The sequence below is a fragment of the Lytechinus pictus genome, chromosome 5 (genome assembly GCF_037042905.1).
Source record: "Lytechinus pictus isolate F3 Inbred chromosome 5, Lp3.0, whole genome shotgun sequence".
Lineage (NCBI taxonomy): Eukaryota > Metazoa > Echinodermata > Echinoidea > Temnopleuroida > Toxopneustidae > Lytechinus > Lytechinus pictus.
Genome location: NC_087249.1, coordinates 18987776 through 19046857, shown reverse-complemented (window position 1 = coordinate 19046857; position 59082 = coordinate 18987776). Strand labels below are relative to the sequence as shown.

Sequence of the window (59082 nt, the reverse complement as noted above, 5' to 3'; positions counted from 1 at the left end):
GCTCAGGGTCCATGTCTTCATTGTTCCTGGTGCTCGCATTGTCTGTTTAAAGAGATATAAACCTGTTGTTCGAAAACCTCCCGTTTTCAAGTCAATATATACCCAGAAGGAAAAACCAGTAAGACCAGTAAATTTTTTTACTGGTTTCCAGTAGAATTTTACTGGTTTCCAGTATATTTTTACTGGGCCAGTTGATTTTTAACTGGACCAGTAAAAATCAACTGGAGACCAGTTCCAACAATTGCATTCCAGTTGAAGCAATTAGTAATACCAGTTAAATTGTTTTTCATCAAACTGGTGTTTCTGGTCCAATAAATGGTTTCCAGTAGATTTTTACTGGTTTCCAGTATAAGTTTACTGGACCAGTTGAATTTTATCTGGACCAGTAAAAATCAACTGGAGACCAGTTCAAACAATTGCATTCCAGTTGAAGCAAAGTAGTAATACCAGTTAAATTGTTTTTCATCAAACTGGTGTTACTGGTCCAATAAATAATGACTTTATTTCAAGTCAGATCATTTGACGAATTATGGAAAATTAATCTTGCAATTCAGAGAAAGTCATTATGATTCGTTATCATTGTTATCATCATTTTTCTTATAATTATCATAATTATTATTATTATGATTATTGTTATCATTCTTATTACTGTTATCATTGTTATCGATATTGTAATTATTATTATTAATTATCATAATTATCAAGTATTAACATTATCATTAAAATAATTTTTTCCTTTAATTATGATTAAGATCAAAGCAAGATATATTCCTCTGATATAGTCAACTGGTCTAAAGTAATTCATTGTTTGAAATTGAACTGGTCAAGACCAGTAATACCAGTAATTCTGATGATGCTGATCACGTGGTTTACCTCATTTGCATATTTCCTATTTTAAACAGAAAAATCAGGATTTAGAATGGAATATCCTTGCAATGGCACTCATTGTTGTTTAAAAACTTTCCAAATAAGTGTGTGAACTAATTCATAATGAAAATGTGTAATTTCATATATCACATTTAAAATAACAGCAGAAAGATTAATTTACTAACCATCTTTTCCATCACATTTCACTGACCATGGTATATAACAAACCAAATGCATGTAATAAATTGATCCAGTAAGACCAGTACGAGGACCAGTTGGACCAGTTCGAAGACCAGTCCAGTAGAAAATACCAGTAAAGACCAGCTTGATCGGAGACCAGTATGAAGACCAGTGAGACCAGTTAACAACCACCAGAAACAAGACCAGTATAAAATTCCAGTAATTCAAGACCAGTTTAATTTTTAACTGGACCAGTAAAATTTTAACTGGACCAGTATGACCAGTTAGACCAGTAAACCGATGTTCCAATTTCCAGAGTTACCAGTTAAAATTCTACTGGTCTAACTGGTCCAGTGGAACTGGTTTTTCCTTCTGGGATATACACCAAATATATTATTGTTTTATGTAGTGACATATGCTTCTTTTTCATGACTACTTAAAGTGATTGCCCCATGTTAAGGTCTTAATATAAAACATTTCCTGTCCGTGATTACGATCGCTTCAGTGGATTGGTGAGATATGTCTGCTCTCCATGAATTCCTAAAATCAGTCCTTGAAATGTCCCCTTTTCTGATCTGAATATCCAAAATTTTCAGCTCGCGCTTCGCGCTCGCATCATTTGGTTAGTGAAATACGTATGGTCTTAGTGAATTCCTACAAACAAGCCTTAGACTGCCCCGCTTCAGGTCTGAATTATCTAAATTTTCAGCTCGCGCTTCGCGCTCGCAATATTTGATTAGTGAGATGCGTATGATAATCATGATAACATTTACTACAAAAAGTGCTTCATGTGTTCAGATGTAATTCTAACAAAATCAGTAAGCGCTTGGCACTCGCATTACATGACTATGGTGAGATATGTATACTATTAAGAGATTCCTAAAATATAGTCCTTAAGATCTCCCTGTTTGGGATCAATATGTACAAAAATTTCGGCTCGCGCTTCGCGCTCGCATTGTTTAGCAAGACAGGTACGTATCATGATTAAAAAAATTCGATTATAAAGTCCTTTTTTAGGTCTGAATATCAAAAATTTTCAGCTCGCGCTCGCATTATTTGATTGCTGAGATGCGTATGTTATTCATGATTACAATGACTGCAAGTGCTTCCTTAAAATGTCTCTATTAGGTCAGTATACCTGACAACTTAGCGCGCTTCGCGCGATCACTATATAAGTGACTCAAAAATTTTGCTGGTGCCCCCCCCCCCCCCCAATGCCGTGACCCACGGTACGCCACTGGGTACCTTAATTGCCTTAATTTATTTTTACCTTAATTGTTTTCGGGGATTTCAGGGAGTATCACCAGCATTGTTTTGTTGTCTAGATCACAGGCGCGTAGCCAGGGGGCCGGGGCGGTGGGGGCGGTCGCCCCCGGCCCCCAAAACGTCCCCATAAAAAGAAAAAAAGAAGGGAAAAAGAGAGGAGAAAAGAAAAAGGAAGGGAGGAAAGGGAAGAAAGGTAGCTTTGTGTTTTTTTTCCTTTTTTTTTCTTTTTTTTTTCTCAAAAGACAAACTCCTTCATTCTTGCTTTATATTTGATATGAATTTTGCTTCCGCGCTGCGCGCGGTTAAATGACAATATTGAAGTTCTCCATTGTTTCCCCAACCCTTTCTCTAACCCTGTTTTTCCACCTCAGCTATATGTGTTTCTCGCCAGTTAAAGTTCAAATGTATACATTAGGGCATGGAAATTAGAGTAAGGCTAGGCCGAAGTATATGAAGTTATCTTTTAATTGATTGCGCAACTTCTGGTCGGGTCGGCTCTGGGCGGGTAAAAATCTTTATATCTATTTCTGCCGTCGCCTCCATAAAGTCAACTTCTTCCGCTTTTCAGCTCATTACTAAACAACCATAATTTTGGGGCAATGCAGGTTCCTAATTTAAAAAGAGGAAGGTATAAAATTCGTGTCGTATTAAATAAAAAAGTACAATATTGTTTATCAAATTCTATTTAACTTCATGTCATTTCCCTGCACATTCTTCTCCTGTCCTGTTTTGCGCCCTCGCTTTGAAATTTTGAATGACACTTACGTTTCTTTATAATTCAAAATGAAGCGCTTCAGGATAATTCAAAGAAATTAGGCATCCTTTTTTATATAATTTCAATAAATCACAGAAGTTTCAACTTTTTGCGCACTATTTTCCGTGTAATGAAGATCAATAATCTTAGAAAATCAATTGAATTAGAGCCGATGGGGTATTAGAGATATATGCATGTGATGAAACGTCCGCCCTTTGAAATTTCAGAGTTTCATTGCTCTGCGCGAGAAAGAATATCTTCCTCCCGACATATACACTTCTTCTCCTCTGTTTTGCGAGTTAAAGATATGCACTGTCGCTAAATTGTTTGTAATCAAATCTGATCTTTCCAAGAGAAGTATTCAATATATCTTTGAGAATACCCTTTCCTCGGGACCCTTTTCATGGAAAAAAGATTGATAAAACGCTTTAGCTTCCGCGCTTCGCGCGGGGTTATTATTATTTTAATTTCCTCTATTGTAATATTCCTTTTTTGTGCGTTCACAATCACTTTTGAAAACAAGGTTCAAAATCGTCAACTGAATTGGAGCTGATATAGGTACTAGAGACAAGAGAGACGGCTCCTTTTCATTTTAATTTATGAAACACCAAAAGCCCCTCCTTGCACCCACTCCCTAGGGAGCGCGCTTCGCGTGCTCTGTAAGTGTTGGCACCAAAGGTTGGCACGCTTCGCGTGCATTTACCGCCCCCTCCAAAATGAAATCCTGGCTACGCGGTTGCTAGATCATATCTAAGACTGTTCATCCGGCACCCTGAAGAACAGTCTGTTACAAAAATGCCAGAAAAAAAAAAAATTTTAAAAATAAAATAAAAAAATATTGGTGAAGGTTAAAGAAAATTCCATCCAAGCTAGATTTAGAAGTTTATTTTCTCAAGTCATATACGAGCTGCCCCATTTTTTTATGTTAAGTATTAAAACATGAAAAATGCAAATATTTCATTTTGTTAAAACATGGTGATCATGATGACTAAACTTTTCTTTCAGGATCGGATCGGATATGTGGTCTAGCTTGTCTGTGGGGATACGCCTACTGAGCTGAAGGTAAATGGGTAAATCAAAACCAGTTTATTTTCATTTTTTTATAGCAAATGACGTTCGTTTATTATTTTGTCATATAACACGCGAAAATATGTGTGAATAACGGAGAACCGAATCCCAAGCGGAAAATCAGCTATTTTTCAACTCAAAAGGTACCTATGTAAAATAATGCGAGCACGATGTGCGAGCTGATTTTTTTTTTATATTCATACCAGAAAAAGGGGAATTTTCTGATGTTATGAATTCTCTAAACCTGAATTAGTTTAGAGAAGAGTGATATTGACGACGACCCCGCTGAAAAAGCATGAGAAAGAGATTCGATTTCGAGGAAGAATCCGGAAATGCAGGTGAGTCTCATATACGCCTAAGGCGTGAGACTTGGCATGTGTCTGTCTAACCACTGAAAGATTAAAATACATTAGGACTTAAAAATAGTATGCGTATATATACCAGCAAAGTTGCACTCAAACTGTCTTTGATTGATACACTAAATGAGTGAGGTAAGAGAATTAAGAGCAGATAGAGACATTATTCATAATGTGATATGCGCTATACAAGAATTGTATATTATTATTATTATTATTAGATAGAAATTAAAGCCTACCAAAAATAAATAAATGAATAATTAAATAAATAAGTAAATAAGTAAAATACGAAAATTAGTAAATAAATCAAATTAAAATAAATAAACCAAATTAAGATAAATAAACAGAATTGAAATAAATGAATAAATAAATAAATAAATAAAATAAAATGAAATAAGATAAATAAGAATAACAATTGAAATTGAAATCACACTGGCAAATTTAGATTCATTTTCTATGAATTTAAATGTACAATTATAAATTATATGATTACCATGTAAAGAACGAGAAAGATAGATAGGGATAGAAAAAATTGTCTTGTTAAAAAACGTGACGATTTATGGGTCCCTCTATATAATACTAAATAATAAGAAATTGAGGGGATACATGTCCTACCCCTGATCACCGCCCATGATTGGTATCATTATCATCATCGTCCTCATCATGCATTAATCATTATCATCATCATCGTGGGTTGTCGTCGTTATCATCATCATCATCATCATCACCAGGGGCGGATCCAGGATTTTCCAAAATGGGGGGGGGGGAATTTTGACAAGCAAAAAAAAGGGTTTCAACCACAGATTAAGGATATTTCGTACCCGAAAAAAAATGACAAGCAGAAAAAAGGGTCTTCACCTATATTTTAATGGCATTTTTACATTACAAAATTTTAATTTTGCTTCTCAAAAAGGGGGAGGGCCACGTGCCCCTGTGCCCCCCCCCCTGGATCCACGCCTGATCATCACGATTCCTTTCTTCGAGAGTGGATTTTCAGACCACATTCTTAATGTTTTACACTATATAGACCTCTAGAAAAAAAATGGAATTAATTCGGAGGGGAAAATGTACTAAAATCGGGGGAGGGATTGATAAAAGGCATACGACTGATTTGGAAAAAAAAAACGAACTGTGAAATTCGGGTCTCAAAAGTTGAATATTTTAGGAGGACCGGGGGAGTGTTTCATCAACATTTTCATCCGACAAGTTGTCAGATCTGACATCTTTCCCTGCATGTTGATTGGCTGAAAGGCACTGTTCCTATGGTAACTGTCGGATAAAATGGGACTTGTCGGATAAAACGTCCGACAAGTCCTTTCATGAAACGCTCCCCGGGTGTGACCAACCAGGGTCATCTTTGTGCGCGTTTTATCTTTAGGGAAATTCCCTACGAAAGGGCTAGAAAATATTGCCAATCACTTGGCAAAATTGATATGACAGTTTAGTAGAAAAATAAAAATATTATAACCATTCATTTCACATTAAAATATTTTTTTAAGAATATTAAATAATATTAAATAGCTAAAAATTGTTTTATTTTGTATATTATTATAAATTTTTACATTAAATATATTGCAAATTGGCTCAAGAACAAAGCTAAAGTTGGAAGGCGGGGCTCGTGCGAATGATGGCTTATGTCGGAAACGCTGGTGGAGAGAGTGCGAGAGAATGTCAGCACACGACAATAATACACCACCCATTGAAAATTTACTGGTCAGAGAGCGGCTTTTGGGAACATCAGCCGACATGCAGAACTCGGAGGAATTTCAAGATTTGCCCGTTCATGATGACTTTGATCCGTTTGAATCTTACACGGAATTGCCCGAAGAAACCGTAGATGCCAACTTGACCGCTCCCCCAGAAAATGAGTGAGTAAATAACGCGTGGGAGGACAAAATCGCAGAGCTATTTTTGTTATTGTTGTCCCGATTGTCCAATTCATTCATTCACTGCCTGACGCACAAAGGAATGAACTTTCAATTCATTCCGTGCACATCATAATCACTGCACTGTCGCATATGATTGAAATGCTCTTCGCACTTCTCGTGTTGATTCCACATGATGTGTGGCAGTTTGCTCATTTTGCCTGTAATTTTGGCATTTCTCCCTTTACTCACTGTTGTCAGCATCATGCCGATTTCAGAAAATAGGATGGGAGTGGGGTGTCCAGACATTTTGAATTTGAAAAAGAAAATGAAGCCTTTTTATTAATTTTTGTCTGACTTTGGCTTTGCCAGATGGGCAGTTCCACGGTTACGACTTACGGAGTGACATTCAGAAGCAAGTTTTTAGCATTCAAACAAAGATATCACCCATATTTAAATAGCTATTTGCAAAGAAATGGTACCTGACAGTAGTTGCTGAAACCTACTTTTCAAAATAATAATTGTTGTTGTTTTGTCTTTGATTCATTGAATTAATGAGATATGAATATTCATAATCATGGTTACGGAGTGAGGTAAATTAGGACATGCATATTTGAGGAGAAAACATATTGCTCAAACTCTGTGAACTTTAAATGGCTATCACAATGTTGCGTTATTGATTGGATTCTATGTTCTAGCTTTAATATGCTGCATTACATTAAAAAAAAATTGTATTTTTTCGTTAATTACAACTTAAAACATAAACCCATACCTGGTTACGGAGTGACATCTGAAATATTCACACACAGGCAACGTAAAATAAACTTATATTTCAAAATTTTCTTTTGATATGATGTAAAATGATGACTTTCAGATTATCCGAAAGAAAATTTCACAAAACAAGCAATAGTTTTCTGTTAAATTGAAATTAAGTAAAAAACAATATATGTAGTCCCATGTATATAATTTTTTGTATGGTTTGGATTCTCCTATAAGGAGATGCGTAAGAAAAAAAAATTGTGGCTAATTATGTTCCCCTTTTGTATTAATGAAATCCCATATGAGTTTTGATAGAAAAATTTGATCCAGATTTGAAATAGAGCCAATTTAAATTTTTGGAAAATGTCCACTTTTGCTTGGAATTGCCCAGATACACTACAGATCTAACGTTAGATACTAGAACCTGATCTATCTACTATTTAGATGTTACATCAGTAATTTCAAATTAATCATCTTTCTCTATAGGGCCTAATGCCTAACATTGTCTTTGTTGTAGATCTACTAAAAATAGGAAATTTAATGGTCAAGTCCAGCCAAGAAAAATGTTGTTTTGAATCATTATCAGAGAAAAATCAAACAAGTATTCTAGAACAGTTACTAGTAGATCTAGACCTACCCTAAATCTGATAATTTCATCAAAATCAGATGTAAAAATTATGACATTAAAGTGTTGCTTATTTTTCACAAAACAGTATTAATGCGCAAATCAGTGACTTGCAAATGAGAGAGTAGATCTAGATGATTTCCATCACTCACTAGATCTATTTCTTTTGTTTTTTATTTGAATTAGATCTAGGCTATACAATAGACATAGAGGCTAGACCCCAGTCTACATACAGGTATTTCAATTTTTACCAATTTGACATTAAGGACCAACTTTACTGAACCATAACAAATATAGTAATACCACATGTTCAGGGAGTACTACATGTAATATAATAGAACTTTGTTTCACATGACCATGAGGAGAAATTTAGAATATTTCATATAATAAAATACAAAATAAATAGTGAGTGAGTGATGTTATCAGTTCCCTCATCTGCATACTGACCAGGGTGTGCATATAACTAATTTGTGAAATTAAGCGAAACTTAATAAAAATAATTTTCTTATTTTACATCCAATTTTGATTACATTTTCAGTGTTATGCTTGTTTTACTCCTATTATTCAATTTTTTTTTTGGGGGGTGGACTTGTTCTTTAAAATTGATTGTAAACTTGTTACATGTAGATCTGTTGTTATTTTGTAGACCCTTTGCCAATTCATTGACTCTTTCTGGCCAACTTCCATTCTTGAATAGTTCAATGAATACATGTATATCTCACCCGATGTGTTTATGCCCTGTATCAGTATGTCCCTGCATCGTACACATCCAGATCCAGATTCTCAATACAACTTGAACAGTTCAAATCCTGATGTCCCTGTGTATGAGGTTGATTGTGTTTGTGATCGCAAGTTGTTTGAAGATGATTTTCAGTGCACTTTTCCTCTCAAAATGGAAGTTTACTCTGGGCGCCCCAAACTGAACTCCTGATCCAGGCACTCAAAATTTATCTTGACCCCCAGTTGGACTCTCCAGAAAAAAATGTTAGTGTTGAGCCCTGATCATATTTACTGTATTCATTTCAAATATACAGGGTGGCCCTGTCAGTAATCTGGGCACTGTTTTCCTGCCTGGGGCCCTGTAGGCCTAAACAAATATTTACAATATAAACAAGCAAACAATAAACAAACAAAAAAATGATAAATGAACAAAAAACTTGTGAGCAAAATGATTGTAGTTATAATAGGCCTACATAAAAAAAAAAGATGATGGAAAATGAAATAGGGAAACACAAAATTAGTAAACATTTTTGATAACATGTACAACCAGCATTTAATAAGTCGAAAATCAAATAAAGTTTAAGGATGTGCAATGGTAAACCGATTTAAGGCAATTAAGAATTGAAATGATGTGCCAAAATAGAAAATTCTGCATATCATCAATAAATTACAAAAAAATCAACAGGGAAATTCATCATTATTCTATACACTGTAAGTCACATTTTTAAAAAGTGTAACCGTTACTCCACATGATTATGAATCTGGAGGGTGTTTCACAAAGATTTAAGAATGACTTTATTGGTCGCACTTAAATTCTGACGCGTACATGCTATGCAACGCGCAATCTTATTGATCAATACGCAAAGTGCGCGCCCTCTTGGCATGATCTAACCAATACTGGCATGTCTTTTATACCACGCGCAACTAGACATTTAAGTGCGACTCTAAGTCATACTTAAATCTTTGTGAAACACCCCCCTGGTCTATGCATACAGTATATGATAACTGAGTATGAACTTCATAACAAGATACTTGTACATGTTGTAATCAAGTTCAGAAGAAAAGCTGCATGTACAGTTATTCATATTTTAGTTCATCCTCAGATCTTTAAAGGAGAATGAAACTCTTGGAGCAAGTTAGCTTTTGTGAAAGCAGAAAAATCAAAGAATAAGATCAACAAAACTTTGAGTAAAATAGGACTAGCAATAAAAGAGTTATGAGCATTTGAATGTCGAGATCACTAATGCTATGGAGATCCTCCCATTGGCAATGCGACCAAGATCTGTGATGTCACACACGTACAACTCTCCCATTTGGACACTGAAAATATACCCCAAAACATCTCTTTTTGCTCATTCTAATCATATGACAAACGATTCATCAATGATATAATGTTGTGAAACCTCTGTACTTGTCATCTCATACAGAGAACACCTCACCTTGTGGTAGACTCTATAAAAGTGAGAATATAAGTGAAATAAGTACTAAAGTAATGAGGGAGTTGTACGTGTGTGATATCACAGATCTTGGTCGCATTGCCGTTGGGAGGATCTACATGGCACTAGTGATCTCAATATTCGAATGCTCATAACTTTCTTATTATTCATTCAATCTTCCTCAAACTTTCAACAATATGTTTCTTTGATTTTTCTCTTTGATATGGATTCAGCTGGTTTCAAGGGTTTCATTCTCCTTTAATATGAAATTATCTCTTAAATTGAAACATTTTGGGTGGGGTACTCCTTTGACCAATCTCATAAAGGTAAAAAAAGGAAACCAAACTCAAAATAGAGAAGGTTATTTACTTAGATTGAGCCAGACTTGTGTGTGCCTGTACATGTAATGTGTAATATTTTATCGCTATAATTTTCTATTGAGTACACCAAAGAGATTTTAATATTTTGGGTTTATTGTCAAATTTTTACCACTTATCCTCCATCCGCCCCCCCCCCAAAAAAAAAAAAATAAATAAATAAAATAAAATGGATATAGAAATAAGCCAGACACTTGGTTTCCCTTTTTACCCAGTGTGCAGTGTGCTAGTTGAAATATATGCTAGTTTTGGGGGTCACAGAATACAATTTTTATTCCCAGATACTGTCTAGAACATTTGACAGCAAATCTCAGCATACGTGAAAATGTAACTTTTTGATAGTGAAATATTTTTTAAAATCTTTTCTCAAGAAACAAAAAGAGGTAAAATATAATCTAGCAAAAAAGAAAGCTCCTCATTCATTTTCGAAAAATGGAGACTGGATTTGCGATGTTGAATCTTTAGACTTGAATATTTAATGTTTATCCTGGCTTCATCCCCAACTTGTGTGTGTGTTTTTTTTTTCTTCAAATTATTGTCTAACACCTGACAGTGCTCTGTTGACTTACTATTACTTTGAGCCATAAATGTTTTTATTTTAGATTTTATCCTGTTCTTTTATCTTTTCCTTATTTTGCATATTGTTTGAAATGTCATATCGTAAATGTAGGCCTATTGTATCATGATCATTGTTGAATACAATAAAAAACACAATTTATAAAAATTAACCTGGTCTCGACTTGTATAAACTGAAAAAAAATATTGTGTACTATACTGTAAATTAATAAATCCACTTTACATAGGGTATCTCTTTTTTTTTCTTTTTTACATAGTATTTTTCCACTGAAGGCAGGAGTATTGGAAGGCTAATATGGGGGGGGGGAGGGGAGGAGGCACTTGAGTGCTTGATTCTGTTTTATTGAGGAAATTATTGTCCAACATTTTGCAAAGGACAGCAGTGCAAATAACATGATCTGCATTGAGTGATTTATTGTACATTACAAAGTGATAATGTGCCAACTAAGTTGTGGAAATATACATTGTATTTGCTTAAAGGGTGTTGTTTTATAATGATTTCCTGGGGAAATTTTCTTTTCAAGAGTAGTAATAAAAGGCAGAAGTGAAATGTTGTTTTCCTTTCTAAGAGGGGACATTGTCAAAAAGATGTGCATTTAATCACAACTGTCTTGGTCTTGGCATTACATGTATAAAGGTTTATACAAACGTATGTCTATTTGTAAAATACCCATGTTGATTTTCCTGTGAGCTTTGCAATTTAAATGCAGTTTTGTGGATTAATGTTATTGTATACTTTTAATCTAATCAAATTATTTTCAACTTAAAATTGGCTACATTGCTTTACATGTACTTTTTTAAATAAACTAGAATTAGAAACTTACATACATATTGCATCCTCTTCATGTTCATATGACAATGGATTATGGCCCATATGCATGGTTCTTGTTTATATACAGTTATACACAAAATTTAACAATAAGGCATATGGAAAGTACATGTATTTGTATTTTAAAAATTTAAGCACGATTTGAGCTTTTTTTGGGGGGGAGGGTGGGATCAATTGCAAGTACACCTCTTTGTAAGACTGGTTCAGGCAATATCTAGTATAAAAGAGAGTTGTAAAGCTCAATGTACATTGTGTATAGCCCATTTGACGATTGCCATACTGTATGCATTGGACATAAATTGATTTTTTTTTACAACTGTATACTCCTGCAACACAGGCTTTATTTCATTCAGGAGTAGGGTTAGGGTTGCAATAGGGTTTTATAGTTGGTTTAGGGTTGTAGGTTTAGGATAGGATGTTAAATAATCTACTGTACAGCGGAGCAATTGTCGCAGCAAGTGTCATGGAACCATTTATATTGCTTGAACTGTCTTTTCATTGATTTTTATTTCTTTATGGTTCTGATTTCTTATTTAAATGCAATCTTTACTCTTGTTTTTTTTTTTCTAGATGGTACCATGGATGTTTAGATAGACAGTCGGCAGAGATGCGGCTGCATGCAGCGGAGAAACCTGGAAGTTATCTGGTCAGAGAGAGTGAACGAAGGCCAGGTTCATATGTTCTGTCCTACCTAGGACAAAAAGGGATTAACCATTTCAAGTAAGCATTTTTGTTTGACATTGCAATTTGTTTTTATCGGTACTGTAAAAATAAAAGTGTTTTTTGTATCTATAGTAAATTGCATATTATTTTGTGTTTATTTTTGTTTTTATCCTTATTCTTCGTCTTATTATTGTTTTATTATTATTGTTATGATTATTATTATTGTTGTTTTTCGTGGTGGTGGTAGTAATAGTACATATAGTAGTATTTATCATTATTATGATTAATCTATTGTTTGATTGCTTTTCTGCTATTTTAGAATCACTGCTTTACTTGGAGATTTCTACGTCGGTGGCCGAAAGTTCACAGCTCTTCCTCAGTTGATAGGCTACTACACTCACATATCAAATATACTTAAAAATGAGAGATTACAATTCCCTGTCTCTCCTCCGCCAGAGTCGCAGGTATGTTGTTGAAATCAACCATGAAATAAGAATGTAAAAGAAGTTATATATTTCAATAGTCGAATATACATGTTTTAGTGGTACAGTAATTTCAGTCATCAAGTTTATTTCAGTTCAGTTCGATGTATTTTCTCAGCATAAAAATGATATACCAGGTATGCAATATGAACAGGAATTAGAAAAATGGAAAATACTGAAAAGGTTATAAAAACTTGTGAAAATTATTTTATCGGAGATTATTCGAAATGCGTGGGCCATCATGCCTCAAAGAATTTTGGAGAATTTGTGTTTTAACCTTGGGATAATGAAATTCCATAGTACATACATGTACAGTAGTATGCTAGTTGAATAAACAGCTATTTAAATCATTAACCCTTTCCCTTGAAATTCAATACAAAACATTCAGAACAAGTTTGTAAATTAATTCCAGAAGAAATATATACAGGAAAAAAGATAGAATTAAGTCAGTTTTCAAGTCTTTCCTTTGTTTTACACACAATGTCAAACTCAGTATGAAATATATGCCTCCATGTGAATAAAAGATTACAAGGATTATTTGAAAGGAATTTTTTCATGCTCATTCATGATCTAAAAATATTATTATTTTTTTTTTTTTTTTAATTGATTTGACAGCCAGTGGATGAGAAAAAGACGGTTGTTGTTGCCCTTCTTCCGTACAATAAAGTTCCTGATACAGATGAGCTAAGGTAAGATCTCCATGATTTATCCTTGAATTCAAATGGTACTCTAGGTTGGTGTTTCATAAAGCTGTTCTTAAGTTAGGAATGACTTTAACTGGTGATCCTTTCTTATGGTAAATGGTGTTCACCGAAATGTTCATTTGCGATCATGGTTTAGCGCAAAATGCGGATCACCAGTCGTTCTTAAAGTCAATACGAACAGCTTTATAAAAACGGTCCCCTGGCTGAAAATTATAAGATATGAACAGAAAGGCCAATTCACAAAGGTGGTTTTGAAAACCATTGGTTGAATCCATGGTTTATTAAGATTTCCTGTGTGAATTATTCTTATTTACTGCATATTAAATTTCAATTTGGTGCACTGACAAGGGTGTGCATCAGCATTGGACATTTGTTAATGTATACGCAGCAAATTATTAAAGCATAATTTATTCAGGAAATCTACAAAACCAACCGTTCAACCGATGGTTTTCAAAACCACCTTTAGTGAATTTGGGCCATAGAGTAAAATCAGACGAATGAAACACTGGAAATTTCTTCAAAGTTGGATGAGGAATAACAAACTCATGACCATTGAACCTTTTGCATTATTAAATCAATTGATGGAACAGTTCTAGGCAAATCTTCATGAATATGCAATGAATAAGCTGATGGTGTCATCTCCCCACTTTTATTAAAATTTTGTCATCCAAGAATGTAAACATAAGATTGACTTCTGACTGTGTATATTGTATATTAATTTAGTCATTGCTAAAACTTTACTATACAAGCACTTGAGAAGGCTTACATGCTTGTAAAAGAGTGGGGACACCGGACACAACATGATCAGTCCACTTGATCCAAGACGATATGCATAATTTGCATATAACTGTTGAATTCACAAAAAATTGCCAATTTTTAAAATTGAATGTTTAATAATTATTTTTATTTTGATGAAATTTTCAATATTTTTCTCATTGAATTTTAATCTTTAGTATTTTTATTTAAGCCTTACTTCTACTATTACCAAATATCGCTCACTAGTTTTTACATATATGCTGGCGCCGATGTTTTAGTCCGGTCTTTTAAAGCAATAGAGGCAACTTGTTTTGACTGAGCAAGAAAAAAAAGTCTTTCAAAACTTTTTTTTTAATTTGATATTAGATGTAGTAGGCATATAGCAATTTTTTTAAAGCCGCTTTGGACCATTTGACAAAGACCGTCAGAGCAATGAAGTAAAGAAATTCAGTGTCCGAAATCTTTGACATTGTGATGTATCTCTGTATTTCATTGATCCTACTGGTTTGCAGAAAATAATGAGAATGACCAGCATCCTTGGATGGGCACTGATAGACCAATTACAGTACATTGTGGCCTAATAATCAATCTTTCACCATTGTTAATTCATATATGATTGTTTGAAAACTATCTACATGTAGATAGTATTTGTGAATGAATGCTGATTTGTAATTTCCTTGTGAATGTACACTGTTGTAGGAAAATTTATCAGAGCTACAATGTGTAATAGAGACTACATGTACATGTATTCATTAAATATTCAAGTTTAGTTCAATTCAAAATGATATTATTTCCCAAATCTTAAAAAAAATATATACATATAATGTTATACAATATAAAATTCCATAATCAATAAAACTCATAATAAGGAATAATAAGGAATAAAGGGAAACAAGCAGAAAGCAAAGTTTGTAAATAAATGCTGATTCCCTTTTTTCACCAAGCTGTATGTCATATAGATAATGAAATAAGTTCAGTATTAAGCAATATTAAACACATTTAATAAAACACAAAGTAATTAAAAAATAAACAGTAAAACTTTAGGGGAGACTACAAGGTGGGGGTTGCAGAATGAAATGCTACACCACAATTGTAATAAAGGACAAGTCCACCCCATAAAAAAGGTTGATTTGAATAAAAGGAAAAAAATCCAAAGAGCAAAACACTGAAAATTTCATCAGAATCGGATGTAACTAAGAAAGTTATGACAGTTAAAGTTTCTCTTAATTTTACAAAACAGTTACATATATATGCGCATGCTGGTCAGTATGCAAATGAGCAGACTGATGATGTCACCCACTCAAAATTTCTTTTGTATTTTATTATGAAATCTGAAATATTCTAATTTTCTCGTCATTGTCATGTGAAACAAAATTCTATTCCTCCATGAACATGTGGTATTACCATTATTTTAACAGATTATTGTTTAGTTAAGTTCGTCCTTATTGTTAAATCTGTAAAAAATTGAAATATGGTATAATTCAAACAATAAAGAGCAAAAGAAATAGTGAGTGAGGGACATCATCGACTCTCATTTGCATATATACTGAGTACTGCATATTTAACCGTATTATAAATGAAAATACATGTATAAAGCGAAAGTTTAAAATGTCATAACTTTCTTATTTTACATCCGATTTTGATGAAGTTTTCAGCATTACGCTTGCTTGATTTTTCTCTATTGATTCAAATCAACAATCTTTGGGGGAAGGCTTGACCTTTAATAGTTGAGCATGTTGAGAAATCATGATGCAAAAATTGCAAATGTTTGTTCGTGGAAGGCATTGTCTGCTTAGTCTATAAGAGATGAATGTTGCAGAACAGAAAACCCAATTCCAAGTAATATCAGTCAGATTGTTTCTCATCAGAAACCCCCTTTCATTATGTGTGCGTTCATACACAGTCATGTATTTTGGTCTGAGTCATGCTGAAAACTTCATCAGTAGAATGCATAGATCTCCATGTTCAGAGTACTTGCCTTTTTTTTACATTATGCATGGATGAATTAAAAAAAAGGAACATACTGAACATGTTCGTGACACTGTAGACCTGTCCTTTTTAATATTTGTATTTTTTTTAGGTGGAATATTCAATTCAGTTATTTAACCAAAGCATTAAAAATACAATAACATGATAAACATACAAAAAATACAGTATTTACATCAATATAAAATGATGCTTGGCAGGAAGCAGCCAGAAAGGAAAAGACCCTTAAAACGGCCGACCTTACAATATATCATGAAATGTTATATAAGTACCTTATACAATATACTTGAATAATACAACAAAACAAAGGGGGGGGGGGCAAGAGTTAAATGAAACAAATTAAAGAAAATTAACTCACAGTACATGATAATTGGCAAGAATGATTTCTCTGGATCTTTTCTTGATACATTATTAAAAACGATTGAACCTCCTGATAAGTGTAGATGGCAGAGACTTCCAAATGACTGGTCCTTGATAAATGACAGATTTTTTACATAAACATGTATGGTACGTATGAGAGGAGGATGAAATTCAGAAGCACTTCTAGTACTATGTTTATTCACAATTAAATCACAGTAAGTATTATGAGTCAGGGGGAAATTTTTTATGACATACATGTACAGTATTAAATACATAAAAATTCCAATCTGATACACATGCAAATCATTGAATCGCATTATTTTGGGTGAAGAAAATACAGGTGATGTATGGGCAAGAAATGAGGCATGGTCAATAAATAATTAAACTGCATGTTTTTGTAATTTAATAATCCTATATTTTATAATCCTGACCACATTCATTTAACAACCAATTTGATGGAGGAAAAAAAAATGTATATGTTACAGAAAAGAATTGGCAACATTAAAAATAATTTTCATGTTACTTTGGTTAAGAATTTGAAATTTTTGTTTGTACATTGGACTGCTAAAAAGCATTCAAATTTTCAAAAATGTAGTGACTATCATTTTTAGACGATGGATATTTGGTGGAAAACTGAAATTTTAATTCGACAGTGATGATCTTCAGTTTATACAGTAGTGCCCCATCAAAAAAAAAATATGGCATTACAAATGCTCTTCAGTCTCTTACAAAGCAAAAATTCATATCACATCTTTTTAATAAAAAAAGAAAACACTTTTTATCATTTTTTCTGATATTGAAATGAATCCCTCTTCCTGCCATGTAGTGACATTTTGCATATTTACTTTTTCTGCAATTTCACACTGTTTTTTTTCTCTTTAATTTATAGACCCAATGATTGGGCCTACGTGAACATACACTGTAGTTTGAACACTACTCTTTTTATGCTGTACTGTGAAGAGAGATAATTTTATGTCTAGTTTGAGTATAGATCTTTCTTTCCTGTTCAATCCCAGGTCTGTTCTTGATAAAGTTGTAACAGAGAGATCTATAAAACACCCACGTTTTCCTCCCACGCACATGGAAATACATGTCGGCAAAACAAATACATACAGTACAATCATTGGATCCTACTAGGATCCATGGTACAATGCGTAGAGAATTTATGTTTATGGCATGACCTTTCTAAAGCCATTCCAAGCACTTTAAGATATGAACCTGAATATTGGATTTATAGATCTATTTTGGTCTAGATCTCGTCATTGTGCGTACATCAATGCTTCTGAGATGTGTGTGTGTGTGTGTGTCAGCTGGCACCAGTCATGTTTATTTGGGCAAATTGTGTTCAAATGCAGTGAAATTTGTCGGAATTAGTGTTGATGCGTTGTGTGGTGCCTTCTATCGGTATTCAACACAGTGAATTCCCAGGGAAATATTGTTTTTCATATAAAGTATACACACTGTAGTAGTATTTGAAGTGATATTCTTTATGATGACGTTCATGCTGAAATGCCATACAGTGTAATTTGTGCTCATCAACCTGAAAAAAATATATATACAGGTACATGTAGCCTACATGACAACATGAGAATGTTTTACTTCCACAAGTTTACATTTAAATATCAAATGTACACGTGTATTATTAAAATGCATAGTAAAATTCACTAAAATTTTCTTATTAGTTATTTTATTTTTTATTTTTTAACCACAGTTTAATACTACATGTTAACATTTGAATTTAGGGAATAAACTGTACAATCCATTTTCAAAACAAATTTTTAATGTAACATGTATGCTGGGGGGGGGGGGTGTATTTTAGGAATATCTTGTGGGTTTCGTGTACAGTGTATATTTTTCCAGATCTCTATTCATTATCATTTTATTGTAAATAATATTTTGCCATATGGAACTCCCGGCCTTAATAGCAATTAATTGAGACTCTTTTGTAATTGATAAATGCTCTTTAAAACTACTGTATATATTTAATGCAAAAGCTATGAATTTACGGGAGAATTGTCCTAGTTACATGTAGATAGCTGTGTTAAGGTTCTTCAAATGTTAAAATTTGTTTGCCATGTGACTTTTCCACACATAAATGTAGGTAGGTGTACAAGTACAGTACATAAATGCAATTCTTAGCCGGTAGACTCATGCCTGGGTAGACTATCTTTATTCTTCTGCTTGATGATGTTTATGGTGTACGAAATGCTTGTGTAAAACATGTGGGTACAAGCAAAATTGGCATAATTGTTTGGACAGGACTATAAACCATTTCCTGATCAATCATGGATTTTCCCTTTCTGTACATGCACATGTAGTAGCCTGACACCCCCCCCCCCCCCCGCCCCTCCATTTGTGACAGCGCAATTGATATGAGTGATGCAACTAGGTTTAGGTAGCATTTTTCTCACTCCACTTTCTGACGACTCCATGTCCGTTCTTATAAAAAGAAATCGTTGTCAAAAATTGCATGTGTATTTCCTGGTGGCTATTGAATAGACCTTTTTATTTCTAAATACCTGGGGAAACTTGATGACATACATGTACATGCACATGTACATGTACATGTAGCCTACAGTGTAACAAGGTTCAAGACCTAAAGAAATTCTTTGTTAAATTATGCTCAGTACCGGCCACACAGAAACATGGTATTGGTGCTAAAAGAGCACCATCAGTTGGCCCAGTCACATCTTTCAGATTGTGATGTCATACTTTGATCCAAGATGTAAATAATGCGTTGTGACATTAGGCATCGCTGCAACGTTACCAGAACTTTGTAACAGGGACTCTCTTTTTGTTTAATAGCGCTAACGTTTCTGTGGGGCCGTTACAGGATTTCATTCACACCTTTTTATAGTCTGCAAGCACAGACTCAAACTTAATATAACAAATGATACCATGTCTAGGTCAGAGACTAAACTCCAATCCAATCCCTCTAGCCTGTATTCTGAAGTTGGATAGACCATGGTCTAACTTTGTGCTAAAATTATGGGAAGCCAAAAATGTAAAATTCATTGCATGTTTCTTATATTTACCATGATCTTCCCTAATTCTTTAATGGTGAAGACAATTTTATTAATGTATCCCAGACAGTAGGGTGGTTTTAGAGTCAAATTATCTGATATATTGAACTTAATTTATGTAACAATTGGCCATCCACAGTTTATTTAACCAGAGTGTAATTTAAACCCGACTTCAGAATATAAACCTACACTGTAGAGCAGCCACAGTACTGGAGGGAGTCTAGTCTCCTATTTTAGACTCTGCATTATGCTCTATACAAATAGCAAGAGTCTATGCCTGCAGACTAGGCCTTCCTTTTTTATGGTTAGTTTTTTTAATATTATTTTTAGCGTTAACAAACAAGATGTAACTTACTCTTTGCCCTTGTTTTCATATCGTAAAACATACAGATTCTGTTTTTAAAAAAACATTAAACTTCCACAAATTCCGACACCAGTAGATTTGCTTGGTAGAAAATATCCCCTTGGTAGAAAATATCCCCTTTTCTCACAACCACCAGGTTTTTTTTTAGTAGTGTATTTTTTAACATTCGACTTATACATTGGTCAAGAACAAATGAACAGTTTTCTTTGAACTCCACATTTATTGTTCTCTGCACTTCTCTTCAGTTTCCGAGCAGGAGAGATGACCTCTGCCCAAATGAAAATCAGAAATGTACCGTACTCTACTATACTGTATGTCTAGTCTAGTACTTTTGCATATTTGTAGCTGATAGGATAACCTCACAAAAATCGTATGTGCGTAAAGACAAGACGCCCTCAAGAATATTCCAGGATCCAAATTTATACTAATTTTCATCTATTTGGCTCTTTTCTTTCTTTATTTCTCATTCAGTTTCAGTGCAGGAGAGGTATTTGTCGTCCACAATGAGCTGGGTGGGGGTTGGTTGTGGGTTACATCACAGAGGACGGGAGAAAGCGGCATCATTGTTCAAGACCTTGTTAAATTTGTGGTAAGTAGTTTTATCTCTTCTTTATCCATTATTGTGATTTAGCTTTTCAAGGTCACTATTAGGACATCCGAAATGCTATAATGATCTTATTTTCCCCCTGTACATGTACATGTATTGAGAAGATGATATTTGTTTCAATTCAATTGATTTATTTGACATCCTTTGAAAATATTCAAAGTTAACATATATACAAGGATGATATGGTACAACAGCAAAAAGGGCACAAGAATTCCAATAACAATATCGTAGAAATGTAAAAGAAATGAAAAGAAAATGTAGCGGATGTAGGAAGTCGGAAAGGCCATTGACCTGTCAATATTGATTGCAAAATCTATTTATATGGGATTTTTTTTAAATACAAAAATGAACCTACATGTAATTTTAAAATCAAATATTATCAAATATTGTGTGTATGGTCTCCCTACTCACCACTATAAATGTACAGAACATTCCTAGAAGTCAGAGCTTTAGAATGATAATTCTTCTTATACAATTGAATTTCCTTTTTGTAACTTTACATTGTTGAAAGGGTAACACACACAGTTTTTGCATAAATTTACAATTGTATTTTGGAGTTGGAGGATTTTTATTAACTGCCTTCCGTAAAATCCAGCAGAGGAAAGAATAATAATGCTCCCACACCCCCCCCCCAAAAAAAGTGTTTGACTGCTGTAGATACCAGATGATACAGTGAATGTACATGGTATCCCCTAGAAAAGAATTCAGTATCACAATTCTTGGAAATTATAAGCAAGAGATTACATAGGTTTGTTCCCTTTATGGTTTATTTCAGGAAGGCGAAATCGATCCTAATGAGGGAAAAGTGTAAGTACATGTATTCTGTTTTCAAACTGGTAGTATAAGTTATCGAATCATGTAGCATAGAATACTATAGATACCTTTGATATAATAAATCTATGATTAACAATATATGTGGCATTGCTCAGTTGCCTAGGGCAAGCAAACATCCCCGGGCAGGCAGGCAAGCATTTCCCAGAGTCACTTGCCCGTTTGGGCAAGTGGTTATTTTATAATGAAAATATCAATAACACAAATACATGAAATAAACAAACAATAATTGTATGTCTGATGCATTCAAAGACAGACCTTGAAGACAACGAAATTGCAACTTAATCCAGCCAAGGATAAAGCTCGATAACTGTGCGGTACCCTCGCCCAATTACTGCGTGCAGAACTTCTGAGGATCACATGCACAAATCACAGTGGATGCTGCCCAGGCTCTGAAACTTTCTCTAATTAAACGTTCTCACATTACCAATTAAAATTGGCCTTTCACTGTAATTACTGTTCATTGTGTAATGAGTCAATTGGTATGTGCATGTAAATTACATTAATTTTACTTTTTATTGCACACCTTGATCAGAGTTTTTATATACAGGTATTTTCTATAATGAATTGTTATCATTATTAATCCTATTACATTTCTTTTCTATAGATGGTTTCATGGCAATGTGTCTAAAGAAGAGGCGGCAGAGATCCTATGGAAAGGTTTGTATAGTTCTGGGGCCCGTTTCATAAAGAGGTAAACTGTTGTAACTTTGCCATTATGGCAACTACCCTGGCAACCTTGATTTTGATTGGCTGCTGAGCCCTGTTTCCATGGTAGTTGCCATAATGGCAAAGTTACAACAGTTGTAACTCTTCATGAAACAGGCCCCTGAAGTCTGGTTTAACTCAATCCATAGTTGAATCTATCTGTGTTAAAATAGTGAGAAGTCAATCATGTCAAACTTTTTGGCAATGAAAGAGAAGAGCTGTGATTTATGCATGGTGTTGAATACACTGTTGTTGAAAAGGGTACTGGGGATTAACACAGAGAAGTGATGTCACAATAAGGGCACAACTTTGGCACATGTATTATGAAACAAGCAGATTGACGATATCTCTATTTGTAGGCAAAAGTGAACATTCATACTTGATATGATTAACAGTTTTGTGATGAGCTGTATAGGATTCCACAATAGAACATTAGAACACTATAGCATACACAATTCAAATACCAAATTTGACTTCAAACATCGAAATTAATGATTGTGGCAGAAGTGTTTAATACTTGCATTTCTATGTGTTTCATATGTAATTACACTGTATTGTTACCCTGGTCATTAGATCCTCACTGTTCCACACATAAAGTGCACCATATCCACCCCCTAAAGCAACCTACATGTAGCCAGCCAATGTTTTTACCAGTGCACACATGCCAATCTAAGCGCATTGACATTCGCATCCTATTTGGTACCCACTCAACACCTGGGTGGGGAGTGACAAAGGTGGATAAGTGCCTTGTCATCAAAGGGCATTTAACAGTGCCGGATCAAATTTTAAACCTCAACCCTTAGACTAAGAGTCAGTTGACTGAACCACTACACCATGGCTTTTCCAAGAATGCTCCATTTAACTATACCTTGATAAAACGTATGCATGTTTTTATTTTGATAGACGGTGACATTGGAAGTTTCTTGATAAGAAACAGCGACAAGAACCCGGGTGATTACTCTCTTTCCTTCCGCGGACCACAGGCAATTCAGAGGTTCCGAATCCAGAAACAGCAACGTCAGTACATCATGGGAGGCAGAATGTACAACAGGTTGGTAGTAGGAGATCTATTTAGATTAGAATTACTGTGGAACATTAATTTGGTAGATCATACATGTACATGAAAATGTCATTTATTGTTAGTGAAACTCCTAAAAGGATCTAACACCGATTTTACTATTGGTAAGATCTAAATAAAAATGCTTGTTTACAGTATCTTGTTTGTAGCCAGACATTTGGATTTAATTAGTGTGGAACATTAATTTGGTTGATACATGAAAATGTCATGTTTATTTTGAGTAAAATACCTAAAAGGAAACACCGACTAAAATTGGTAAGTATCTTGTACAGTATCTTGTATGTAGCTAGACGATGCAAAGTTCAGATGAATTATCAATGATACCTGTTGAAATTCACTATAATAATGTTCTGATGTATATTCATGTCTATTATGCAGGGGCTCGTAGTATAACAGTATTTTAATTGCTGATTGGGCTACCCTGTTGAATGAATGTGAAATAACTGATGAAATTAATATTCTTCCATTCCATTGAGTCCTATATAGGAAAAAGATTTCTACGAAAATCGTAATCACCAGGCCTATATATAAAAAAATTATATATAAAAAGAAGATAGACAACTAACCAATGAGTACATGAGTTTTAGATGTTTGACATTAACACACCTTGATATTTCTCTTTATTTATTCTTCCTTGCAGTCTGGATGCTATTGTGGACCATTACAAGAAAGAAGAGATAATCGATGGCTTCCGATTATTGGACCCTACTGCACCGAAGGTACATCCATTGTGTTTCCACATCAATGGCATCAAATATAATACAATACAAAGGAAAATTTTATAATAATAATATCTTATTGAGCGCACATACCGTCCAGAGATGCTCATGGCGCTAGCGCAGCAACAGTTCCTTTGGATACAAATATTCTGTACATATAAACAAGTACAGTCCTGCATCATCACCACTGAAATTCCCAGCTACATCCTGGTTGGGCCTGATGACTTTGTGCTTGCTGCTCCGTTCACCGGTTAAATTCAAGCCCGGTCAACTCAGTACTCACAGGAGCTCTAGCAAAAAGGGGCACCAGCCCCCATAGGAAGCCAGTCAGACCAGTGTGTGGTGACAGAGTGTGTACCTTAAATGCATGCAAAACAAATATTATTAGTCAAATATGATATGGATTACTCTTCAAAATATCAATGGAAATGAAATGCGTGATAATGGTACTCTAGTTACACTTACATGGAATTCTGTGCAATATACGTTTGGAAAGAGCAGAGCTTAAACCTGCAACACCTGAAATTGGCTTTTTATCAGATCAGAGATTGTTTTGAGGTCCATTTGTATACTTCGTAAGTTCATAAAACAATCAACATTTTTATCCTCAGACTTCCATTATTTTCAATTCTTACTTCACTTTGAAGAACTTTACAACTTTTATTATGATGTAGAAACAAAGCCAAATCAATTCTCCTTTCACCAAATAATTTTTCCCCAATTCCTATTCTCTAACCCATTTTTATATGCCCTGTTAAATGTTTCTATTACCAGAAGTTCAAGAACCAGACGACAAGCACGGAGGACTCGTCACCGATGGATTATGAAGAGCTACGGAGGAGAAGAAGCAGCGGAATGGGGCTTCACATCATGACAGGAATGGCAGACTCTATCATAAAACAGGGACATCTCAGCAAGAAAAGTAAGAAACTTTTAAATTTTTAAGTTTTAAGGTCATGATTAATCACAGGAATCTCTACCCTGATTTACAACATTTCTATTATTTTCTTAAGATGTAAACTTTGTGTGAATTTTGAGGGTTTTTTTAATTGCGTATTGAATTTATTTTTATGTAAAAAGCTATGCAATTCAGATCATCAGCAGCTAATTGTACCCTGACTGTTATAGACTGATTTGAATAAATAAATGAATAAAACTAAATAAATAAATAAATGAACTATACATACTCTCATTTAGGAGACACCTTTGCAGTTTCATCTTTATTCTGAATGCTAGCAATTACATAGAATATGATTAGATGGAGAAAAATATACTGGGGGAAAAAAATTGTCATTTTCAGTGGAGTATGTAGGGCCGCTCCTGAATAACTTTAGCTATTATAAATCGTTACACACATTACATTGGCAATATGATGAAAATTACAAAATCAGAATTGTGAATGTTCACTTCAAATTTTATTTTTTTCACATTGCGATTACTTCATCAAATGGAAATAGAAATTTCTTTAATTTTGTTCTTGGTTGTTACGGATTTCATACAACTTTATTTGTTACAAGGTCTTATGTGCGATGAAAACCATTTTAATTTGAATTACTAAATATTATCGATAGTCTTGTTTAATCAATCACTTTGTTTTCATCAGGTCAAAAACACAAGAAGTGGAAAACCTACTTCTTCTTACTCAACTCGACAGAGCAACATTTGTATTACTTCGACAATGATGCGGTATGTATGATTTTAATAATTCTCAAATTGTATGGTTTCACTTGTTTTTAATAATGAATTTCAAAGTATTCCTATAAAGATGAATAACATTTTTTGTAATGATCTCAAAATGAGTTTGAAAAGAATCCAATAAAATTAACAACCAAGTGTTTGTATGTATGAATAAAAAATATGTGCCAATTGGCTTTGCAAAAACTTTGTAATTGCTAAGAAATAAACAAAATAAGCATGGAATTCCATAAATTATCGGGTATTTTTCCAAGCAATATTAATACACTGTCCCACATATGCCTTTTTGTGTTGGTTGTCATTAGAATTAATGGTTTTGAGCTAAGATTTCATGACTTCACAAAGATGAGTTGATTTCAATGTAGCAGATCTAGTTCTATTACAATATGGTGGTAATAAGTCTTGATTTTAAAAGCTTTCTCATAAAATAATTGTTTCTGCAATTACTATTTTTACCTTTAAATCTAATAATAGGTGTTGTATTGACAAATACTATGCCACGATCTTGTGAATATCTTTTTTGCCAAGCCATTAAACGCTTGAAAATTGCAATGAGCAAACTACCTCAGGAAGTGATTTTAGGTAACAGGTTATCATGTTTTATTTTGTTTTAACAGCGTACCAAACCGAGGGGGCTGATTGATCTGGGTTATGCTTCCGTCTATGCTGTCCATGAGAGTCTGTTTGCCAGACCCAACTGTTTCCAGATCGTCGTGAGGGCACTCAATGATCTTCAGGTCTTTTACCTCAACGCAGAGTCGCATGAACTCGAAAAGGTGGGAACAATATTTCAATTCAATTCATCTCTATTAGATTTGTTATGAGAAGAGCAGCGTCAACAAGGATTCTACATCAGGAAAAGTTGCAACCCATCATCCCCATTGTCAACTGTTCATAATCAATGTTTGAAATTTGCAATCAATTACAAATCTTTGTGTAACAAGGTAAATTTATGTACTTGCATCAGGAAAATTTGAGATAACCAATCAAATTTGTGGTTACACTCCCATATTTCTCAACATCCCCATTATTAACCGATGGCAATCCTCCGAAATCTACAATTGATAGCAAGTCTTTGTGTAATGAGGGTAAGAACTATCATTTTTCTTCATCAGGAATGGGTCCAAGTGTTACGTTCGTGCTGCAGCAAGGCCGGGTGGACAACCCAGTCCCAACGAGGGAGTCGCAAACGGCGCATCAAACAACTCAAATCGCTTCGTCTGCGAATCCTGGAAGCGCACAACATCTCCAGCAAGCAGATACCGCATGCTTACTGCGTGGTGTCACTCAACGAGGTCAAGGTGGCCAGGACACCCGTCCAACAGGCTCCTAACCCTGTGTGGGATGAGGAGTTCTTGTTTGAGTAAGTTCACTTTGTGCAACTTACTAGGGATGCCGTTTTGGTAAGACTGGAATGTGCCATTATTGTAACTTCTATGGAGTCCTTGATTGTGTTTGGCTGCAGAGCACTGTCACCATGATGGAAGTTACAATAATGGCAAAGTTAAAGGTCAAGTCCACCCCAGCAAAATGTTGATTTGAATAAATAGAGAAAAATCAAACTAGCATAACACCGAAAATTTCATCAAAATCGGATGTAAAATAAGAAAGTAATGGCATTTTAAAGTTTCGCTTATTTTTCACAAAACAGTGATATGCATAACTCAGTGACATGCAGATGAGTCAGTCGATGATGTCCATCACTCACTATTTCTTTTGTTTTTTATTGTTTGAATTATACAATATTTCAATTTTTACAGATTTGACCATATAGGGACCGACTTGACTGAACCATATAGTATTAAACAATGCTAATTCCACATGCATAGAGAGGAATTAATCACTTTTTCACTTGACAATAAGGAGAAAATTTGAATATTTCATATTTCATATAATAAAATACAAAAGAAATAGTGAGTGGATGACGTCATCAGTCTCCTCATTTACATACCGACCAGGATGTGCATATAACTGTTTTGTGAAATTAAGCAAATCTTCAAAATGTCATAACTTTTTTATTTTACATCTGATTTTGCTGAAATTTTCAGTGTTATTCTTGTTGGAATTTTCTCTTTTAATTCAAATAATTTGTTTGTTGGGGTGGACTTGTCCTTTAATGCTTCTAAGTCTTTACTAAATATTCCCCTGGGGTCCGTTTCACAATTATAATAACGTATTTCCAATAACAGTTTAAAGGTACTAAAATCAGTCAATTTGATTGGCTGATGGTAAGTCTGTTATAGGTATTGTGCATTAAGTGCTATAACAAGTGTTTATGAAATGGGACCCTGATCAATCAAAGCTTAGGAGGGGCAAATTATTGTGTAGAAACAATGGCTAGATGCCCCCCTTCCCCCTCTGTCTGATCATAACATACTGGTGTCACTGTAGACAATATAAGTGATTTCGATGCAGTTGATTTGATTCATTTCATTTGGTTACGATATTCCAATATGAAATATTGCAGGCGAACCTGTCGGAGTCAACACAAATAAGAACATGTAGTGCCTCTGGTGTCTGTTGGACTTAAAAGGCAAACTTTGACTATGAATAGGTCAATAATGCATCTTCGAAGGGGTTTGTAAACCTTGTATCTCAAAATGTAATTGTTTTTTTAGGAAAGCTCAGAAAGAGCTTATAGTTTTCTGTGTTTGTACCTTTCTCTGTTGCAGTGACTTTCCTGATGAGATCGATTCATTTACCATTGAAATATGCAACGGTGCTAAGAGAGCCAAGTCCATTCCTGTCTGTCGGACGTCCGTCCTTCTTGACCGCTTGACCAACGGATCGGTGTCGGATGAGTGGTATCCTCTCATCTCTGCGGCCAATCTGAGTAGATCGGTGGAGATGGGATCGATACGAGCGAGGGCGCAGTTTATATCGGAGACCCTGATGCCTATTGAGGAGTACAGCCGAGTCAAGGAGGTGAGATGTCTCAATGTTTGATGTGTTAGTAGCATGGCAATAGAGCTTGTGAGTGTGAAGGGTCCATTCCACAATCACGATCTGAAACCCTGATCCACCCCAATCATTACATTGGCTGAGAGCGGGACATGAATCGGTTGAAATGGGGGCAGCATTATATCAATGTTGTGACGACGGGGTAACAGCCGGCCTAATATTCAGATTGACGAGTTCGGCTAAAAATTTTGAACATGTTAAAAATTTCATGCTGACCTTCCCGATCAGAAAACTTCCATTTTGAATCGTGGGGGAAGCGGGAAAAGTGTAGACGACATGGCGCACAGTCGTGGGATGAGCGTAATCAGGTCTTTCCTGGCGTACACGTACTGACAGCGGCATGTAGAAGTAATTAATCCCCCGATCATTTGGACAATTTTAATTACTGACTACCAGTAAAGTGGTTCATATTCTATGGATCTGAAGGTTTGTCAAATTGTACCAACATCAGCATAGTGGAATGGGGACTTTATGCATGTCATGCTGCACTAAACCTACATGTAGGTGAGGTGCATGGCAGGATTAATTCACTGAGCGCTGATGACAAAGTGGGAGCTTGAGTTTAAGCTGTGGTAATAAAAGTTGCACTTTGTATCCTCAGGAAAAATTGTTTTAGAAATCAAAATTTTATTTTGTTATTATTTTTTATTATTGTTATTTTTATTATCATTATTAGTATTTTCATCATCATTATGTATTTCTCTTTTCCTTGTGGTTATCAGCTCATCTTTGAGGATTCCGAGTACCAGAACATCTTTGCTCTTGAAGAGGCATGTGCGAAGGACCGAACCCATCTTGCCAGTGTTCTCCTCGACATCTTCATGCATCAGAGGAAAGAGATCCCACTCCTAAAGAATCTCAACTCAAGAGAGATTGAAAAAGAAGGTAATTCTAAACAGAACTTTACTCCTTCTCCTAAAGACCCTCATCTTGAGAGAGATTGAAAAAGAAGGTAATTCTGAACACCACTTTGGGGGTGTTGCAAGAAATATTTGCGATCTTGTGCTGAGTGAAATTGTTTATAAGGTTGTTCAAATGACTGTTAAAAGCATAAATGTTGTCCTATTTTGAGAACCATATGAATGTACTGTATACAAAAAAAGACCCTTCCAAATTGTTGCTGAAATTTCATATTTTACATCTTTACATTCGTGAAATACCCATCTATTCTCCATATTTCCTTGACATTGTTTTGATTAAGTTCGAAACTATCAAGAAAATGGAGAATATTTTCCTTTCTTGACTCAAAGGATCGTTTTCATTTGATGTCGCATTCGGTCTACCCACATGAAAGTCTACATGTGGGACTACAATTTAGTGTAATATTGTTCTGTAGCCAAGTAGTCGGCACTCCTTGTAGCAAGAACCAGATCAACAGCCAATTGAAAATTTGCAATTAATTCCAAGATATATGATCAATTTTGTACAGATCCTAATGTACTTGGGATTGGTAGTGAGTTTCTTGCAATTCCCCATTAGTCTTTTCTCACTTCTTAAGAACTTTGACTCTAGAAAAATACAGTAAGCAGGTAATTCTTAACAGAACTTGCTCCTTACTCCTACTCAAGAACCTCAATTCAAGAAAGAATGATAAAGAAGGTAGTTCTGAGCACCATTTACTTTTTCAAGAGATTAGACTCATAGTTTTGATACATTAACCCTAAAACTGAATCTCACTATTCTATTTCATTACTACATTATGTGAATGTGTACATGTACAGTATACCCTAAACAGTTATGTGAAGGTGATGAATATGTGTTGTAATTGATAAATGAAGCAATTTTACATGAATCTTATACACCCGATCAAAATGAAATAACTGCATGTTTTTGTCTTTGATATTGAATATCTTATGCTACCTTTCCTAGGTGAGAGAACAACCCTGTTCCGCTCCAACACCCTTGCCACAACATTGATGGATAGGTACATGAAGACCACAGCTCAGAAATTTGTACAGCATGCTGTAGGGGGAGTCATTCTCAAAATCATGGAGTCAAAACAGTCATGTGAGGTAAGAACAGAATCGACAGAGAAAGTCAACATAGGATGTCGCTTTCGGCGTAGTGGATTTTGATACTTGCCCTGTTGTGCAATAGTGGTAGAGATGTTGCTTTGGCCACGTTGTCAGAGTCATAATTTCAATGCCAAGAAAAAAAAACATGACTTCTTAAACTATTACTCTGGTGTGTTTTTTGAAGAAAGAATAAGGAACAAGGATTTTATATAAGTGAATAAACAGTTGAAAAATAATAATGAATACCCCCTCCACTCGCACGTGTACCCATTCAAATTAATTTTCTTATAAATTTCCAGTAAAGTGAGCATTCTTGAAAAAATTGCCCAAAGATGGGATAAACTTTTATACCTGTGCCAATGCGATGGGAACTATACCATATGATATTGCAGTCATGAAGTATGACGTTCATCCACGTTACTACTCTCTTTCTTTCTTTTCTTCTGATCGTAGTTAAATCCACAGAAGTTTGAGAAGGGAGCAGATGCAACAGAGAACCTGGAACATTTACTAGGATTCCTCAAGGACATTATTGAATCCATATTCAGCTCGACCAATGCTTGTCCAAGGTAAGTACACATAGCACCAAGTTAATATCAATATTATTGAATCCATATTTAGTTGAACATTATTTCCCTAAGGTATGTACACATACATGTAGCACCAAGTGGAATCTATAGTCTATCTCGTCAATGCTTTCGCAAGGTTGGTACACATAGCACCTTGTAAAATTAACATTTTGAATCCATATTCAGCTCAACCAATACTTGCCCAAGGAATGTACACATAGCAACAAGTGGAATCAATGGAATCAAAGTATTTCATCCATAATCTGCTCACCAATGCTTCACCAAGGGCATGAAGGCAAATCAGTATTATCAACTCCAGATTTAGCTCGACCAATGCTTGCCCAAGGAGGGTGCACAAGTGAAATCATGTGTGAAAGCTATTTTCATATTACATTTGCCCAAGTAAAATCAATTATTTTAAAGATTTTTTCATGTACACATACCATTCCCTTTTTTCTCACTCAAATAATGATTAGCATTTCCTTGGCAAATCTTTGGTCAACTGTACAATTTTAATACATGTATTTCCAATTCATGAATCAAATACCGGTATGAAAAATACACATATATTTTTCCCCTCAACTTCATTTCCCTTTATTTGCTTGTACAGTGTAAAAGAGCTTATCTCCTCGAGTTCTGACAGGATTTCTAAGAATCTAAATACTAAGTTGAATCAAATTGATACATCATTTTCTTTCCCCCCCCCCCCCAAGGGCATTACGATACCTGTGCGCTTGTATTCAGAATGATGTGAAAGCAAAGTGGAAGGATGACCCAGTCTTGCCGGCTAGAGCTGTAGGGTAGGTTATATCCCGATCAGACTGACCTATATTTACATTTAACTTTGTTAGCTATTGAAGTATACCATGATGATGAAATCTCCCTCCAGTGTATGAGTGTAGTATAGAGTCCATTAAAATCTTAGTTGAGTTACCCATGACTTTACAAAGGGTATTACTGTAGCATTTACACGTTAATACGAAACAGCAGCATTGTATGTCGCCACCTAAAGTCATCAACTACTTAAATCTGGCCAGGTTTCTAACCCATAATGCATTACTCTGCAAAGTGTAGTCTTGTAATATACACCCATTTGAATAATAACACAAATTCATTACTTAAAGGAGAATGAAACTCTGGAAGCAAGTTAGCTTTTGTGAAAGCAGAAAAATCAAAGAACAAGATCAACAAAAGTTTGAGTAAAATAGGACTAGCAATAGAAGAGTTATGAGCATTTGAATGTCGAGATCACTAATGCTATGGAGATCCTCCCATTGGCAATGCGACCAAGATCTATTATGTCATAGATGAACAACTCTCCCCTTTTGGACACTGAAAATATACCCCAAAACATCTCTTTTTGCAAATTCTAATGATATGACAGACGATACATCAATGATATAATGTTGTGAAACCTCTGTACTTGTCCTCTCATAAAGAGAACACCTCACCTTGGGATAGACTCTATAAAAGTGAGAATAATTGTGAAATAAGTACTAAAGTAATGAGGGAGTTGTACGTGTGTGACATCACAGATCTTGGTCGCATTGCCAATGAGAGGATCTACAAGGCATTAGTGATCTCAATATTCAAATGCTCATAAATTTCTTATTATTCATTCAATATTCCTCAAACTTTTAACAATATGTTTCTTTGATTTTTCTCTTTGATATGGATTCAGCTGGTTTCAAGGGTTTCATTCTCCTTTAACACACTAATACTTCAATGATCATTTTACTAAGTAACAAAACAGGTATTTAAAATATTTTTCCCTTCAAACACTGTTTTTTCTATACAAATAAAATTATATGTTTATCTATTTTCTGACATAGTAATGGTTGTCCCAAATGGTATATTTTCAGACTAGCTATTTGTAGCACACAGTCAATGAGATACCACACAGAGTGTTGGCTAGTGCACTCTCACTTTGAAATATTATTTTCAATCTATGCTGTGATATAAATGACTTTCATATCATTTTGCCCTCGTAGGGGATTTATATTTCTCCGTTTGATCTGTCCTGCTGTCTTGAACCCACGTCTCTTCAATATTGTGTCAGGTAGGTAGCATTATTAGTGTGACGTTTTTATGAAACGGATGTTTGTCTTGCCTGGATAGCAGAGCACACAAAGGAGGGTCCTCTTTTTCGATGGTGGCAGTGGCGACAATGAAGGCGCTGCTTAATCAAATCGTAACTACGGTTAAAATTTAAAATGTTGTCATAACTTACAAAGTATTTGGAGCTATTTCGTGGCACAAGAATACTAGTATAAAGCTAAGCAAGTGGCACTGATCATCATGCATTTGTTTCAGGTCACATGACCAAGGTCAAAGGTCATTTAGGTTCAATAGACTTTGACCATGTTTCGGGTATCAGCATTGAAATCTTTTAAAATCAAGGTTAAGTTTATGAAAAGTCATCATAATTTTGAAAGTATGAAGGACCTAGTTCATGTAGATTGGACTTAAGAGTAATCAAGTAAACGTACATGTATAACTTATTGTCTTGCATGAGTTCAGGTCACAAAATTAAGGTCAAAGGAATTTTTCTTTGACCAAAAAATGTGTTTTTAAGTGGTAACAATCCTTTCCAATTATGTCATATCCGCAGAGGCCCCATCACCAGTAGCTAGTAGAACGTTGATGATGGTTGCCAAGGCGATACAGAATCTTGCCAATCAGGTGGAGTTTTCGAAGGTAAGAGAACTATCTTTGCTATTTTTATACATTACAATTAAATGAAATAATTTTTCAAAGTCTATTGAAAAGCTTTGCTTTTAGGATCTAAAATGAAGACCTGTCAAATAAAAATGTGGATACAATGTCAATGTAATGTGATTGAAACTGAGCAAATGAACCAATTTTTCTAAATAAATATGGAAATAAACTGTAAATTGGTAATGATATTATATGTATGTAGGTGTCGTGGCTATGAATATGCAGGCTAGCCGTGCGGAAGCGGGGACAAAAGTATGCAGCACTTGGACATAAAATATGAAACACGATGTACATGTAAATGTTGCATATTATTATTATTATTTGTTTTTTATTTCACTTTTTAGGAGCCATATATGGAGGCCATCAATCCATTCATTGTCATTAATAAGGGGAGGATGATCCACTTCCTGACTGATCTCTGTGTAAGTCCTTGATAGTCATCTTCCTTATCAAAGATCATGTGACCACCACCCCCAAACCAACCATTACCAGGGCAGGTTCCCTGAAAATAACTAAAATAATATTTTGGTCTTCAAAAACTAAAAATCACAAAATTTCTCATCTGAAAGAGTAATTCTTATTGATTTTGTCAAAATTTGAGATTGTAAAGTTGAATAAAGGACAAGATACTAGAGTTTCTTTCACTCCCTTTGAAGTCAGAGAATCTATGATGAAAAATGAAAACACCGAAGATGACCAACACAGATAAGCACATGTGGGACAGTGTATTATTATTGCTTTGTATTAAAGGGACCCAACGTTTGGCTGGAATGCCATGCTTATTTTCTTCATTTCTCAACACGTTTTCTACCAGAAGTATTTGGCACATGTTTTCATGTATACCTACAAACACTTGGGTGGTGATTTCATTGGATTTTGTTTGAACCCCTTTTCAGATTGTTACCACTGATGGCTTTAATATCTTTGCCGCAATATGCTCGTTTTTTCCTTCTCATGATATATAACAGCTTGTGAATGGACCACCCACGCCAGGTGACGTACCACCTATAGACCTAGCCAGGCAATTAGCAGCTCTACATCAACTTTGTGTCACTCATCTCAAAGAACTCCAACAACTCAGTCAATCACAGGTCAGTCAGTCTGGAGAAACAAGTAGTGAATTCTACAGACTATTTGTTGTAAGCTACTGAAATCCTTGCATCTGATTGGCTCAGCACAAAGCTGTCAGTTGAAAATCATTGACTGACTGTTTTATTAAAGGCTCCCCTTCATTACATAATGGCTACCGGGGCAACAGAGTCCTGTATCTCAAATAAGGATGATGTGCTGGTTCATTGCATGAAAACATGCTGATATAGCTCCTTTGCCATTACGGATACTACCATGAAAATCTAGACTTTTATTGGCTATTGAGGCCTGTTGCCATGGCAGCATTCCTTTGACAAGCTCATTTTGAATTTGTGTGCCTCTGATTGCATGCAATAGTCTGCATAATTTGCATAATTTAGGAAAAGGCATTGTTTTCTTAACATATTTTTATTTAGTCGGTTCAGATTGCATAACCAGCAATGTGTGCGTTGGCTTTCACCTGGCTCATGCACTACCGACATGGGAGATATTTTTAGTTGTCAAAGTAGCTCATTCTTTCTAAAGGTATATATGATGTATGATGACTTCTATGAAAGAAATTCAATTTTTTAATCAAGTAGCCCAGTAGAGAATTATCCATTTGCAGACCTACCAACCAGTACGTTTTAGCCGTATTTAGTACGTTTTTGCAACCAAAATACGGGAGTACGTTTTTTCTTTGGAAAATACATTTTTTGTTAAAAAAAAAAAAAAAAAAAAATTATTTTATAATCTCTATATGTCTCTATTTCATAAAACGTACACAAATATGGTTATTAGATCAATGTAATTTCAGGTTACTTGTTTTTTTTTTCAATCATTTTGTTAAAACCAGGGTGAAGATATACACATGTTTTAATGTTTTTTTTTTCATCTGCAAGAGCAGTGCGCATTTTAGCTTGCATGCAGCTTGAGCGCCGCAATGAGCAAGTGCGCCAAGCATTTTATTATGAAATACACTTTTTTGGGAAAAAATACAGTTTTTTTTATCACAGAATACAGTTTTTCATTCCCAGAGGTTGGCAGGTCTGCATTTGTTGTGCTTAATATGCAAATTTTTTCTCTTTTTGCCTTACAGCCTAGTTTGAAGTATCTCCTTGGCGTGACGGAAATGCTGAACCAGAGGCGGATCTATTATGTTGGACAGCAGGGTGCAAACCAGAGCTTTGGTACTATGTCCTAACTTGCAGCTCTTGTGCAAGTTACCTGATAAATGGCTTCTAATTTGTGAAATTTTGATGCTGTTCATCGAGCTTGATACATTATGAGGATAATGTTTACCCAAGTTACATTGTAATGTTGCCCTGTCGTTCAATCTTATATTTAGAATTATAATCCCTGAAGGTAACTCTTCATGTCCATGTAGTAAATTTAAGGGATAGGGGTATGTAAGTCCTTGCCATTGATTAACTAGCATATTATTCCAGAAATGATCAAATGCAAAATCATGTTTACAAATCCAAAACATATGTATTGGAAAGAATAATGTATTGATAATTGAGCTGATTTTTTTAATGTTTTAATAAGAGAATCTTAAGGGGTATAAGAGCAGATGTTCTGTTATATATATTAATCAATTATATTGATTTCATACATGTATGCTATTGCATTTATATTTATTGTACTTGATTTGATATTGTTGAAATAATTCATATTAAGTTTGTATATCTTGATCTGTGATTTTTGTGAGCAGTTGTTATATTACTCCTTTTTTACATACCCATCGGCTGTTGTTAGTATACTTGTTATGCTGCATGACTGTTTATTTTATTTAATTTTTTAAGATAAAATATATGCCCATTCAGAGGTAATTGCCAATTCCGATTGATATCACTATCAGTCACCAGTGGTGTTAGGTTAGGTGACATGTGAATGCTCTTTTATTGTGAGTAGAGATTGATTGCTACTTGTGAACCGTCACCACACGTGACCATTAATGTGGTATGGATGTTGTAAGTGGTTGGAGCGTTGATAGATCATGGAACATGTGCTACTGTGGGTGCGTCGTGGTCTAGTGGTTCTGACTCTCGCCTTTCAAACAGAGGGTCGTGGGTTCGAATCCTAGCCATGGCGTGTTTTCCTTCTTCAAGAAATTTATCCACACTGAGCTGCACTCGACCCAGGTGAGGCAAATGGGTACCGGCAGGAAATAATAATGATAATATAATAATAATAATCAGTAGACTAGCTTAGCCGGGGTAATATAGGAGCGCCTTGAGCACCTAGCAAGGTGGATACGTGCGCTACACAAAGCTTATATTATTATTTGCATTTGTGTCATATTGCATACCACCATGAACAGTTTGTATTTCACATTGTGATGCATCATACATCACATGTTAATGACATGTTAATATCATGTTCATTATGTGCTAATAACATGTTACTGATCACCACTGGTGATTGATAGTGATATCCATGTATGGTGATAACTAATATTCCATTACTACGTGGAACAGGAAAGGTGCTAGAAATTAAATTCTGGAAAATCCACTAGTCTCTCTCAGCATATACATGTATGGATCTTGCATTGTTACAGTATAGAATGATCAGGGCCCCATCTTACAAAGAGTTACGGGTGATCCAATCAAACACAACTATGGACGGCCAGCAATGTCAAAATCTAAAGTGCAAATGTGTTCAAAATATTTTCTAGATATGATGTATGTACAAACATTCATCAATCTCTTGAAGATTCAGTGACTGTGCTTCCCATTGTTTACTAAGGAGATTGTGCAAATTTCCTGTAGAAAATTATGGTATGGATGGATTTCCATACAGTTGAGATTGATTGGATCAATGGTAAGTTTTTGTGAGATGGGGCCCTGGGCTCCTTATGCAAAGCTTAGTTCCTAATCGTGGGGTTGATCATTACACTTTATTGCTGTACATACATGTAGATTATAATATGCAATCAAGCATAAAAAAATCAATTGTATGACCAATCTCCAACCTCTGTGTAACAGGTCCCCTGTTATGTAACAAGCAGTTTTGAAACTAACATTGTATCAATTGTGCAAAAATTCTTGGTTTGAATGAAAATGATTTTATTTTTATTGTCTTCCTTTTTTTATTTGCAGTTTTGTTGATTATTCATTGATATTATTTCTTGGTGTACTGAATTACCTACCTGTAAGATCTGCAAACATCAAGAATGCCTACAAGCAATGTGCTGACAAACAAAACATCATATAGCTTAATGGCAAAGAACTTCATTTCGCAGAACGATGATTTTAATTCACAAGAACCACCTTGCAAATTGGCAAAGCAGCATTAACAATGCTGATTTCAAAAATGCTAGATACTCTGTTCAGTCTATTAAAAGAAAAACAATGAAAACATGATGCTAAAATTGGATGTCTTGGGACAGTAAGATGTAGGGGTTTTTTTTAGTACTGTTCATCCTTTCTAAATGCCATTCAAGGCTTTTTTTTATGACAAGTAATGTTCCAAGTTGTAATCAAACGACAGTAAATTTGCGTTATTTGAAAAAAATATATTGTATTTAAAAGCACCTCATGAAATTTTGTTAATTTAAAAACTTGGACTGGATGAATTTTTTTTTGCTAATACAATGTACATACTTAAAGTGAATATTCCTCTGAACGCCAATTATAATTATAGCCATTTATTCTCATAAATATCGATGGTATACATGTGTAGCTGGTATACATGTGTAGCTGGTATTAACTGCAATCTCAAACACTAGAACAGCAAAATAAAGCCTCCCCCTGAATGATCTGTGATTAAATTTAAAGCTACATGTAAATTATGATTAATAGACCTCGCTTCTCTGCAGCTGATTCATAAACCATTTTGTTCTCTATTGCAGGATAGGGTTCTTTTATGAGCATTTCATTTCAGCTTCTTAAATTGCTAAGATAAAAAATATTTGTTCATATTCAAAATGTTATCAAGTTTACAGATTTGGACTCTCTCTGCAATATCTGACAGGAGCCTCATCCTTTTGACTTCTCAGGCATTTCTTACATCTTCAGGGTTTTCTTTTTGTCCTCTCCTTTAATCTTTGTTTTTTCATCAGGGAGTATTTTTCTTGGTATTGCAAAGACCTATGTTGCTATGAAGAATTTTTTATTTGACTGCTTAAAAAATTGTCATATGTGTAACATGTTTATCTCGAAGACTGCAAACTTTTTTATCTCTTTTCCTTCAAATAACAAACTGCTAATCAATTTTTGCAAATTAAAATGATTGTCTGTTAATGTACAATGACTCTCAAACTGTTCACGATAATAATTACAGATATGATTTATAATGCGCCAAATCTTATCTACATAGTACCCAAGGCGCAATGAAAGACGAGAGAGGAAGATAAAAGAGGGTAAACATATTAATAAGCAATGATAAGTTAAAGAAGTAGAAATAGGCGTGACCTTGATTAACATTTAAACATCTCATCAGAAATGCATTCTCGGATAACCAGGAAAAGATTATTTGCCTTTTTGTCTGCTGATAAAGAAAACTGCAATTATTTAACAAACTGTTTGTTACACCGTTTGGACACCCTGTCAAATGGCAAAACTGAAACAATATCTCAGTGATCTCTCCATCACTCTTGTTTTCTTTTTATATTCTCAGGAACTTTGTTTTTCTCATTTATTTGTCATGTGTTATATGACTTTCTTAATTTCGGGATACTGCGGTGTAATCTTTGACCTTTTATGTAATTCTATGCTATCCTTGAAAATAGAATGAAAATAGAATAGATAATGAGAAAGTGGATTCCGCGAGTTTGGAATAGAGTGTGTTTCACAAGATACCTTGTGAGTGATTTCTCATTCAGGTGCAAGTTTCACTTAGTGAACATCTGATGGTTTTTAATTGTGAATTTTTATAATGGCACTGGGAGGTTCTGTATGTAAAAAGAAATGAATAGATTTTTTTTTAATGATTGTTGCATGATGGTTACGGTAAAAACCTCTTATTGTAAGCAATAGTCTTAAAGTTTTGTCAAACTTCATCTCAGATACAAACCAATTTCTCTGGTTTCATGATCAATATTGTTATTATTGTTATTATTATTATTATATTATCTTATGAAATAATGACGTTGAGAAGTTATGCCACAAAGAGAGACCATGACTAGGGGAGCGAGATCTTGTCTTCAAATTAGTTAGTAGTGCCATTTTGGACAAGATCACTCTATTTTTAGTCTGGGATTGGCAACTTCATTTCAACATAATTTTTGAAGAAATTGTGGTTTAGACTTTATGACGATCACTTGTTGCTGTTCTCCTAACTGTTTTTGTCAGATCAGACCAATGGAAAGGCTGCCAGTGTCAATGATACTTTGGTGGGGTATTGAATGAATTTTCTAGGAATTGTTTTTCTTGTGATCATTCAGCTTCTAATATCTTCATGCCCCCCCCCCCTTTTTTTTTGCCATTGAAAGTTTATGTAATCATGTAAAGTAATATAAAAGATTTATATCTCCATATTAAGAAGCTTTCCTTGTTGAAATTCATATAAAAGAAGTTGAGTGATTCTCAAGAATGATGTTATTTTGTGCAATATTTTAAATGATTGTTTTTATTCTTTTTTTTTTGTTTAATGAAATTACATCACACAGTCTTTGTACATGTATGTTAATTCATTACAGGCTAACAGAATAATGTATTATACAAAGTCAATACCGAATGAAATTCATAAATGATGTTTTTACTTTGTGTTTGTACTATTAATATTCTGCTTTGTACTTCATATTTTATTAGATTACTAGAATTATAAAATAGTACTTGTGGTATTTTGCACAAAAAGGCTTACTTTATTTGATTTCATTGTTTTGTTTATTCATCTCATTAACTTTTTGCACTATGGAGAATGCTTGTACATGTAAATTGTCTCAAAATGTTTGCTGAGAATTTATGAATAAGAACAATTCCCTGAAATGTATTCCATAGAGTATTATGTAGTGTTTGATATTTCACTTATTTGCATGTATATTTTTTTTCCATATACCCTTTGACACAATTTTTCAGGCTATTTTACTGTTTTTTATGTTCATTGTATTTTCAATTATAAAAGCCAAGAGGTTTGTATGATTTGCAACCTGTGTTTAGGAGATTTTTTTTAAATAACTATGAAGTCAGCATTTTAATTCCAGGGATTGAATACTGTTCATTTATTTCTGTCACATACAACCCCTTGTACATTGTGTGCTAAATATTGCTAAAGGACATTTTATGATGCATGTTTGGTATAAAATCTCAGTAATTCTCCTGTATATTATTCCTTCAGAATCACAGCATTTTCATGAGAAATGTTAAGAATTTCACATAGTTGTAGAGTATTAGTTCAGTTCTGTTTTGTTTTTAGATGTATCTTTTTTATTGATATGTATATGGTTGTAAATGTATGTGTGTGAGAATATATTGGAGCTTTTCATGTATTTATTGTCTTTGCGATTTTTTTTTTTTTTTAGTAATAACAGTGCTTCTTTAATTTTGTTATCCACCTTCGGTCATTTCATGAGGTTTCGAGCAGATAACAATTCATTGACGCAATACACTTGGACAAGCATTTATATCTGTGTTTTATTAATAAAATGTATGCATTATTAATTTTGTTAATGAATATTCATGAGGGTATATGAAATATTGATTTAAGTACTATTCAATTAATATGGTTCTATCTGAATAGATCGTACTCCCCTGTTGCTTATGATTAGAAACCAAGATTATTTTCCCAAACACTAAATTGTTGTTTTTCTTATTTCCTTCTAGTAATTACATGTAGTATGTATAGAATTTAAAGATATATAGAAGTCATGAAATAAAAAACAAAATACCCAGCCTGATTGGAATTTGAAAAATGTAATTGTTGTAACAATTGTATTTTCTGTATATTGTTTGTGTGTATGAATTCAGTTAAACAGTTAAATGGGACGTCCACCTTAACACCAAGAAGGTTTTAATGAAGTTAAAATGGGTGCTTTCAAGTTCAGTGTTGACCTTTTGGTGTTGGTGTTAGGTCAATTATTACACGAGTATAACACTGAACATAAAATGAAGATGGTCCTGAAAAGTCACTCACTAGTTGTTGAGGTGGCAATAGTGTGATCTAGATCAGTTTTACAAACTGAATAGGTTTTGGAGCTACGGGAAGCAGTCCAATTTGTGCTTCCAACACCAACGCAAACACTGGACTTGAAATCACCCAGTGGTTGAATGTATGAAAGGTGCGATAAAAATCCTTCAAAGAATTATAGCAGAGTTATAGATTTTTTGAAATTTTGATGTCATATGAAAAAAAACTGGCCCATATATAAATTGCATTAATTCACTTAGACTGAATATCCTCAGGCAAAAAGTGCTTAATAAATCCAGCTATTAGTATATTTTCTCAGCGAGATTGTATTTAGTGTAGGATATACATGTCGATAGATGTCTGATGATTGAATGTATGCATGCATAGCCTTTAGCCAAGGCACTCGCTCCTGTTTAATCCAAGAATACATATCTTAATCATGTGATGTACTTCAGCTGAAGCGGCTTGGTGCTGCGATTACTACTGTAACGCACATACTGCCTTGGTCAATTTTCAAACCATTTGGTAGACAAGCAGCACAAGTGGACTTGCCCATAGGCTAATGCATGCATCTGCAGCAGCATGGCACAGATTATGGGCAAGCTGCTAACCTTTTATAGACACGACAAAATTTTGAATAAGTCTTCTATTATTTGAAGAAGTTTAACTAGAACTTTATTAGATTTTCTCACCTCTCTTATCTCTCCTCATCGCTCTCCCTCTATTTTTTTCTCTCGTGCTTCTCTGTTCCTTTTCCGTTCTCTCCTCCACTAATTTTTTTTTCTCAACTTTCCCTCCTCACCTCTCTCTCTGTCACACCTCTCTTTCCCTCTCAGTACTCTTCTCATTTTCCCCCACCATTTCCTTCTCTCTCTCCCTCACTAATCTGTTCCCTCTTTCCCCCATCTCCAACCCTTCTCTTCCTCTCTCTGTCCTCCACTCTCTACACCTTCGCCCTCTTTCTCTCACTTTCCCTCTCAGTATTGTACTAATTTTCCCATTCCCCCTACACTTATCTCTCTCTCTGTTACCCCTTCCCTCCTTTCTCTTCTCTACCCATTCTTTTTTCTTTCTTTAATTATCTCTTCTAGTCTGATTCACCCATCAAATATCAGTTCCACAACCTAAAGTCAACAATACAAATCAATTTGATATCTCTCTCCACATCAACTTTTAATATTCCCCTTAAATAAACATGTACTCAAATCTACTTTCTATAAATTTTGTATGTCCTACATACATGTATGTCAAGCTGAAGAAAAATATGTATGAGACCATATACAGTTGCGCTCAAAAATTAGTGAACCCCATCACTCCATCATGCTGAGTCCTGAATGTAGACAACAACACTATAATGTTTGACAAACCCACAGAACAAACTTTATTGAATGTAATATTTAATCACCTAACTTCACAATTAAATATATAAAACATGGCAGAACCTGAATACTTTAAATATGTTCATTTTCTGGTGGGGCTCACAAACTCTTGAGCACCACTGTACATGTTATGTAAAATCAAAAGCGAACCCGATGACGTGCATATCTTGCAAATCCATTCTATACCAAGCCAAAAAAGTATTGTCAGTGCATATACATATATGACATACCGGTAGTCTATGAAAATTGAAAATCCTATTCGAAACAAATTTTGAATTGCAATGTGAGAAAAAGGATAAATAATGAGCTAATAAGAATTACCCCTTCCACCTGTTAATTGTAGTGTTAAAACAGGTCCCAGAGTTAAGCATTAAATGGCAGTTGGGATATCACTGAAAAAAATAATCAAGCAAAAAAAGATAGATTTATACATTAAAATCAGAAAGATTTGGTTTCGATTTCCCATGAAATCGACTTTCATATGACTTCGAATGTTTGTGAAACAACCAATGGTACAATATAAAGTAGGATCTCTCTTCTATAATATGAAATAAAATAGTAATATTTACAGAATCAGCTGGTAAACTCTTACAGAAAACCTGAAGATTTTCACCAAATTAATAAATATACATGGATTACTTTAGGTTTACATGTACTTACAGATTTCCATTTATCAACACTATACTAAGGCACAAATTTTAAATCCTTGTTTAACTTCGCAGGAAGAAAAGCTGTAGTTAATTGTGTGTTCAAATGGACTCAATATTAAAATTACACACGGATCTATCACATGGGACACTTAACCCGTTTTAAAAATAGAGACTGAATAATTTCTCCATAACACATGTTTCCCCATCACTCCAACCCACATATACAGTGGTTCTAAAAAGTTAGTGAACCCCACCAAAAAATGCACTCCTTCATGCTGAGCAGTGAATGCAGACAAAAACGCTACAATGTCCGGCAAGCCCAGAGAAACAAACTTTATTGAATGTAATATTTTATCACCTGATTTCACAATCAAATATCTAAAAGATGACAGAAATTGAACAATATGTTTATTTTCTGGAGGGGTTCACTAACTTTTTAGCAACATGTATGCATGTTCAGTCTCCAACACAGATAAGAACCCTGACCCAAATCACCACAAGGTACTTGTATCTTGATACTTTACATGTAATACATTTATATATAAGGGTGACGACAATAGCCAAAATTGTCTCTTTCATCATATACAAATAATTTTTTTTAATTATTATTATTATATAACACTTCTCATGTACTATACATGTATAGCAAGCTATAACTGGTTTACATATATATGCTGCAATGTAGTTGGTATAAACTCAAGTCTTTTTAGTTATACATGTACCTGTTAAGGGGGGTTGAACTGTATGGAGCTCAAGCCCATCAGTGATCCCCACCAAGAGACTCATGAGCACTGCCATTATAATCTTTGATACACAGACCCTTTCATAAAGCAATCAGAAATATCTTGTGGATTCTGACTGAAAAACAAAATTATGATGGTCATTCGATCTTTATAAGATAACGAAGAATGCATAACAGCATGCTATACAAAGACAGAAAGTAGTGGATATAAAACTGTACTCAGATCAGTCCATCAAAAGTATAACAAATGTATGATCATAGTGATCAATATAATTCAACATTCATGTACATGTATATCATTCAATTCAATCATAATGTATATAAATTCTTGTAAAGTTTTGTATAATTCATCATCATATGAATCCACTCGGAAATTGCACAATTTAATAAAGATTTATGTCCTTTCTATAGATTATATTCTGAGTGTTTCTTGAATGCAGTTGGTTGTCGCAGATAAAGATTAACCATAGATTTACAACAAAGCATTTTCTTGATGTACATGTATGTATAGTCAAAATTGTGTGTACAACTGTATGTTTTCCAGAAGTGCCAAGATACTATGACTGTACTATACAACTAAACAAAAACCAGGTCAAGAAAACTGTAACTAATTGAACCAAAGTAAGAAATGCATAAGGAGGTCTTTGTAAGGTTTCTATGGACAAATATGGAGTATCTGACATGGGCACTAGTCTGCAGACACAGACCCTGGATGAAAATTTGAACAACAAGCGAGTCTTGACACAAGACAAGCAGAAATACAAGTTGCTGTTTCAATTTCATGCAAAAGTCCCATGCCTGGGGACTACTTTCCTTAAGTGAAGGATTTGCCCAGCAAACTACATGGGCCCAACAACACTAAGCTTGACAAATGATAATAGGACCAACATTTATGAGTGATTGATACAATCAATCATAAAAGCCAGTCCTAACATCACACATGATGAAGCTTTGTCTTTATCAGGACAGTGGGAATCTGGAACTATACACAATATATGTTCTGTCAAAACGTGAAAAACAACCTCTGTGAATCTTTAAGTGCTGTTAAGATTATAATGTGAAAAGAGACCTCATTCAAGATGAAAACTTGAATTGCAGAAAATCCATCAAACACCTTAGAATCAAGCACAAATAAAATAATATAACCGACCTTTTTTTTTCTCAAAGAACACAAAAAGGTTCATAGTACTGGGTACATGTGTAATTCAATCACAAAGTGCTGCATGGATTGAGCACTCGAATACAATGTTCCCTGGGGGTCTATTTTGATATACAGTCTACAAACACACATGAACCAGGGGTGGTTTCACAAAATCGTCCTTAAAGTTATACACAAGCTCACAAACAGATAGACCTTATAGGTAGCCGAGTCTGTGTCGCAATTGCATAAGCCAAACACCCATGTGTTATTAAGTGGGTACCCCGGTAGGATGTGAACATCGACGTAGTCATTTAGAGCATCTTGACTTCTCATCACTGGAATACTCCCCATGGAGTTGATATTGTGCATACATTGTATGCGGTCAAGCCAGAAGTTAATGACCAGGGTAAATGGATAAGCATCAACATTGTAGCCAATGGGAATTTTGGGGGGCTCTTTTGAGCATTTCAGAGGCAAGTTCACCCTGGGCCCCTTGTAGGTAGCTGAGTCTGTGTCTCAATTGCATTAGCCAAACACCCATGTGCTATCAAGTGGGTACCCGGTAGGATACGAACATCAATGTAGTTGATTTAATAGCCATTTAGAGTATCTTGACATCCCATCACTGGAATACTCCCCATGGAGTGGATATTGTGCATACATTGTATGCGGTCAAGCCAGAAGTTAATGACCAGGGTAAATGGATAAGCATCAACATTGTAGCAAATGGGGATTTTGGGGGGCTCTTTTGAGCATTTCAGAGGCCAGTTCGCCCTGGGCCCCGTCTTACAAAGAACTGCGATTAATCCGATCAATCACAACTATGGACGGCCAATAACGTCAACCTCTATTATACATGGTTGTTGCAAATATTTTCTAACTATGATGTATATTCAAGCATTCATTGTTTTCTTGCAAATTCACTGTGCTTCTCTTTGTTTACAAAGAACATTGTGCAAATTTCCTGTAGAAAAAATTATGACACTGATGGATTTCCATATAGTTACGATTAATTGGATCAATCGTAACTCTTTGTCAGACGGGGCCCTGGTTCAGTGTGATCAACACAAATAAATGACCAGTATCAAAGAGAACCTATCCTGAGGAAATATCATTCTTTCAATTTATAGTTCACCATGTGCTATATGACCTTCAAGATTTTCCATTTGCTATTGTCCAGATATTTTTGTTTATCTATGAACTAAATGCCGAGTATACCCAAACTCTATACATGTGCACTGTAAAATGAAAGGTAATTTCAGAAATAAAGGAATAAAAGTAAATACTACTTTACATACACATAAATTCAAGTTATTCATCAAACTCATGTTGAAATTTAGAGTTCAACTATTTTTTTTGTATCAAATTGAAAATAGATAACATACTTTAAGTCTTTCATTGGAATTAAAAGGTATAAAATTGTCTCATAATTACTAATTATCATATAAACTACATAAATTATATATAAGCAAATTTCAAAAACAATTTTCAAAATAAGTATAAATGTTACAACTAAAATGCAAATGAATTCATTCAAATTTTGCAAAACTGCAAACCAATGGACAAAATAACACAAAGTATATTTTAAAAGAACTTATATATCATAAATGAAAATACATCCACAGATCATAATAGATCTAGAATACCACAGTGAAAGTAGGTCTTTATGTAGGTCTTTCCGAATTGACATTATGCCTCATGCATCCATTTTGCAGCAAGGACATGACCTGTGTGCATAGCAAATACAGACATTTGTAACACGACGTGGACAGGAATTTAAGCTTTAACCCTAACTAGGCCGGGCTTTTTTGGCTGTTCTGTGGCTGGGGGTTGATTCAACCCTTCCTAAGATCTCGGCCGCCGATCGCGCGAGCGCCGCAAAAAATTGCACGCTGGTAGTGTGCGATGTAATCTACAAGGCTGTATGGTAAAATTTTCCAAAATAATGAGATTTTATTTTATATGAATTAATTATGCTAATTTATGCATAAATCATACTTTTTGCTCTAATTCACTAAATAAAGCTCCTAGAATGCTTATTTTTGGTAAAAATATTCTTTGAAGCATTCTTAACAATCGCAATTGAAAAAAACTTTGGTTTGGAAATCAATTTCTTATGTATTTTATTGTTTTATGAATTTCTCATGTATTTCTTTGTTTTTCAACCTTTTGTTTTTCTTTGTTTTTTTCACCAGATTTATTGCACAACCTTTTTGAAGCATAATTATGCTAAAATCAAATTGATTTCAGCTGTTTAAAGTAAAAATAATCATATCTTTATGAATAAGATAAAAAAACTCAATTTGCATTGACTTTGTACACAAAATCACGTTTTGGCACAATTTTTGGTCTGACATGCACAGTTTACAAAATGTTGCGTAATTTCGGAACTGCGTACCCGGGCGTCGTAAATTTTGTCTCAAAAGATGCGCAAGACTTAAAAGTATAAACTCTGTGGGTGGCGCGGTCAAAAAATTTCGCGCGGCAGATGATCGCAGAAAATGTTGAGGGGGGGGGTTGATTCAACCCCCCGGCCTGTTTAGGGTTAACGCCCCACTTTCACACATCATCACTTCTTGTTCAATTTAGGCATTTACATGTAGGAAGTACATACATTCACCCTTTTCTGCTCCACCTCACTACAAGACAGGTAATTTGGAACTTCAGTTGAATCTAAAAGTCTGAGCAGCTACTGTTCATAAATTTTATGTTTCTGATGACTGAATTCCCCCTCAAACAAAAAAAACCCATCTGGTAGCACAGTTCATTTTTCAATATATCATTACTTATATGCACAGTTCGGCCTTGCATAGGGGGAAGAGTCAATTTGACTCATTGCTAGGAACATGCTGTCCATAATATAACAATGCGATGAATACAAGGCAAAATTATTCAAAAATAATCAGAGAATTGATATAACAAAACAAAGGTATAAAAAAGCAAACCAAACAAAACCGATATCCCCCCCCCTCATCACATGATGTAATGTACATGTGCAAACATTAATTTTACATTTTTTCACAGTTTAGTCACTAAAATTCCAACATATACCAGAAGGTATTGACTACATCTGAATGGATAATTCTGGTAAGAAAATATAGGGCCCAGTTTTCCTTGGTCTTTGGTGGTTTGGATTTGCGAAATGGAAAAAATATTTGGTTTCCATGACATTAATACCTCAATTATAAAAAGCATTTCAAGGCAGATTTCTGGTTTAAAACAAAGCAAAACCTCCATATTAAAAATATCTAATCTCATGGACCAGACATCATCTAACATCAAAATTTGAATGTCACAATACTTTGCAACTTTTGTCATGTCGTGCAGCGGTATTAAGCACACACTACGACTCGCTTTCTTCTCCAAGTTGTATAAGTACTATAGAATGCTGAGAAGTTTCCCCGTCACACCTAATGAAGAAATGAATGAGCTTAGCCTGAGATCCAAGACAAGAAATACATCACTTTATTACTGCAATAAAAATATACAGTCCACGATGGCAAAAATGCACAATTTCCCCCAAGGTAAATTTCCCAAGATACTTGCGATGAGCAAATCCCCATACATGGGGAGAATACTGATCTTGTCTCTATAAGTTGAAGAACTTCAAGACAGTGATTAAAAAGGATGTTTCAGTTTTGGGTTCAGTTTTCAACAGTGGTTGCTGTGTCAGTGTAAAGGTCGCCAGCATTACACTCTCCGATCTGCTCCCTGTACGCAGCCATTGTGTTGATACCGTGGTAGTGGACAAAGGCAGCTGCTAGAACTAGGACATGGAATATCTGATGACTCTGAAACTGTGACAAAGAATTGCAGATGAGAGAGAGAGAGAGAGAGAAAGATACATGTAAAGGTTATCCTGTCAATTATAATATCATTTAATGAAAATTAGGCCTCAGTCATTACTTTTATTTTGAAAGATTTTTACACCCGTGAAATACCCATCTACTTTCCAAGTTGGAAACTATTTAGAAAATGAAGAATATTCCCTTCTTTCTTGAATACTGATCATTTTCAGTTAATTTCACACTCGGTATACCCACATGAAAGTCAACATGTGGGACCACAATATTTACAATATCCAATGTGCATATATTTCCATAGATCATTGCAAAAGTTCTATTAGGCATACATGTAGGTCTCAATTAGTTGATATCTTGATCGCTTTAATAGCTACATGTATATGTTAAAGGGCCCTGAGCATCCGACTCACCCAAATGTCACACTTTCCAGGGAAAAAACGTTCTGGGATGCGAATAGCATAGAGTAATGCTCCTGAGATGTAGAGGCATGCCATGAGTATCATCCAGCCGAGTCCACCCCCCTGGATGGCCGTCAGGAAGCTGTTGATGCTCACGTAATGAATGGCTGGTATCACACCGCTGAGGCCTAAAGCAACGTATAGACCTGCACAGAGGGAGGAAGAATCCAAAACAATTCAAGTTGGAGATGTATAACAACAGGGAATAATTTTTCTGGTATCGCATCACAATTTGCTCAACATCTTTTAAAGACTGCTGCACAAAAAGTCTTTTGTGTACCATATTTTCACTTAGGACTGTACAAAACGTACATGTAGTTGAGGAATTTTCTATTATGACCAAAAATGCTAGTTAAATTTGGTAAAGCAAAATTATTCCCTGAACAATGACAATCAGCAAACAAGATGATAGAAATATGTACCTAGGAATGAATCAAATTCTGAGGACATGGCTTAAGAACCCACCTGTCCCAAGTGGACGATACTTTGGTAGACTGAAGGGACCTCTGAGAGTTACAAAGAGGCAGAGAGCACCAAGGACCACTATGAGGTAACAGGTGATGTTCTCACCAGAAAAACCACACAGTAATGGATTAAGAACCCACCTGCCCTGAGGGGACAGTACTTTGGTAGACTGACAGTGTTCCTCAGAGCTACAAAAAGGCAAACGGCACCCAGGCACATTTTAAGGGCCAAGTAGACATAACGGGTGATGTTCTCACAGTAAAAACCACACAGAAATGGATTAAGAACCCACCTGCCCTGAGGGGACGGTACTTTGGTAGACTGAAGGTACCTCTGAGAGCTGGTAATAGGTGATGTTCTCACAGGAAAAACCACACAGTAATGGATTAAGAACCTACCTGCCCTGAGGGGACGGTACTTTGGTAGACTGAAGGTGTCCCTTAGAGCTACAAAGAGACAGAGAGCACCAAGGACCAGTATAAGGGCCAAGTAGACGTAACGGGTGATGTTCTCACAGTAAAAACCAAAGTAGAGCCAAGGCACAAAGGATCCAACTATCAGGAATGTGATGCCAGAGTAGTCTAGTCTGTAACAATCAATGAAAAGAAAACAGAGAAGAGAAGAGAAGGCAGAGGTAGAGTTAGAAAGAAAGAAAGGAATAAAGCATGAGAAGACGAAAAAAGAGAGACAGATAGATTAGATAGATAGATACATGTAGATCAGGGATTGAGGATAAGAGAGAATGCAGAATATAAAAAAAAACTATGAGTAAACCTGTTCACAAATCACCTTGCTACACGTACATGTTCTTTGTTCTTTGTCTATTATTGCCGTGTCTGGGATAACACACACCGAACTATTAAAGTTACTCTACATGTATTATGGTGACTTTGCCACCCAATGGTAATTACCTTGTCAACTGTTCAATAGAGGCCAATCAATTCCAAGGATTCAATGGAAGTTATCATTGAATGGCAAGGTAACCATTATTTGATTAATCACACATTCAGATGAGCAATTGAATACATGTATAAAAAGCAGTCTACTCATAATAACAAGTGGAATGCCTCTGGCGGTCTCACCTGCATCACGTGATTCAATATAGCAGCAGTGCTGACTTTGAAAACTACTATAACTTGCACAAGATGTTCAGTGATACTTGGTTACTCTTATGTACACGTTTTATGAACTAGACCAATACACTTACATAGATATGATGGTAATTCAACAGATACCCCCATTATGGCCATTGTCTGCCTTTGACCTTGGTCATGTGACCTGAAATGCACACAGGATGTTCAGTGATACTTGATTACTCTTATGTCCAAGTTTTATGAACTAGACCAATATAATTTCGAAGTTATGATGGTAATTCAACAAATACCCCCAATTTGGCCAAAGTTCATTGACCCTAAATGACCTTTGACCTTAATCATGTGACCTGACACTTGCACAGGATGTTCAGTAATACTTGATTACTATTATGTCCAAGTTTCATGAATCAGATCCATAAACTTTCAAAGTTATGATGGTAATTCAACAGATACCCCCAATTCAGCCAAAGTTCATTGACCCTAAATGACCTTTGACCTTGGTGACTGGTCATGTGACGTGAAACTCGTGCAGGATGTTCAGTGATACTTGATTAACCTTATGTCCAAGTTTCAAGAACTAGGTCCATATATTTTCTAAGTTATGACATTTCAAAAACTTAACCTTAGGTTAAGATTTTGATGTTGATTCCCCAACATGGTCTAAGTTCATTGACCCTAAATGACCTTTGACCTTGGTCATGTGACATGAAACTCAGGCAGGATGTTCAGTAATACTTGATAAACCTTATGGCCAAGTTTCATGAACTAGGTCCATATACTTTCTAAGTTATGTTGTCATTTCAAAAACTTAACCTTCGGTTAAGATTTGGTGTTGACGCCGCCGTCGGAAAAGCGGCGCCTATAGTCTCACTCTGCAATGCAGGTGAGACAAAAACTATCAATATCTTGAAAATTTAATCTACTATGCCATATTAGTGGAGAAAATTACATCGACATGTATCCTATTTATTGACTACTGTTATTATGATAGCAATATTGTTCATGTGTTGTTCCTGTATTTAATTTGCTGTATAGGTGTTTTTTCTTAACAATATTTCACCTATTATCAGATATGAGACTTTGTTTATTTATGGCACAGCTATGTATATCGGTTTAAACTGTGAAGGTCACCTTCCACACAGTTTGTACATGTACAACACACATGTTCTGGGGCCCATTGCAAACAGTTGCAATCAAACACTAATACAGTTCCAAAGTTCAAACACAACTTGATTTCAGCAAGTTGCATGTGGGATTCAACTTTCACTTTTAGGTGAATTTAATAACTCTCCCTATATCGGACCTCAGTACACATTCAGTGACTTCAAAGACTAATGAAGGAGAGGGGGGGAGGATTAAACTCTAACCAAATCTTACTAATGAAGAATTCTAATGAAGATTTAATGAATAACAAACCAATTTAATAACAGGTTATGAAGCAGAGGCGAATGTATCTAAACTTTGGATTTGCAGGTCTCCTTAACATGACCTTTAATAAGGGACTAATTTCTTTAATCAATTAGACATCGCGCATATAAAAGTACCTGTCATTCTAGAGCATGTGTTTCAATTGAATGTACAAGAGGCAACCCTCATGGCTATAAATGCCCCCCCCAAAAAAAAAAAAAAAACACACAATAGATGATTCCATTGACACTTGCAGTGTACAATGTTTACATGTTGGAAACATAAAGAACAGGATACATCCAATTGGTGAGCTAATAAGTCTGCCTAATGGCACAATTACTGTATAGGCATCCATTCAGTTATAATCTTTACTTTGTTCCCTTTTCCACAGAACTAATAATAGAGAGTTTTCATACAATAGGCTTTTAATCTCTTTTCAGGAGAGAATGCTTCTTGGTCTATCATATTCCCATTTTCACATTGAGAAATCTAATTATCTCATTCAAGAATCATAATATTGCTACATGTAAAAACAAAAAATTGCTATTCTGAAAAATAGAATAATAATGAATGAATGGATAAGAGTATAAGTACAGTGAGTAAATAAATAAATATATGAATGAATAAATGAATAAATAAATAAATAAACAAATAAAGAAATTAATTAACTAATTACTTAATTAATAAATTAATAATGAATGAATGAATGAATGAACAAACCAACAAACAAACAAACAAATAAAAAAAGTAATCAATTAATTAACAATTACATGAATATAAAAATAAACTATGACTTACTTGCTGAATATTTTGGAGGCTTCACAAGAATGGCAGTAACATGTATGAAAGAGGCAGGAGAATCCGAGACACAAAATGGCGCCCAAGAAAAACATCATGTATGCCACAATCTCCTGCCAGTCATCCCTTGACATGATGGACTGTACCAAAAAGTAGATGGCTATGATAATAAAAGCTATACAACCTGTTTGAACAGAAGAAAAATAAACAAATAATTGTGATAATATGCATCCATTCTAGTTATAACCCAGAATAAAGTTAGCTGAAATACCTTTGACTTTCTATACAGTTGAAAAAGTTAATTACGAAGCTTTAAATCGAAATGTTACATAATTATACTTATTAAATTATTATATTCTTATTAAAAATCATTTACCAATACCCCCAATATCTACTGAGAATTTCACAAAAGTGGATCATGCTTGCCTAAATTCATACATTTTTGTTCACACATCCACAGTACTTGACACAGATACTGCAACAAAAAACTATCAAAGCTCTCTACAATAATGCAGCATAATAATGATTTTAGTCAATTTGTGAAAATGAACAAGACATTCATCAGATGAATGACTGAATGTGGTCTTTGGTCTCAAAGCTCACCTAGAAGATGTGTCCATATGTTGCCCGTCTCTGTGTGAATTCTAAAGATTGACTTAAAGCACGTCCTGAACGACGGTAGAGGAGGGCGGTGGTGGTAGTGAAGGTAATCGTTGTCCTTCAGCCAATCTGGTAGGAAATTATGATGGGTGACCTTCCACGTAACGTCCTTCACCTTCTGGACAAACTTGTGAGCCAGCTCGTCGGCCTGCTGCTTCAGCAAAGCGAAGTCGTACTCACTGTCGCTCCCTCCGGCCGGCTGAGGTTCGACCTCGGGCTCCTTCACCTGTGGAGTGGAAGAAAGTTGGAATGAAATCTATCTTGAAACCTACATGTACATGTACAAGCATACATGTAGGTAGATTACAATCACATTCTTGATAAAATAGTGAGTCAGCTGATCAGCTTGCTGCTTTCATACACTTAATAAATCACTCACTTATTAGAGAGAAGATGACATAATTATTTACAGAAATAAACTGGAAAAAACATGAATTACTATCAAATTCATGAACAGAAACAAAAATATAGGAAGGAAAGCATAATTAATGAGCAATAACAGGCATAAGAATGAAATTAATTGAAGGAGCACGGGGACCTCGCAAATTTAGAGAATACAGATCGATATAAAAGATCTCATGAATGTTTTAATCATAAATCATCGTTTGACCTTTTGGTGATACAGATACGTATGAGATAAAGCAAAGATGCCATTTCACTTTCTTCAGGAATCAGCCACAAAGCACAGCAGTATCATATGACAAAAATGGAAATTTTGTGGCAGACACGCATCCATAACATACATGTTACCACGTAAATGTATGCCTGAAAAAGAAATCCCTTATTAGAAATAGGATCCTCTCGAAGGGTGCAGACAAGCCAGGATTAGGAAACTGGCTTCTGACAGGAATATGATCATCCTTCAATAAATATTTTAGATATAGAATTTATGGACAGTTCAGTCAAAGTTTCAAAAGTGTATATTTCCATGTGTAGCTGCTCTTTTTTTCTTTATCAGGAAAAGAAATAGGCCTATAGCAAAACAAAACAGAACGAAAATCAAACACAGAACAAATAATATGAAGGGCGAACTCAGAAAGCTGACTAAGGTAATCATTATCATGCACTCTAGTCTGAACAAATATAATGAATAATCTTAATACTGCATTGGGATTCAATATTTTCACTATTGACTGCTGTATTCATATTACGAGTACTGTCTTGAGTGTTGTTATATCACTCAAGGCCAGTTGGCACAGGCAAGACTTGATACCTTGATGACAGCTGTGAAAGGGAAGTCAATAATTCATTCATTCTGACTACATTATTGTTGGCCAGACGGTTTCAGTTGTTTTGCATAAAGTGGGGGCATTCTTGAACACGTACAGTTGTGCTCAAGATAGTGAACCCCACCACAAAATGCACTCCTTCATGCCGAGTGTTGAATGTAGACAACATCACTATCCAGCAGGCTTAGATTAACAAACTTCATTGAATGTAATATCTCCTCCCCTCATCTTCCTCAAAACTGCAAGATCAACTACAAAAAAAAAAAATGGCAATCTTCCAGCTTGAAAGCACTTTTTCAGTCATCCCAGCTGTATGTCTGTGTTCATACTTCATAGGGTGTGTTAAGTAAGAACAGGTGGAGTTTGTATGGATAAAACAGCTTAACAAAAAGACCAGTGACTACTTCTAAAGTCTCAATATTATTTTAATGATGACCTACACATAGGCACCATTCTTCCCAAAGTGGGGAAGAAGCCAAATTCAAATCTTGGATTATTACCATACATTATGAAACAAAGCCAGACCTTCTTCTTACCTCTTTTTCTCCATCGCTTGACCTGAGGGTCGAAGTTTCCTCAACTTCAGTGACTTCCTCGACAGTGATAGTGGACGGATCCCTTGGTTCTTGGTCGTCCCTCAAGGGTTGGTTAGACCCTACCTCAGGATCCTCATCCATGGAGTCCGAGTCGGATCCCTGGGTTTGCGAAGATCGGGGCTGGCGTTTCTTCTTGATGCGCCTTCGTACTTTACCTAAAATGTAACATTTAAAGTTAAACACAATGAAGGAATTAAAATATCTTTTCAGTTTTGGTAATTCTTCTAGAATAGGGGTGATGTATCTTCTTGAAGCACCTGTCTACTCTACCCACATGTAATATGATACAAGAATAAAGCCAGAATATGAAACCTGGGCTTGCAAAAATTGGGGCTGGTGTTTTTTTTTTTCTTCCTTTTTATTCGTCTCCAAACCCTACCAACAAATGAATTAATTAAAACAGCTTTTTTAGTTTAACAGGGGTGGTTTTTCCTGTTGATAGACCATTGTACCACAAGTACACATACATGTAGGCCTACAGTGTATACAGAATTATCCCTATATACATGTAATTCTTGGAAAACGCTTGATAATACAATGTACACATCTTCCATTTTTACACAGCTCTAGATGAAAGAAAAAAGATATAAGTAAAATACATACATGTACTTCATGGGGAAACACCAGCCAGTATTAAAGCTACATGTACATTTTAGCACAATGCAATCAATGGCTAATTTAATGAACCCACACCTACATGTACATGTGTACAGAACACATGCAGTATGCACTTGTGTTGTCCAAAATCTGCCAACTTCCTGACTGACCGAATGACCAGGAGGTGTGTTCACTTAGGTACTTTTAAAGTTCCGCCTGGCTTCACAAATTGATTTAATAGATTCTACTATTCAAAGCAAAAGCCAAAATGATTCATAATCGTACATGTATCTAGCCTACAGCACAGGCAGAGTATTAAAAAATACTGTAGATCCATGTTTATGAACATATACGAGGGACTAATCTTGATCATGCACAGGTCTGCAAGAATTAAAAAATAATTATTTGAAGTTCACTATGAAAAGGGGGGCTAACAACTTCATGACATCGCTGGGGACAAGTACAGACTAAAAAATGGGGAACAATAATAGACTGATGGTCAGAATTAATATTGCTATTGGATTAATTTGGGAATGAGACAGTTCAAGGAATACACAGACACAGTAAAGAATCCCCTTCCCACTGAATGCTAAATCAACAGGCATTCTATGTACAGGTGTTGACCCACTTCCACATGGTATTTATCAGCAACCCACGACAGAATTAATCATGAGCTTGTACGTCACAATAATCACACCAGTATGTTTTGCATACGGTATCTGGTATTCAATCGATAACTATTCATGGCATATTAACAAGAACACGTGTTGACCTATCGTTTGCATTGCCATCTGGAATACAAGGTGGTCACAATGTAGTCAAATTTCAGTTATGACGTAATAAATTATTCAATTTGCAAATTATTAGTGTAAAAATTGATCAGGCCAGGTGTTTTGTTGATTATAAAAATGTGAGCCAGAGATTAATAGTGGTTTAGTACAACTCCAAGAAAATATAGTGCACAATCGCATGTACACACAGTGTTTTTTGTTATTAAACTTATATTGATACTCAATGGAATAAGAGGTAAATCCCAGTCTAGCGATAATCTACATGTACATTTGGCCTTTCCTTTTTTAATGTTCAGTGGTCCTGACCAAATGGGTACCAGGAAATCAATTGATAAATTATATTTGCATGCCTCTCAATCTCTCATGGTGCCTCTCTGAGTCAATACCAATACATTCATTGCTGTTTTTTATCTACTTAATTTACAGAAGGCTGTGAATTTACTTCCTTTAAATAACTAGCGTAGGAAATAATGAGAGAGCGACAGGTGATTTTCCTTTCAATAGCCAAATTCAATAGCCCCCCCCCCTCCCAAACTACCCCAAAGAGAGTACTTTAATTCAACTACATGTATATTTTCTAGAGTTGCCCAAAATCTGCAACAAAAGTTTTTAAGTAAAATACCCTACATACATTGTAGAGAGGAATAATGATGCTTCAGTTTACCAAATATTGTTGGGCCAAAAATAGCCACTGAAATGAAAGAAATAGCCCCCTTCCCCCTTTCCATTGCTAAATTGCTCCAACATTAAAAAGGAAAAAAAATAACCCTCCACAAAATAAACTTATTTCCCTGCCCTGACAATCACAACAAATGAAATATGTACAAAAATGTACATACTGTACATGAACACCTGTATACAAAGCAAGTAAACATTTACCTGAAGTGCTAGATGGGCTGGCTTGCTCTGGTTGTGAAAGTAGAAAAGTTTGAGGGTCAGGAGTGGTATCTTCTTCGTCCCCCCTCCTCTCTTCAAGATCTGGTGACTTATTCATTCAGCTTGCAGGGCATTAGCAAATTAACTGCAAATATCAATTTGAAAAAAGTAGCTTCATGAATAAAGAGTATAAAAATAAATAAAATTCAAAGGAATAATGAGCGTTGTGATATGGTGAATACAAATCAACAATACTTCTCAATCAACTTGTAGGACATAAAAGCAAAATTCAATACACATTTGAAACAATAAAAGCATGTAGCATAAAGAGTTATCTAAGGAA

General features: G+C 35.0%; 2 protein-coding genes across 4 annotated transcripts in view; one reads left to right on the top strand and one right to left on the bottom strand.

The window, feature by feature from the left end:
* Positions 1 to 6062: 6062 nt before the first annotated feature.
* LOC129262318 (ras GTPase-activating protein 1-like) lies at positions 6063 to 41843 on the top strand. The gene is made up of 23 exons (XM_054900421.2): positions 6063 to 6359; positions 12249 to 12398; positions 12661 to 12805; positions 13439 to 13512; positions 20488 to 20605; positions 21399 to 21430; positions 22062 to 22114; positions 23066 to 23213; positions 23881 to 23959; positions 24734 to 24881; positions 25563 to 25645; positions 26272 to 26430; positions 26770 to 27017; positions 28327 to 28579; positions 29338 to 29500; positions 30485 to 30627; positions 31084 to 31199; positions 31913 to 31999; positions 33191 to 33258; positions 33811 to 33896; positions 34262 to 34339; positions 34886 to 35008; positions 36085 to 41843. Exons 1-23 carry the CDS (start codon positions 6160 to 6162, stop codon positions 36187 to 36189), a joined length of 2859 nt encoding a protein of 952 aa, XP_054756396.2. The 5' UTR covers positions 6063 to 6159; the 3' UTR covers positions 36190 to 41843.
* A 5778-nt stretch (positions 41844 to 47621) lies between these two features.
* The window catches only part of LOC129262319 (adiponectin receptor protein-like), an 18300-nt gene continuing 6839 nt past the window's right edge, over positions 47622 to 59082 (bottom strand). Inside the window, exons 2-8 of one of the 3 annotated variants that reach the window (XM_064099953.1) lie at positions 58743 to 58884; positions 56416 to 56630; positions 54594 to 54876; positions 53991 to 54174; positions 51090 to 51277; positions 50179 to 50372; positions 47622 to 49762 (exon numbers count right to left, since the gene is read on the bottom strand). In XM_064099953.1, the coding sequence (XP_063956023.1) occupies positions 49610 to 49762; positions 50179 to 50372; positions 51090 to 51277; positions 53991 to 54174; positions 54594 to 54876; positions 56416 to 56630; positions 58743 to 58857 (1332 nt within the window). In that variant the 5' untranslated portion in view covers positions 58858 to 58884 and the 3' untranslated portion in view covers positions 47622 to 49609. Of the gene's footprint in view, positions 49763 to 50178; positions 50373 to 50983; positions 51278 to 53990; positions 54175 to 54593; positions 54877 to 56415; positions 56631 to 57078; positions 57241 to 58742; positions 58885 to 59082 lie in introns of those variants that run through there. The other 2 variants (XM_064099954.1, XM_064099955.1) reach the window with 2 other exon arrangements.

What these genes read in the sequence shown, in the direction of transcription:
- LOC129262318 (XM_054900421.2), top strand. Translation starts at nt 6,160, where the DNA reads ATGTCAGCACACGACAATAATACACCACCCATTGAAAATTTACTGGTC. An exon ending in ACTTCCTGACTGATCTCTGT is followed by an intron (nt 34,340 to 34,885) that starts GTAAGTCCTTGA and finishes GATATATAACAG; the next exon opens with CTTGTGAATGGACCACCCAC. An exon ending in AACAACTCAGTCAATCACAG is followed by an intron (nt 35,009 to 36,084) that starts GTCAGTCAGTCT and finishes TTTGCCTTACAG; the next exon opens with CCTAGTTTGAAGTATCTCCT.